The sequence below is a fragment of the Epinephelus lanceolatus genome, chromosome 4 (genome assembly GCF_041903045.1).
Source record: "Epinephelus lanceolatus isolate andai-2023 chromosome 4, ASM4190304v1, whole genome shotgun sequence".
In the NCBI taxonomy this organism is placed as follows: domain Eukaryota; kingdom Metazoa; phylum Chordata; class Actinopteri; order Perciformes; family Serranidae; genus Epinephelus; species Epinephelus lanceolatus.
Window position 1 is genome coordinate 45,730,475 of NC_135737.1, and position 72,089 is coordinate 45,802,563.

The 72,089-nt window shown below is 42.1% G+C and overlaps 3 protein-coding genes across 5 annotated transcripts in view; all 3 read right to left on the reverse strand.

The window, feature by feature from the left end:
• Positions 1–958: 958 nt before the first annotated feature.
• Positions 959–13,410, reverse strand: hspb12 (heat shock protein, alpha-crystallin-related, b12). The gene is made up of 3 exons (XM_033632194.2): positions 12,989–13,410; positions 4,770–4,930; positions 959–1,523 (listed from the first exon to the last, which is right to left on the reverse strand). The coding sequence occupies exons 1-3, from the start codon at positions 13,233–13,235 to the stop codon at positions 1,332–1,334; spliced, it is 600 nt and encodes a 199-aa protein (XP_033488085.2). The 5' UTR covers positions 13,236–13,410; the 3' UTR covers positions 959–1,331.
• A 9,930-nt stretch (positions 13,411–23,340) lies between these two features.
• Positions 23,341–56,018, reverse strand: fam131ab (family with sequence similarity 131 member Ab). 3 transcript variants are annotated; one of them, XM_078167366.1, is made up of 6 exons: positions 55,401–55,571; positions 51,317–51,456; positions 40,392–40,485; positions 40,055–40,237; positions 30,553–30,684; positions 23,341–24,758 (listed from the first exon to the last, which is right to left on the reverse strand). In XM_078167366.1, the coding sequence occupies exons 1-6, from the start codon at positions 55,429–55,431 to the stop codon at positions 24,112–24,114; spliced, it is 1,227 nt and encodes a 408-aa protein (XP_078023492.1). In that variant the 5' UTR covers positions 55,432–55,571; the 3' UTR covers positions 23,341–24,111. The 3 variants fall into 3 exon arrangements, with proteins under 3 accessions (XP_078023492.1, XP_078023493.1, XP_033487814.2); XM_078167367.1 differs by lacking the exon at positions 51,317–51,456 and having other exon boundaries at positions 55,523–56,018; XM_033631923.2 differs by lacking the exons at positions 51,317–51,456; positions 55,401–55,571 and adding an exon at positions 54,882–55,031.
• A 9,281-nt stretch (positions 56,019–65,299) lies between these two features.
• The window catches only part of alp3 (alkaline phosphatase 3), a 21,034-nt gene continuing 14,244 nt past the window's right edge, over positions 65,300–72,089 (reverse strand). The window contains exons 9-11 of the mRNA XM_033630811.2: positions 69,505–69,696; positions 67,459–67,575; positions 65,300–65,920 (exon numbers count right to left, since the gene is read on the reverse strand). Of these exons, the coding sequence (XP_033486702.1) occupies positions 65,604–65,920; positions 67,459–67,575; positions 69,505–69,696 (626 nt within the window). The 3' untranslated portion in view covers positions 65,300–65,603. The remainder of the gene's footprint in view (positions 65,921–67,458; positions 67,576–69,504; positions 69,697–72,089) is intronic.

Below are 72,089 nucleotides of genomic sequence, written 5' to 3' on the forward strand. Positions count from 1 at the left end.
TAATCAGCGGTGAAATTCGTTTCAAGACACTTTAGGTAAACGAATTTTAGGTCATTCTCATCTCCATCCATCCTTTTCCTTATCTCACTCATTAATCACCGTAGGCCTCGATGCTGCTCTGATGGTCCTGCAGCGCACTCACTCACCTCCGCTTATTTGGATCGAGCAACTGGGTGATTTATTCATGCGTAGTAATGATTATGCCTACTGACACCCCCATATAGTCAGAATGGTACGGTCTTGTTTCATAACCACATTTTGTGACGATTCGACAGCGAGACTGGCAGTCGAATCAGACTTCTCCGAATCGAATCACTGAATCATCGACTATTCAGGGTCACCCCTAGTTAAGTTATTGTGTTATTGCATAATAATACATTTAATTAAGGTTCTTCTTGAAGGCTGTCTTGCCTCTGTCTGAGTAATTTATAATGTTATTCTTTTATGCCAGGTGCCATTGTGTCAGAGTTCTGTATGTTGTGTGTACACCATCAATATGGTTTGAGGGTTACATTTAAGGAATCATGGACCCCCACAGGTAGGGAGAGGACTCAGACACAGGTAGAGGTGATGAGTAGTGACAGGCACGAGACTTCATTTTGCATCTGTTCAAAGCCTCACGTCAGTCCAATTATCACACTTGGCCCAGGACAAGTGTCTGGTTGTTGTCAGAGCCAATGCTGCTAATATCCGCCCATTTATTCCTGATGAGAAACACTCTGCAGACTGAAATCTGCTGACTCAAGATTTAAATTAAAGTAGAAGGTGTTTCAGGTCAAATAAATTCACCCTGAGTGTTGGACTGTGTGGGCTGATCACATCTCTGTTTGATTCAAATCCAGCCAGACAGCGATTTAACTTCTAACAGCTTCCTCTGTCTGGCTCCTGTGACCATTGATGGAGTGGGGAGAACGTCACATTAAACAAAACACCATTATGATGAACAAAAGTTTATTAAAGACTTTTTGTAACAACATCTATTGCGTGGCCGAAAAAGACTTCGTTTGCACCAGGAATTTACAAGATGAAAATAAAAAAGTAAGATAAATTCCATAGTTTAAATTAATGTTAAATATTAAATTAAATATAATGGCAATCTGGCCAAAAGCTGTTGAGATATGTTACCATGGAACAATACACTGAGCAAATGGACAAAAATAACTATTACTATTATATTATATAATACGTACAGATCATTCATTTGAATTCCAGTGTCAGCTTGATAGGTCAGTGAGTCTACCTCACCTACAACACTTTATTAAAATGATAACACTTCAACAGCTGAGAACTGTAAAAAACAAACAAACAAAAAAAAACTATGAGGCCACAAATCAAAGGTGAGCTTCACTGCAGTAGGTCGGGACACCCGGGGGCTCCAGCCCACCCAGCGCTGTGGTCCGGCGGACCCTCACCACAAGGGTACCATCAGGGTTAAGGGTCCCACTGACAGACAACGGGTCCATATCCTCTGGAAACAGGGACTTGTGGGTAAATGTGTCACTGACACTTCCATCATCCAGTACCTGAAGGACATAAACAGAAGGTTAAAGAAAGATGGAGCTGTGGATGGAGGCATTTATCTGTAGATGGAGGGGACAGCTGTTGGAGGGGGGTAAACAGAGGGAGGAAAAGATGATGAAAAGAAAGGTCGCCGAACACTGGAGGACGGGAGGAGAAAGTGAGAAGAGCAACAGGGTGAAGAGAGGCGCGAGGGCGAGAAAACAGGGTGAGAAGCAGTGATGGAGAGAAGGGTGGAGAGGTCAGCACTGCTCAGCTGGTGGAGAACGAGAGAAAAGGGAGGAAAGGAGGAGAGAAATGAACACTGACTAGCTCTCTCTGAAGATTTTTTTCCTCTGTTACAGGCCTGTAAGGGGAGTTGAACGGTCGTGGGTTTTTGCCAATTTGTGTGCTGACCCCTGTTAAAGTGATCTTCCTGCACCGCAGCAGAGGCTCTCACTCCTTCCTCCTCCACTCACCCACAATTTAAACATGATTAATGTCAAACTGTGAGGGTGGAGGGAAAGAGAGGAGGCAGACAAGCAAGCTGCAGCTTCTCTGGAGAACTGACAGAACATGTCTGAGTCTAACATGATGGAGGTGATACAGTTTGATCCTGTGTTTATTGTAGATCTGATGAGTCACTGTTTGTTTATGAGAAAACACTGATATTAATATATACATGCAATGATATGTAGAGTAGTGCTGCAGCCAATGCTATTTTCATTCATTCATTCATTCATTCATTCATTTTCTTACCTGCTTATCCTGCTAGGGGTTGCAGGGGGGCCAGAGCCTATCCCAGCTGACACTGGACAGGTCACCAGACTATCACAGGGCTGACACATAGAGACAGACAACCATTCACACTCACATTCACACCTACGGAAAATTCAGAGTCACGTCATGACTGTGGGAGGAAGCTGGAGCACCTGGAGGAAACCCACACTGACACAGAGAGAACATGCAAACTCTAAACAGAAGGGCTCCCACACCTCGAGGTTTAAACCCCCGACCCCGGGTTCGAGCCAGGAACCCTCTTGCTGTGAAGTGACATTGCTAACCACTGCACCACTGTGCCATGGTGATATTTTCACTACAGATTAATTTAGTGGAACCTTTATGGCTTTTGACCTTGTGAAATGTCTACCAGTAATGCCTCATTTTTGGTGGTGATACAATTTTTTATTTTTCTTTCTAATATATGAATTTATAATCATGTTTAATAGAGAAACGGAGTAAATCCACAGACTTAAGAAACTGCAAGTATTATTTATTATAAGCTTATATATAAGTGGGATTTTTACTTGATAAATGGATTTAGCAATGACCCATCAAAAACTCTGATAAATTATTTCAGTTAATTAACAAACCATTTAAATGACTAATCAGTATGTGGCAGCTGCTGTTGCATTTGTATTATTAGTGTGAGCAGCATAAATGTTATTATAATAATGTCTTTAAGCATATCTGGTTGATGATTCTTGCTGGTCTGAATATTATTGTGAGGTTTTGCACTGATTATCTGGATGTATTCTGCATGAAAATGGTCAATTCATTTAAAGATGTTAAGTTCTGTTAACGATACAGATCAATCTAAAATACATTTGCAGAGGTGTGTTGTACTTATGAGGGTGTGTATTAAAAGTATTTTTCAAAAGTATATCGTATTACCCAGCATGAAGTTTCGTATGATGTATTTCATTTCACTCAATAAACCTTGTGATTGTCTGTATCTATGGTTTAAAGAGGAACACCCATTTTCAAAATGGGTTATCAATAGGCCCGTTTCCAATGAAGAAGTTCCTGGTACTATTTGGGGGGCAGGAACTACTACAGGAACGTCCTCTCGCTTGGCCCTCTCAACCACCGTGTCTCCACTGAGAGCGGAGTACGAGGAAGGTTCCTGTAAAGTTACGGGCTGCCTCTGGATGTGACGTAATCGTTGCACGACCATTTTGATCAGGGCGACGTAGGGACGCCGTTAGCCGATAGCGGTGTCTGTAATAACTCAGTGACTCAATAAACGGTCCGTGAAAAAAATATTTTTTCCAGCGGATGTCTTAGTTACAACATGATTGAGCTAACTGGAGTAGTTTCATGTCGTATCCGACAACGGGAGGCTTTTAACAGATGACGTCCTGATGTTAGCTTTGCTGCTGCTGTTAGCTGTCCCTGTCAGCTGATGCTTTCTAGACATCGTGATTTCCCAAAACTGAATAAATACCACACATAGCAACACAAAACTGCTTTGCTAGCTCAATCATGTTGTAACTAAGATATCCGCTGGAAAGAATAAATTTTTCACGGGCCATTTAGTGAGTTTTTTTACATGGCGGCGAAAGCTATATGAACGAGCTAACCCTCGTCTGCTGAGTTTTAAAAATGCCGGCTATTTTGTTGCTTTCTGTTGACGTCACATCCCGCCTTGAGTATATCCAATCAGCACCAAGTAATCCCCAAGCCCCAGCCAGGAGTCTTTCAGGGCCGTTCTGAGTACCTACTCTGAAGCAGGGACTTGTTTAGCCCCCGTAAAAGTTCCAGAACTCTGTTCCTCGGGGGTGGTTCCTGCGGTGGAGACACGCACCAATGGCCCTGGCCCCGTAAAATTACCCCGAAGTTCCTGCGGTGGAAACGGGCCTAATGTGGTCAAAGAGAGTCCAAAAATATTAGTAAAAATGAACAACTCTCTCCCAAATCCAAAAACTGAAGCTCTAAATCTCAAATTTGTAACATCACAGGGTATAATGTTTGGAGCTGCTCTACAGACAGTGAATAGGGAAAGATGTTATAGATGACACTGAGAGCACCCAGGGGAATGTTCTGAGTATATGGGCACATTTTCTGTTTCAGAACTGAGAACACTAAAATAGAATGAGGTCATTTGGCTTGGTCTACAAATATTGATTGGACTTTCCTAGGAAATAACATATTTCAATTTTTAATTTAGGTGGTGTTCCCCTTTAAGTTTCTCTGGTGCATTTTCTCAAAAGTGTCAGAAGGGGCAATAGCGAGCAAAAAGTTTGTTCATCTGGATTACAGACACACACAGAAGCACATGATGACCTGTCTGAAACTGCGAGACAAGCATTTAAAACCTCTGGAGACCATTAAAGTGAAAAAAAATGAGGACCAGCCTAAATGTCCTCACTTTGAAGAATGGTCCTGACTCCAGAGGTTAAAAAAAGGGACTCGTCCTCACAATGATAGCTGTACAGACATAACCTCACACACACACACACACACACACACACACACACACACACACACACCTTCTGAGCGTGAATGACAACATGGTGGTTGTAGGCCATCACTACCACGTCATGCGGCTCAAACTGGCTGACATCAGCAGACATGAAGTAGCTGTCTCCCAGACATCGCACTCCTCCACCTGTGCTGCTCTGCCGTCCTGTCACAGCGCCGCCTACAGGAGCTGCAGAAACACAACACAAGAGTCTGGAGCTGTGAAACCATGTTAACATGTTCGGGTAAACATTTCATCTCATGCATGTAGAAATATATGTAAATAAGGGTACTTTGAATGAAATATTATACAATTCAATTTTTTTCAACATGCTATGGTTGACCTTTCAAGAGTTTTTCAACTTTCGATTCTATAATTTATTTTATTTTTTTTACTTACTTAGGCAAACTCTGACTTTTATTGGCATACTATCATATGATTTTTTTCCTCCCCACATGCAATATTTTTTTTTAACAGTTTTCGACTTACGATGACTTTCTTTGACATGCAATACTATGACTTTTTTGACGTACAGTACTATGACCTTATTGGCATGCCATACTATTACTTTCTTTGACATGCCTACTATGACATGCTATACAATGACTTTTTTGTCATAATATACTATGACTTTTTTGACATACATCTCTATAACTTTTTTGACATGTTATACTTTGACTTTTTTTAGATATGATAGACTTTCACTTTATGACATGCTAAACTGTGAATTTTTTCGCCATGCTTACAATGACTTTTTCAACATGCTATGCTATGACTTTTTTTTAACATGCTATACTGTGAGCTTTTTGACATGGTTACTATGACTTTTTTGACAAACTACATTTTGAGTTTTTCAACATGCTATATTATGACTTTTCTGACATGCTAAAGTATGGCTTTTTTCGACATACTATAGTATGACTTTTTTTTTTACATACGATGCTATGAATTTTTTTATCATGCTATACTAGGACTTCTTTAACATACAATACCATGACATTTCTCAACATATTATACTATGACTTTTTTGACATACTATACTGTGACTTTTTTAACATACTATACCATGACTTTTTTCAACATACTATACTATAACCATGACTTTTTTGACATACTATACTTTGACTATTTTTACATACTATAATATGACTTTTTTCCACATGCTATACTATGATTTTGTTGACATGTTGTACTGTGACCTTTGTGACATGCTATACCATAACTTTTTTGACAAACTACATTTTGAGTTTTTTGACATGCTATACTATGGCTTTTTTTTACATGCTATGCTATGCCTTTTTTGTCATGCTATATTATGACTTTTTTTGACATGCTACACTGACTTTTTTAACATACTATACCATGACTTTTTTCAACATACTACACTATGACTTTTTTGACATGCTATACTAGGACTTCTTTAACATACTATACCATGACGTTTTTCAACATATTATACAATATACACTTTTTTGACATGAAATACAATGACTTCTTTTCGACGTGCTATATTGTGTTTTTTCGACATGCTTTACAATGACTTTTTGACATGTTCTACAATGGCTTTTTTGACATACTATACTATGACTCTTTTTCGACATGCTATACTATAACTTTTTTGAAAAACTATATTTTACAGTTTTTTGACATGTTATACTATGACTTTTTCGATATGCTATATGGTCACCTTTTTGACATGCTATACTACGACTTTTTTGCCAAACTATATTTTGAGTTTTTTGACATGCTATACTATAACTTTTTTGAAAAACTATATTTTACAGTTTTTTGACATGTTATACTATGACTTTTTCAATATGCTATACAGTCACCTTTTTGACATGCTATACTACGACTTTTTTGCCAAACTATATTTTGAGTTTTTTGACATGCTATACTATGGCTTCTATGGCTATAGAATGACTTTTTTTGACATACTATGCTATGACTTCTTTTGTCATGCTGTACTAGGACTTCTTTAACATACTATACCATGACGTTTTTCAACATACTATACTATGACTTTTTTGACCATACACCATTTTTTTGACATATTATACTATGACTCTTTTTCAACATCCAATATTCTGTCTTTTTTGACGTGTTATAGTATGACTTCTTTCAACATGCTATACTATGACCTTTTTCAACATGCTATACTCTGACTTTCTTTTGACATTATGCCTTTTTTCGTCATGCTATATTATGGCTTTTTTGACATGCTACACTATGACTTTCTTAGCAAACTATACCATGACTTTTTTCAACATAGTATACTATGACTTTTTTCAACATACTATACTATGACTTTTTTGACATGCTAGTAAGTCCTTAAAAACTCTCCAGCTAATTCAGAATGCAGCAGCACATGTACTAACAGGAACTAAGAAACGAGATCATATTTCTCCTGTTTTAGCTTCGCTGCACTGGCTCCCTGTAAAATCCAGAATTGAATTTAAAACCCTACTGTTAACTTGTAAAGCTCTAAATGGTCAAGCTCTGTCATATCTTAGAGAGCTCATAGTGCCATATTATCCCACCTGAACACTGCGCTCTGAGAACGCAGGGTTACTCGTGGTCCCTAAAGTCTCCAAAAGTAGATCAGGAGCCAGAGCCTTCAGCTATCAGGCACCTCTCCTGTGGAATCATCTTCCTGTTACGGTCCGGGAGGCAGACACCGTCTCCACATTTAAGACTAGACTTAAGACTTTCCTCTTTGATAAAGCTTATAGTTAGGGCTGGCTCAGGCTTGCCCTGTACTTCTTGTCTTTGTGCTCCACTGTCTCTCAGATTAACTCATATCGCAGCGGTGCCTGGACAGCGTGACGTGTGTGGTTGTGCTGCTGCCGTGGTCCTGCCAGATGCCTCCTGCTGCTGCTGCCATCATTAGTCATTAGTCATACTTCTACTGTTATTATACACATATGATTATTGTCACACATGTATACTGCCAGATATTAATATATACTTTCAACATATTGTACCACAGTAGCCAGAATTATAACTATAACATTATTACTTTCATTAATGTTTCTGTAAGCTACTGTCATTACTGTCTGTCCTGCATCTCTCTCTCTCTCTCTCTCTCTCTGTCTCTCTGTCTCATTGTGTCATACGGATTACTGTTAATTTATTATGCTGATCTGTCCTGTACAACATCTATTGCACGTCTGTCCGTCCTGGAAGAGGGATGCCTCCTCAGTTGCTCTTCCTGAGGTTTCTACCATTTTTTTCCCCCATTAAAGGGTTTTTTTTTGGGGAGTTTTTCCTGATCAGCTGTGAGGGTCCTAAGGACAGAGGGATGTTGTATGCTGTAAAGCCCTGTGAGGCAAACTGTGATTTGTGATATTGGGCTTTATAAATAAAATTGATTGATTGATTGATTGATTGATATAGTATGTCAAAAAAGTCATACTATAGTATGTCAAACAAGTCATAGTATAGCATGTCAAAAAAAGTCATAGTATTGCATGTCAGAACAATTCATAGTATTATATACTGAAAAAGTCATAGTATAGCATGTCAAAAAAAATGTCATAGTATAGAATGTCAAAAAAGTCATAGTATTGCATGTCAGAACAATTCATAGTATTATATACTGAAAAAGTCATAGTATAGCATGTCAAAAAAATTCATAGTACAGTATGTCAAAAAAGTCATACTATAGTATGTCAAAATTTATAGTATAGCATATCGAAAAAAATTCATACTACAGTATGTCAAAAAAGTCATAGTATAGTTTGTCAGAAAAGTCATAGTATAATATGTTGAAAAAAGTCATCGTATAGCATGTCAAAAAAAAGTCATAGTACAGTATGTTGAAAAAAGTTATTGTATAGCATGTCAAAAAAGTCATAGTATAGCATGTCGAAAAAAGTCATAGTATTGCATGTCAGAACAATTCATAGTATTATATACTATAGTCATTGTAAAAAGTCAATGTCGAAAAATGTCATAGTATAGCATGTCAAAAAAAAGTCATAGTATAGCATGTCGAAAAATGTCATAGTATAGCATGTCAAAAAAAAGTCATAGCATAGCATGTCGAAAAAATTCATAGTACAGTATGTTGAAAAAACGTATTGTATAGCATGTCAAAAAAGTCATAATATAGCATGTCAAAAAACTCATAGTATTGCATGTCAGAACAATTCATAGTATTATATACTGAAAAAGTCATAGTATAGCATGTTGAATAAATTCATAGTATAGCATGTCAAAAAAAGTCATAGTATAGCATGTCGAAAAATGTCATAGTATAGTATGTTGAAAATACGTATTGTATAGCATGTCAAAAAAGTCATAATATAGCATGTCAAAAAAGTCATAGTATTGCATGTCAGAACAATTCATAGTGTTATATACTGAAAAAGTCATAGTATAGTATGTTGAAAAAATTCATAGTACAGTATGTCAAAAAAGTCATAGTATACTTTGTCAAAAAAGTCATAGTATAGTATGTCGAAAAAAGTCATAGCATAGCATGTCAAAAAAAGTCATAGTACAGTATGTTGAAAAAACGTATTGTATAGCATGTCAAAAAAGTCATAGTATAGCATGTCGAAAAAAGTCATAGTATTGCATGTCAGAACAATTCATAGTATTATATACTTAAAAAGTCATAGTATAGCATGTTGAAAAAATTCATAGTATAGCATGTTGAAAAAACGTATTGTATAGCATGTCAAAAAAAGTCATAATATAGCATGTCAAAAAAGTCATAGTATTGCATGTCAGAACAATTCATAGTGTTATATACTGAAAAAGTCATAGTATAGCATGTTGAAAAAATTCATAGTACAGTATGTTAAAAAAACGTATTGTATAGCATGTCAAAAAAATGTCATAGTATAGCATGTCAAAAAAGTCATAGTATAGTATAACGAAAAAAGTCATAGCATAGCATGTCAAAAAAAGTCATAGTACAGTATGTTGAAAAAACTTATTGTATAGCATGTCAAAAAAGTCATAGTATAGCATGTCGAAAAAAGTCATAGTATTGCATGTCAGAACAATTCATAGTATTATATACTTAAAAAGTCATAGTATAGCATGTTGAAAAAATTCATAGTACAGTATGTTAAAAAAACGTATTGTATAGCATGTCAAAAAAATGTCATAGTATAGCATGTCGAAAAAATTCATAGTACAGTATGTCAAAAAAGTCATAGTATAGTATGTCGAAAAAAGTCATAGCATAGCATGTCAAAAATGTCATAGTACAGTATGTTGAAAAAACTTATTGTATAGCATGTCAAAAAGTCATAGTATAGCATGTCGAAAAAAGGCATAGTATTGCATGTCAGAACAATTCATAGTGTTATATACTTAAAAAGTCATAGTATAGCATGTTGAAAAAATTCATAGTATAGCATGTTGAAAAAAGTCATAGTATAGCATGTCAAAAAAAGTCATAGTGTAGTATGTCGAAAAATGTCATAGTATAGCATGTCAAAAAAAGTCATAGTATGGCATGTCGAAAAAATTCATAGTACAGTATGTTGAAAAAACGTATTGTATAGCATGTCAAAAAAGTCATAGTATTGTATGTCAAAAAAAGTCATAGTATTGCATGTCAGAACAATTCATAGTGTTATATACTGAAAAAGTCATAATATAGCATGTTGAAAAAATTCATAGTATAGCATGTCAAAAAAGTCATAGTATAGTATGTCAAAAAAAGTCATAGTATACAATGTCAAAAAAGTCAGTATAGTATGTCAGAACAATTCATAGTACAGTATGTTGAAAAAGTCATGGTAGAGCAGTTTTTTTTGTTGTTTTTTTGACATGCCATACTTAGACTTTTTAATATATAATATGATATTTAATATTATATTTAATGTATCATGTGTCATACTATAGTATGACATTTATATGGCCTTTTTTATGGAACACTTTGTGATGGCTTTGTTAATGAATTTTTAATTAAGTTCTATGGCATACTGTACCATATCTGTTTAATAAAATACAAGTTAACTCCATTTAAACTCTGTTATTATGAAAACAAGAATAATGAAATAACATTTCATAATATTTTTCTTAGCTAACTTCACAAATGATTGTTCATTACAATTTCACTACCTCACACAATTATGTAATTCATGATGCCTCATTTATGACATATAATTATACTCTGGAGCGCCACATAGTCAAGCCAGGTATTAATGCTCAGTTGTTTGGGGTGTTTTTGTATTTTATGTTCAGACTCAAAAACAAAGGCCATTAAATACTATGAGAGACTCAAGCTTTTGTTCTCACTGTAAATGTGGTTTACTGCCAGTCTGGAAAAAGACAAACCTTCTCTTGATAAGAAACTCAGTCTTCTTTTTTATTTTATTTGACATTTGAGTACTGAAATATTCTGTATGGTTTAAATGAAATCAATTTTTAAGCCTGATTATTGATTATTCTTTCATCTCTCGCATCACACCAGTAATAAACCTTTTTTTTTTCACTTTGTGGTTGCTACTACTTTATGCGGCAGCAGAACTGTTTTAACGCTCCATATAGTCTCTCCTGTGTTTTATATTAGCGCTCCGCTTTTCCTTTTTTTTCACCTTCCTATTAGTTCTTTATGTGTCCCAGTAGACAATGTCTGGAGCCATACAGACTCTTTTCTCACAGAGAGCACACAAGCTCTTACGACTCTGGCTCATTACTCTCTCTGAGCCGCAGGTCTTTTTCTTTTCTGTGGCATTTTTCTTTCAATCAACCCACTGCTGTAATGTGAGATACTAATGCCTCCTTCCTGCTGGGGGAGAAAGTGAATGAAAAAGGCTCTACACTATGCCTCAAGAGATGCTACCAAGGTACCCATGAGCGTGGCACTAAAGCTCAACTGCCCCAGTGGAGATATTGAGCATGATGATGCTGGGAAGGATCATTAAACCTCTCTTATGTAACATTTTTACAAAGGAAAAACAAGAAATTCACCACAGCCAACATTATCCAGAGTGACATTACATTTATTTTTACTTTTAACATTATATTGGAATGTTTAAAATGAAAATATACTGTCTGAATACGATTAAATATGTAAGCCAAGCAACAAATCCTGGCTGTGTTATAAGAGTCTGAACTTACATTTTTCTTTATCATACTTACTGTATAATATTCGGACTAATAGCCTCTACCCTGCAACACAAGAACAATGCTGTTTCTTTATTTCCACATCTTCTACGTGGATCATCATGAAAAAGTCATAGTATAGTATGTAGAAAAAAGTCACAGAACAGCATGTCTGGAAAAAAAGTGACAGTATAGCATGTCAAACAAGGAATAGTGTGATATGTCAAAAAAAAGTTCATAGTATCATATGTCAAAAAGTCAAAGTATAGCATGTCAAAAGAGTCATAGTATAGAATGTCAAAAAGGTCATAGTATACCATGTCAAAGAAGTCATGGTATAACATGTCAAAAAAGTCATAGTATAGTATAGTATAGTATGTCAAAAAGTCATAATATAGTATGTCAAAAAAGTCATAGTGTAGTATGTCAAAAAGTCAGAGTATAGCATGTCAAAAGAGTCATAGTATAGAATGTCAAAAAAGTCATAGTATACAATGTCAAAGAAGTCATAGTATAGTATGTCAAAAAAACAATTCATAGTATAGTATGTCAAAAAAGCCATGATATAGTCTGTCAAAAAAGTCATAGTATAGCATGTCAAAAAAGTCATAGTATTGCATGTCAAAAAAGTCATAGTATAGTTTGTCAAAAAAGTCATAATACAGCATGTCAAAAAAGTCATAGTATAGCATGTCAAAAAAGTCATAGTATAGTATGTCAAAAAAGTCATAGTATAGCATGTCAAAAAGGTCATAGTATAGCATGTCAAAAAAGTCATAGTATAGCATGTCAAAAAGGTCATAGTATAGTACTTCAAAAAAGTCAAAGTATAGTATGTTAAAAAAGTCATAGTATATACATGTTAAAAAGGTCATAGTATAGCATGTCAAAAAAGTCATAGTATAGTATGTCAAAAAAGTCATGGTATAGTATGTCAAAAATGTCATAGTATAATATGTCAAAAGAGTCATAGTATAGTATGTCAAAAAAGTCATAATATAGCATGTCAAAAAAGTCATAGTATAACACGTTAAAAAGGTCATAGTATAGAATATCAAAGAAGTCATAGTATAACATGTTATAAAGGTCATAGTATAGCATGTCAAAAAAAGTCATAGTATAGTATGTCAAAGTAGGTAATGAAGACGGAGCTCAGCAGCAGTCAATTCCCCTTACCAGTGTGTCCATAGGAGGCTCTGCTGTAGCTGCTGAAGGGGGTCAAACAGCTGGTTCCCCCGGAGCTTTCTTCTCCAAACAGACTGGAGTGATCAGTAGAGTCAAGAAATGGCTCGAAAAGGGGATCCAGAGAATCGGATGATCCACCCAGTGAGCCCTCTGACCGATAGGAGCTGGAGGTGCTGTACCGTGATGATGAGCGGTAGGATGAGGAGGATCTGCGGCTGGAGGATGTTAGCGATGCCATGGCAGAGGATACGCACACAGATGGAAAACACACTCCCACTCTCAATATTGTATAGCATGTATGTATAGCACCCTCAGCCTCAGAAAACAAGACCTGTGCTCTAATTCGAAGCCTCCTCAGAATAAATACTGACAAAATACAGTCACAGAAGTGGTTTACCAAAAAGCTATTAACCTCTCTCTCTCTGTCCAGGGGTCTATGCTGTGGGTTTTTATAAAGTCCTGGTGCATTGTGGGTCAGTGGAGCACAGCGTGGGCTCTATAGTGTTCTTCCTTTAGCCATAAATGGCAGTTTGTCCAACCGCTGGTGCCAGGAATGTAACGGACAAACTGATAAGGAGTAGAGACCCCTTCTTATTCAGACACACAGCAGAGATAAGGCTGAATGCAGCCACTTGGAGAGGCCTCCGGCATGTGGTCAGAAATAGCAGAGTGGTGGAGTGGTCAGGTCGTCCGTTAGACTGACCAAGCGCACAATGTGAACACTTTATCAATAATGCAAGAGAAAATTGTCCATTTAAGTTTTGCAAACCTGCTAATGGAATAACAGATACACTCTAAAGTTCAAATCTGAAATGGAGAGTGCTTCCTGAGGGAACAAATTCAAGGCCAAAATCACAAAATGTGCAAAATGGTTTTCACTCTGACAAAAGCCAAGGTAAATACAGCGTGGTTGACCTTTACATTCCCTCTTTAAGAGCTTTAATTGAAGTGACATTTGCCTATTGACAACACAGTTGTCCTCCGAGCAGTGCTGCATGTCAACGTTGACATTCAAGGCAGTCACATTAATACTTTTATGCGATGTACGTGTGTGTTTTTTTATTTGAGGATGAGGAAAAATGACTCTCAGCACATAGCCTCAGTCGTAGCAGGGGCACTTCATGTGTGAGCTATAAAACTGAAACAATCCAGTTAATACAAGCCGCATACATCAACCTGACAGTCCCAATTTGTGCTCTCAGGTGAAACACTTGTATATGTCCTTGTGTAAAATATTATACATGAATAAATCTCCTTGAGCGTATTTGAAAAACAGCTTTTCAAAATGTAGTTTGTGTAAAAACCACTCATCATCAGTATATATGGTATGACCTGAAAAAGTGCAGTATAACAAAAACATAGACAAGTTTTTAAATTGCAGAGGCTCAGCTGTCTCCTTCAGCTCCACACAGTCAGCAGTAGAGGAGTTCATCTGTTCAGCCAGAGGTCCAGCGTCTCCACTGGGAATACTTTTAGTCTCCGGGTGGTTCGTCGCGGTCTCCAGAGCCCAGAACACAGTATCTCTCCTGACCTCCAACAGATGGCATATCATGAGGTGTGCGTCCTGGCTGAATTCAGAGAGGAAATGATGAAATGATGTTAATGAGGCAAAAGCAGACACGCTGCAGGACAGCTGAGGAGAGAAAAAGAACATCAAAGAAGCTCCATTTAGCACTTTTGGGCATCCATTAATCATTGTCAAATCAACCGTGATCCTCCAAAATCCTGCGTGAACGCCACGGTCAGGACAAGCTACTGCTGTGACTTATATCGATGTTTTTTTAATGCCATGTCAGGGTGTTGCAACGGGCAGACATTCTGGAAATGTAGCTGTCTGCACTGGAAAAGCTTTTTTTGATTTATGAGTAGATCCTGTCTGTCCAACACTTTGGGTCAGAAATATCTCAACTAATATTAAACAGGCTGGATATTTCACTTTGTTTTATGACCAAAAACATGCAAACTAGAGACAGTTTACTACCAGTTAGTGTATGTATGCATGCTACCAAGCTATGATGGTGACCATGGTGAACAGTATTCTTTACTCACAAGATGTTGGCGAATGGGAAGAACAGAACAACTTCCCATCACATGGGAATTTTACACCATTATCCCAGGATGGTTACACCCACTTCTAGCTTTGTAGTAACATAACTTCATTCATTTATTATCCTTAACCACTTATCCTGTTGGGGGTCGTGAGGGGGCTGGAGCCTGTCCCAGCTGACACTGGATGAAAGGCAGGGTTCACCCTGGACAAGTCGCCAGACTATCACAGGGCTGACACATAGGGTGTGTTCCAAATATACTTTTTCTTTTTACTTTTAGTATGTACTGCAGCTGCCCTTGAAAAGTACGTACTGTTGCATGCAGTATGCACACAATCAGGACATACTACTTCCTCCAAACATTATGCCCTGAACTTTGACCCTCTTGCTTTTACATCACTTACCTTGGAGATAAACAAAACGCTGTTCATCGAGCTCACCAGAGACAGAGATCAACCCACACAGACCTGATGTTGTGATTCTGCAATAAGTAATAACTGCATACATTGTGGATTCTAACATATCATATTCATAATTGTGAAATTACAGAGGCTGTGCATTCCCCTGTCACTGTTATCTAATATGTATGCCCTTTTGTTGTCTGTTATATTTATGATTATTTTATTTTATTAACCAATAAATAAACAAACAAATTCCTATTATCACTATTGGACTGGTCATCAGTCACTGCGACTTCTGACAGCTGTCAAACAGCTGTCAAGTTGTCATCTGTTTGCAGCTCAGTTGATGTGACGTGTCTTTCGCTGCGCAGAGAATTGTGGGTCAGAATAGCCAGAAAAGCATGCTGCAAAATTTGACTGCATGTAGTAGAGCATCCTGGTATTTTTGGCATACTGGGACATACTTTTTCTGGCACACTCACATTCACACCTACAGCCAATTTAGAGTCACCAATTAACCTGCATGTCTTTGGACTGTGGGAGGAAGCTGGAGCACCTGGAGGAAACCCACGCTGACACGGGGAGAACATGCAAACTCTGCAATGAAGGGCTCCCTCACCCCAGGGTTCAAACCAGTAACCCTCTTGCTGTGAGGTCACAATGCTAACCACTGCACCACTGAACCACAACATAACTTAAATTAGACAAAGATACAGAAAAGTGTGTATAACAGTCTAAATATTGCTGAATCCATTGTATTGGTGTTCATCATCAAACTGGAAGTACATTTTTTTTCTTGCTTGGTTTTTCCTAATTAAAGTCTCACTTACATGACGTGAATTTGACGTTAAACCTACCAAACATCAACATGTTAGCACTGTCATGAGCATTAGCATCTTTATGTTAGCATTTAGCTTAAAGTACAGCTTCATGAAACTGCTGGAGTTTTGTTTAAGCAGCACATTTGCTAATAATAATCACACTCATGTCTCAGTGGTAACGCAGGAATGATTTATTTCTATATATAGAACCTTAAAGAACCTCTTGGACTCACAGACTTCCTAACTTCCAGAAGTGAAACTTCAGATATTAGGATTGACTTAAGTCCTGACCCAGATACTGATGGTGATGTTCAGCTCACAGCCTGTGCGGCAGCCACTCAGGCCCGAGCCCACAAAACTGATTTTTCGCTCTGTGACAAAGATCTGATCTTTTCATGGCTGTCTGAACGCGGACGATCAGATGTGGTTACATTCTGTTTCTGCAGCCATGACCAGATGAGATTTGTACCACGAAGAAAAGATTAGGCTTTTTAGTGTGTGTGATGTGGTTTTGTTCACCTTGTTCACCAGGTTGAGTTATATGACACAAACCTGTTAAATTACATACATGGTTTTGTACCATGCCAGACTGTATGACATGTTTGGATCAGTAAAGGAAATCTTAGACTTTGTGCTAATCTCCTGACATTTCTGAATAATTGTTGTTGGTAACAACCAAAGGTTCTGTCTGTGTGGGAATGTAAATGATACATTACGTTATACTGCAGCGTCTGACTCAGTGTCTGAGCGTGGTCCTCTGTCTGCCAGGTAACCCAGGTGACGAGATGATGAGAGGAAAAGACGACCTGCGAGGTGGAAGGAAAATAAAAGACTGAAGAGAGAGTGAGAGGGTAAATGAGAAACAAATATCTCTCTTCTTTGCTGTCTTGCTCTTTTAGAAAATCAGTAATAATTCTGATGTGAGGATGACAGTGTAAAGCAGGGTACGGCACTTTCAAACACGCAGAGTTTGATCTTCTGATGGCGTAGATTCCTAAATGACTTACCGTCCTTAATTTTGTAGGCTCAGAGTCATCAAGGATGGTTTGGCACATGACAGGCACCGGCGTCATCAGTGTTCGGTCTCATTCTGCATCTGAGTGGCCTTTTAAAACAGTCTTAACTTCATTCCACAGCTACATCCTGGTAACACCTGATATCAAAGTGATGTCCAGCAGGTGGGATATGCTGACTGAATCTTTTCTGCCCCTTAAAACACGACGTTCCTCTCTGGCTTCTAAATGTGAACATGAGGCTTTGTTGGAACACTAGTGGAGTTTGTTCAGGCTGTTCTCACAAATTGCTTGTATGTTTTCCCACGAAAAGCACCCAAATTCGTATGTATGAGAGGCTGTGATCACATGACCAATCTGCTGACGGCAATAAACAAGGGTCCAGTCCTGAGTGCTTGTAAGGCGGCAGGTTCAGGTGGTGGATGGATCACAAAAAATGGACTTTCATCTGGGACTTTCCCCTGGAGTCCCTAGTTTGGATCTGTGTGAACTCTGAGTCATTTTAAGGTACGTCCTCACCATGTTTCCTGTCCTAAACCTAGCCACAGTAACTTTTTGCCCCAACCGGGTGCAACTGGTTGGTTTATTCCCCTCCAAGGAAAATTTACTTTGGGTTTCAACAGTCTAATAACTAACTAACTAACTAGACATGTTTAACGACCTGTGTTCACCTCTCATCTCTTGCAAACATTCAATGATGGGTTTTTTCAACCATGACTATGATCTCTGCTTAACCTTAAAGGTGTAGCTCAATATTTTGGGAAATATAATTCATCACTAAACTGCTAAAAGTTAGCTGAGAAGATCAACATCACTCTCATGCCTGTGCGAGAGCTGTTTATAAAGACTGGAAGAGAGAACCAGCGAGCCTGGCTCTGCACAAGGTTAAACAACTTTGCCTGCAGTTACTTCTAAAGCTTATTAATTAACATGATGTGCCTCTTTAAGCACTGATCTTGTCATCTAACTCAAGGCAAGACAGCAAATAAACCTTTTTCCCCAACATTGTATTTGCCTACATGTATACACTAAGGGGGCAGATCATACAGTGCTAATATGGAAGGTCACTTTCAGAATTTGTTGAATATACTACCTCGAATCAGTCATCATCACCTGGCACAGCATTGCATTGGACAATTAAATACACTCACTCTTTGGGGTATATTGTTTTAATATTTCACTGAAGACCTTCTTAACTTTACTTTGATATGAGGAGGTAACCTAGTCTTCTCTTATGCTCCTTATCACCCCGCCAAGGAGGTTATGTTTTCACCGGCATTGGTCTGTTTGTCCGTTTGTTTGTCTGCAAAATAACTCAAAAATTTCTGATCAGATTTTGATGAAATTTTCAGGAAAGGTTGATAATGGGACAAGGAACAGATGATAACATTTTGGTGGTGATCGGTTGAAGCGAAGTGGATAAAATAATAAAATGGCAGGAAATCCGAGCTGCTTGGCGGAGGTCTGCGCTCTCCAAGTGCTTTTCTAGTTTTCAGACAATTGTTTGGTTGATGTGTCATCAACCAAAGGTGCCATCATTTCTGCACACCATGGGTACGTTACATTTGTATGTCAATGGATTTGTCAAAATGTTTCTTTACACTTCAGTAATGCTGTGGTTAATGTGTGTTTAGGTTTAGGCACAAAAAATACTTGGTTGCGCTTAAATGACACTTTTCATGGCACAATTCCAGTTTGAAACGCAGCAATGTCTCAATGAAAAACACAACCGCTTTTTGTGGCACTATCCTCGGAGGATAAACAGTGAAGGTGGCTGAAAACATCAAAGTGTGGGGGCTAAAAAGCTGCTGGAACTACAGCGATAACTTGCTTAAGTACAACTGGTTTTGTTGTTTGTTGGGCGTCTCGTCCAAGTGTCTCGTCGTCCACCATCCCCTCCACTCACTACGTCACTTTGGAGACATTGATATGTATGAAATCATGGTTTGTGGTTTGCAGAAAAGTACAATGCCAACAATGTCTTCAAACGACTGGGCTGGTTTCATTTAGAACGTTTCTCCTTTCATTTTCACATTTGTAGGAACCTCATCAAGGAGCAGCTCTTTTACACTCCAACAATCCAGACCTATCTGCAGGGTCCAAGGATTTAAAAGCTGATGATCACACACACCAGGCTTTGTTGGAAATCCATCACACCCTGCTCTGATATTTCTCTCCCCTCCCTCTCCTTCGACCCACCAAATGGATTACTGTGCTCCCCGGGGGCCCATGATGTCATGGAAAAATGAAATACTTACTGCTGTAGGATCACTAAGACCTCTGTGCGGTTCCTCCGACTGCTGTCCTTTGCCCTGGTAATAACTTAATAATGATGATGGCTTCATGTCAGGGAGCTAATTGCAGCAGGTTTTATGGTGTGTGTACCACAGTGAATGTTCGCTAATAAATGGCGAATGTAATAGTTCATTATCTAATCATAATCATAAAACACTGCATTAATGGAGCTCTCCGCACTGTTCCTGTTCCTCCCATCTGTCTGTAACCTTTTGTTCACACAGTATGACATAAAACAAATGATGACACCAGATCTGTATTTTTTGCAAAGAACAATAACAATATTTTATTAACTCCAAATAATATCAGATGCAGCAAACAAAGATTAATTTTTCAAATGCAAGGTGGCGATATTCAAATAAATACATTCAGCCAAAAGAAGAAGAAAAGTATTAAAAAGGAAAAAAAGAGGAAAAAAGAAAGACAGGATTGAGGTTTCAGAGGGAGGAGAAGGTGGAGTGTGTGTTTCACTGATGCTGACGGTGATATGTAACCCACGGAGGATGGAACGGGACAGTACATTCATTTTGGGTCACCTATATTCCTCATACCCTGTTAGTTCATAATGTCTTTGTCTCTGCTGGGCGTGAGTTGTATGGCTTTGCTCTCTGAACTCTCACAAGCCTCTTTTCATTTTGTGTGTGTGTGTGTGTGTGTGTATGTGCCCAGTGTCACTGTGTGCACCCAAACCCCCCGAGGATTGTGGGACGTTTTAATTAAGACGGTGGAGGCTAATGTGGGTTAAACACAGACCATCTCACTCTGTGAAGATTACACTCTCTACACTCAGGTCCTGCAGCAGTGTTCACAGTCTCAGTCGTGTTCACAGGTTTTGTCCTGATATTCACCGCTGGGGGCCGGTGGTGTGGCAAGCGCGGTCCCCGGGCCCTTCAGCTTTGTTCTAAAATGGTAAGTAGGCTATAGGGTGACAGGGGCACCACCACCAACTGAATATTCATACGCCCTCCTGCCTTGACACTGTCCCACAGATGTTTTGATGTCTTTTTATAGCGCTGGGTTCTCCCATCACTATCACACACACGCACACACACACTCGCAGCGAGAGAATCTGGAGCACTTCTCTCTGATAAGTATCCAATGTCAGCGCTTGCCTGAAGCAACAGACTACACTGCCCAGAGACACACACACACACTCACAGAGAAAGAAACATGCTTCACTCTGAAGACATCTGTCTCACTCAAGGACAGCTGGGTGTTCTTCTGTTATTGGGCTACGAAATATTAATCACTTCCGCACTGAGAGCGAGGAACACTTCCACAAAGCGATATGAGTTTTCTGGGACAGCTAACCTCAAAAGATGCAGCGGTGAGGAGGTGTAGGAGGAGGAGGAGGTGGAGAGAAAAGGGAGGGTGCCGATGGAGGGAAGGGGAAAAAGACAAGAGGGTGAAATAAAAAGACAGACAGGAGAGAGATAAGCATCTCCTGTTCATCAGGTGGTTTTATAATCACGGACTAATTGCCTGTCGGCAAAGGTAGCACTCAGATGTCCTCTTAGTTACGTAATGAGCCCCCTGTGGGGATAGATGGAAGGTGGGAGGGAAAGAAAGAGGAAAGGACGGAGACAAAGGGGGCGGGAGGAGAGGAGGGTGAGGGGGCAGGAAATGACAGGACAGAGACAGAAGGATGGAGAGGGGAAACATTCATCAGGCTGTCTGTGCGTGTGTCAGCAGGAACGCTTGTGTTTCTATTCTTGTGAGGACAAAATGTTCTCGACAAGGATAGAAAGACGAAGAAATCCACCAAAGTGCCACTTCTACAAAGGGATTAGGGTTCAGATCAGATTCAGGACAGGTGAGGGTTAAGACTGGATGAATGAATGTGGTCGATGTGAGAGAGACAACAAGTCAGCTGGGTGAATGAAAAACACATCACACCAAGGTGCCCGTCGTCTCTCACACACTCACACTGTGCTGGGGAAGAGGATGGAGGACACTCGGGGGGACAGATGGAGCAAATGCACTGTGGTGGACAGAGGAAGCACATAAATGGGGAAAGGGGGGGGGGGGGCAATGGCACGCTCTCGTCACCGCGCAGGAAAAAAGCACAACCTCGCCACGCCAGCATCGCTCAGCTTTTAATGTCAACCAAAAGGACAATGACGCTCCCATTGTAACCTCCAGCGACAGCAGGAGAATACACACCGGAGGGGCAACAGGATATTTGGTGCCTCTGTCAATCAGATTTTAGCAGGGTTTGACTCCACACTCGCTCATTTAAAAAGAGAGGAGAGGAAGGAAGCCAAGCTATGGCCTAAATGACAGTGTGGAAGATGGGATGATGAAGATGATGACTATGAGACAATTTGGGAGGTCAAAGGTGACGAATGAAAGGCACAGCTTCAATGGTTCCCCCTGAGTTGTCGCTGTCTTTTCCAACTGCCCTGACCGGGACTCCTCATTTTCATTTTTTTTTAAAATTCAGAAGTCCGACTCAGTGATGTCATCGCGTCAAAATAATTTCCAGATGTAAGTACTGTATGCTTTTTTTTCTCCAGCACCAGTAAAAGTTTAACCTCCAACAAGAGCTCAGCTACACCAGACACTGCTTTAAAGGGAATCGCTGCATTGGAGGGGTTTTGGAATGGATATACAGTGCAAGCTTGAGGAGCTTGCTGACATCTTGCAATACAACCACATACACACACACATATAAACACACACTACCACATACACATTTACACAAAACGTCAAACACACACACACACTGAGGCTTCTCTAAACAGTCAAACAACATTAAAGAAGGACGTGGGGACTGAATCTGTGCTTTAATTATTTGTAGAAAATAACTACGCACGCCAGGCATGTTCTACACAAACGCACACACACGAGCACGCACACACGCGGAGGATGAATGACGAGTGGTGTTATGAGTGTGGGCGGGATGCATCGATGATCTGGTCCAATGGGATTTCCTGAGTTGTATGAATGACAGTCCCTCTGGGAGAACCTCAACAGGGCTCCTCACATCGCCATGGAGATGGGAGTTTCGGCATGTGTCACACAAACATGCCATTTTGCAAATATCATAAAAAAGAAGTGAACGTACAGAATAAAAGGCAAAGCTTTTCAGGAGTCAGTATGAGAGGAAAGAAAGAAGAGCATTTGGAAAGTTTTGGAAAAAGAAAACAAGAGAGCTCTTCATGAGGATCATGACGAATGGCAATAACAAACCGTATCACAGTATCCTCTTTTGAAATAAAAAAGAAAATAAAAACTTTTTTGTTCACATTTGTTTCGTTAAGTTTTTTTTTTCCCAGTAAACTATATCACACAGTGATAACGAAGAAAAGGAGAAATCTACAGCCACATTAGCTTCGTGCAAAAAAACACATACACTGGCACGCCGCATAGGCAAAGAGATCAAAGCAAGACAACGCATACAAAAATATAGAAAATCTCCGATGCAACTCGTCTTCACAGAAAAAAAACTTTTCTGTCTTCTCCAGCTGCGCCACTTCCTGCCGAACACCTATCGCCGAAGGGTCACTTCAGGAACATTCTGTCAGTGTTTGTCGTCACTGCTGCTGCTGCTGCTGTGTATTTTTTTTTAAGACAACCAAAGTTCTCGTGTCTTCCATGCAGGAATCCACAGAACCTCAAAAATATCCAGTAGTTATAGTTGATCATTATGGCAGATGTCCATCATAATGATGTTTGGAATAATGTGAACAACAACATGTTTGAGTGATAGAAAACTAGTACAATAAAAGCATATCATTTCTGTTATATCATTTGTGACAAATCTTTTTCTTTTTTTAAACTTTGTTATTTTAAAATACATACTATGTCCTGTCACTTTGAAGACATTCCAGCATTTGCTCATAATTGGTAGTGACAGGGTTAAATAGTTTGGCATACTCAGCAAGCCATGCCCGAAAGGATGCTATTTTGTCTCTTGCAAAGGAGGAGGGGGAGGGAGGGGAGGAGAGGGAGGGGAGGGCAGGTCCCAGGGTGCAGTGTCAGCCCTCCCTCCCTTGGAGACGTCGGGGAGGTGGGCGGGGGTTATACAGAACAGCTGAGATTACAAACCGTGCTCAAGACTGGGTCAGCCCATCGATTTCAGCACTTGCAAAACACATGCAAAGGTAAGTCAGAGTTTTGGACTCAGTCATTCTGTCTGCCTGTTGGTGGCGTCCATCGGTGGCGTCGCAGGTAGGGACGGAGACGAAAAACTGTGTGCGTCACACCCACGTGTTCGTCGCTGGACTGCTGTGGTGAGTCCGGCGCTCCTGTTTTCACACTGATAAAAAAGATTGTTTGGACGCCTTCAAAGAAAAGAGTTGGTACATCGAATGGAGACAAAGCAGTCACATGGTGGAACGTAGGAGCTGAAATGCTGCAAGTAAGGCAAAGACGATGAATTCATGTCGCAGTCAGAGGAACAAAAAAAAAAACAGCATGCGCGGCGGCGGTTCAAACTTTTCAGACACCATGGAGGAGAGGGGAAGTTGTTGCAAAAAAGAAATCCCTCCAAAGAGTGTGGAGGGATGAAACACTGAGGTGAGATGAGAGGAGTCACTGGTTGTTTGGCTCTGCTGCCCTCTCCTCCTCCTCCTCTTCATCCTCCTCATCCAGAGAAACGACCCCAGAGGAGGCCACATCTGAGACCCTCCTGCGTGGGTCGTAGTCAGGCGGGTACTCCCCTCCGTTGCCCTCCGCCTCCACCTGGCACACGGGGCTCTCATAGTCCTTGCAGGGGGTGTCGTCGTCCTCGCCAGGTGACAGGTACGTCTCAGAGTAAGACATGGAGTAGCAAGGAGAGTCCTGATCCCCGCAGGGCCTGATGCCCCGCCCTCCCCCGCCCAGGCTGTGGAAGCTGCAGTCCCCCACGCTGTGCCCGCTCTGCCCCGCCCTCTGCAGTCTGGCCAGCAGCAGCTCCTCCCCTCCCTGCAGCGCTGACAGGATCTTGGCGGCGAGCTCAGCGGCGTTGCTGTGGGAGTGGGTCCCGCGGTGGCCGCTCAGGTCACGCAGCAGCGGGTGGTGCTCGTCCAGGCTGCAGAGGCTGGAAGAGCCCGGGCTGCCTGCCGTGGGGGACGGCTCTCCGCTGCCACCTCCCTCTCCGCCTCCTCCTCCACCCTCGCAACAGGGCCCTCGCAGGCCCAGGTGTTGGCAAAGCTGGCTGTGGATCAGGTCCTTCAAGTATGGAGGATATGACGACACATCTAGAGGGAAAGACACAGACTGTGAGCATGAAGTCCTGAAGAGAGGACCAACAAGAAGAGAAGAAATACTGTAACTGTAACATCTCCTGTAGCATCGCTGATTGGAATTACAGCAGCTAATCCTACATTTAGACACTTAAGAGAAACTTCACTCTTTCTAGTACTGTTCACATTTTTACTTATTTAAAGGTTTTAAAGAACCACTAATGGCCAGGGATCGGTTGCACAAAACACCTTAAGTTTTCTCCTTAAGTATAACACTCCTGAACGACTTACACAGTTGCACAGAATCCCGTAAAAGTTTTTCGTTTATTAAGGAAAAACATTAACTAATTGACTGCATTGAAAGAGATTTTACAGTGGTAGAAGTTTCCATGGAGATTGTTGACTTGGACTCACGCTTGTGATGCCTGTTATCATCTCACAGAGAAAAACTGCAGAAGAAAAGAAGACAAGAAAACCATATTGGTCCGAGGAGGAATAGATTAAACTTCTGAAGGAATATAGTCATAGAAGGCACTACAAAGTACATTTGATCCCCAAATACCAGAGAACAGAAAACTACTGTAGGAAGAAGCAATGAAAAATGAATTCTGTTACATCTAAAGTGTAAAATCAAAAGTGTATCAGTTGGGTTCTCCTGGTCGCAGAACACTCTTCTCAGGGTGTGTTAGTGTTTTTCATTTATCACCATAAACTCAGTCATGTTGCAGTTAAGATAAAGTCAGAGGTACCTAAGTTTTTTACCTTGCTTTGGTTGCTAAGGTCTTTTGTGCAACAGTCGAGGGATTCCTTAAGTATTAGACCAAGACAAGGAGAAAACCATAAATACTTAAGTGAACACTTTAAAGAAACTTTAGGAGAAGCCTTCAGGGTGTTTTGTGCAATCGATTTTATTTTGAGGAAACTTTAACTAGGACTTTAAGGAAAATCTATCTTAACATAAGGTGATCTGTGCAACCAGCAGAGGTGGGTAGAGTAGCCAAATATTGTATTCAAGTAAGAGTACTGATACTTTAGAACAATATTACTCAAGTAAAAGTAAAAAGTAGTCATCCAAATAATTACTTGAGTAAGAGTAAAAGAGTATTTGGTGAAAAAACTACTCAAGTACTGAGTAACTGTTGAGTAACGTCTGATTTAGTTGTAAAATAAGAACATGAATGTAATCAATCAATCAAAAATAATAATCTGCAAATTCATGTATTTTAAACGATACCCCTTTAACTAAAACAAAAATAAATTAAATCTTTACAAACATAACATAAATCAAGGCACAAGAAACACAAATATATTCTTACACTGTACATATATATATATGTATGTAATTATGTACTCAGAGGTAGGTAGAGTAGCCAAATATTGTACTCAAGTAAGAGTATTGTTGCTTTAAAACAATATAACTCAAGTAAAAGTAAAAAGTATTTTGCATTAAAACTACTCTGAAAAGTACAATTTATCCAAAAAGTTACTCAAGTAAATGTAACTGAGTAAATGTAACTAGTTACTACCCACCTCTGGCAACCAGCCCCAGGGGCAAACAAGGTGGGGGCTTCTGGGGCTCAAACCCCAGATGTTATTAATTAGATTATTAATCACATGTTCCTCTGTTAACACATTTACATGGTATTGTTAGAGATCCTTGATTTACAGTTACGGCAGCCCAGATTATATCTTATCAGGGCATTGATTCAGATGTGGCAGATTTGTTGGCTAAACATTTACCCAGTGAACTCTGCTCCGGCATAGTATAACAAAAATAGGTGTAAAGATTAGTAATGCTGTTTACCCTACCTATGTTAGGTAACTTAAAAACGTAACATCAGACATATTTTTCCTCTCTGAAGGTGGCAGGAGTGAAAATGAATCATCCTCAACATTTGTTGTGTTCTGGTTTCAGGATGATGAAGACAGATGAAGGACAATCAGGTACAAGGATGTAGGCTCTACAGGATGATTTGTTTTTAACTTGGCAACTATTTTTCACAAATGATGTACATATTTTGAGGTAAAATAAATAACTTGAACAATAGTGCATATAGCTGCCCTTGGTTTGGGCTGAGCCCTGAATGCATGTAACACTATAGAGCTCTGTTTTGATGAGTGGTTTGTATCTCTTACTTTATTATCACGTGAATCTGCCAACTGGTGTCACACACTTATAATTCTCATGTGCAAACGGCGACAAATAGGTTCCCCCTGAAGGTTTTTTAGCCAAGTTTAAACCAGCTTAAACCTGCTAAATGCCGACTAATTTAGCTAAATGTGTTATATTTCTGATCTTTTGTCAGGTTTAACTTACGTGTTTCAAAGGCATCTGTGTATTATGAACATAACAGAGCACAATATGAATTAAAACTGTAATTTCTCCTCATGATAGGCAATATTTATGTGCATTACTTTTTTACATAAGAGTAGTCAGAAGCAGGTGTAGATCTTGATAGTACCTCCAAAAAGATAAAAGCCAAAATACATGTATATTTCCTTCTGCGAACAGTTTACACACAAATTTGTTCTGCTTGTGTTTCATGACTGAGACCTAATGTGTTTTACTGAACATACACTTAATGTAAAGTGACCTCATAGGTTACTTTTAATATCTTTTTCAACAGGAAGCCCAACTTATTTTTGTCAAACAGATAAAGTTGATTCTTTTTAAAGGAGAACTAATGTTTTTTTCAACCTGGGCCCTATTTTCCTATCTACTTTTGTCTAAATGAGTGATAGGATGTTCAATATGTGACATGTCTCCAGTACGAAGCTAGGGCTGACCTGCCTGCAGCCCGTGAGCGTGCACTATATTAAATAATAGGGCACTCAGACAGCGTCAAACAACGTCAAAATACGTCCACTAAAAGTGCATTTTTTTCACACAGATAGGCTCGGATTGTTAGTATAATTATCTGACAACATAACGGAAAGGAGAAATGAACGTGTGTGTTTACCTTTAGCTGGATTCAGACATGTTCCTCTGCCTGTTGCTGCTCCCTCTCTCTCCTCGTCCGCTCTTCAATGAGTTCTGCGTCCGTGTACGTCCGTGTACTCCGTGTTCAAATAAATACGGACGGTCATCAAATTCAAATGGCTCATCCAGATCCAGCTGGTCAAAATCGGGTAAAAATTCAGCCATGACTACTCCAAACAGTTGCATTTGTAAGCTCGCTCCAGCGGTAACTTCCTGCAACAACTCAAGTCTCGCGAGACCAACTGCTGTAAAACACCATAGACTGTATAGTAAAACACCAAAGAAGAAGAAGCATCTTGCGAGACGTGAGATTTCAGAGCCAGACTTTCACTCTCTGAGTGAGTGTTTTGACTTGCCACAACAAACAAACCGATTTTGACCAGCTGGATCTGGATGAGCCATTTGAATTTAATGACTGCCTGTATTTATTTGAACATGGAGCACACGGAGCACACGGACGCACACGGATGTACACGGACGCAGAGCTCATTGAAACTGAAGAGCAGACGAGGAGAGAGAGGGAGCAGCAACAGGCAGAGGAACATGTCTGAATCCAGCTAAAGGTAAACACACACGTTCATTTCTCCTTTCCGTTATGTTGTCAGATAATTATACTAACAATCCGAGCCTATCTGTGTGAAAAAAATGCACTTTTAGTGGACGTATTTTGACGTTGTTTGACGCTGCCTGAGTGCCCTATTATTTAATATAGTGCGAGCTCACGGGCTGCAGGTGTAAGGAAATCGCTCAACTTCAGCAAACACTGAAATGAAGAGACTCGGAGAACCACGGAGAAAAGTTACAGCCAACGGGATTACTTTATTTGCAAAATACAGCTCAATAGAACAAGCTGCAGGTCACAAACAGTATGACAGAACAGCCGAAACAGCTCCGCTTATCCAACTTCCAAAAGCCTTTATACTATTGAGTGTGTGGGCGTCTGTTCGTTTGTGTGCGTGTGTGTGTGTGTGTGTGTGTGTGTGTGTGGTGTGTGTGTGTGTGTGTGTGTGTGTGGACAGGTCTGGGCTTATGATCTAGTTGTCCCTATAGGTTTGATTTCTCGGGAACCCTAAGTGTTTTCCTTTCTGTTTGATTTCCGAGAATTGGAACTGCGCACGAACCTCAATTTATCAAAACAACTCCTTTATCTGAGTTTCCCTAGCATTCCGAACATCACTTAACTCAAAAACAACTTCTTATAAGGATTCTTTCCTATTGCGAAACCTAGCCTATCTGTTCCAACGGTCAGGTCACCCTGACCCCAAAATGTTCTGCTCCATTTGATTTCCCAGAGCTTGACTACGCAAAAACTACTCGACTTACCAAAACACCTCTAAAGAGTCCTTTTTATTGCCAGATCTGACATTTGATCAACTGCTTCCAAAACCTTGTGTAACTGACCTTATTTTCACCTTTAGTATAAAATGATACATTATCTGCCTCTACACAGGCAGGTCAGGCCTAGCTTCGTACTGGAGAAGTGTCACATATTGAACATCCTATCACTCATTTAGACAAAAGTAGATCGGAAAATAGGGCCCAGGTTGAAAAAAACATTAGTTCCCCTTTAAGCTTCCAGTGCTTAAAAAGAAATGTCTGAGAAATAATATCAGTGTTCTATTTTTTAAAGCAGCCAATACACTAATTAAGTTGCATGTTAAAATATTAGGCTGTTCTCACTAATTCTTCTTATGTTTTCCTACAAAAAACAATGCAACAAATTCATACAAAAAAAAGGCTGCATTCAAGTGACCAATACGATGATGGCAGTAAACAAGGAAGTAGTCCCAAGTGCTTGTAAGGAGGCAGGTTGGGGGGTGGATGGGTCACAGAAAACTGACTTGTCCCTGGAATCACAATTTCAGATCCGTCTGAACACTGAGTGAACTTTGAGTCATCTAAAAATAACTGTACATTAAGGTAATGTAATGTAACGTAATTCGTGGGGCGCAAATTTGTAGGATATCATACGAACAATTATGAAAATATGTTGATCTGCTGCAGAACATGGGTGGAAAAATGAGAAAAAAAGAACCAAGATATATGTAGGAAAATTCTGAAAAATATATGATACAACACTGTACCCAATGTAGGAATTTCTGCAAAACACATAATGTGGAAAAATATCAAGATCTATGTAACAAACAATCTGATTACAGTAGCGTTAAGAACCTGGCTGCAAAATCAAACTGTGATGAGATTGAGAACTGTATTATCATCAAGTGTGAAGCTCTATATAATCTGCTCTCAATAAGAGAAGTGTTGCAGCACTGGTTTCATGCAGAGTTGATTAAAATCTTCTCCAGGCCGGTACGTGTGAAACTCCACCCACTGAATGGCCTTTGCCAGAAGGTAAGAAGCCATAGATGGATATATGAAGATAGAGAAGCAACCCTGAGCTGAATGTTATTAGCTGCCTGCAGTACAGGTTATTGGTGGTTCAGTGTAATCAAGATGAAAGCTCCGGTATACACACACACCCACATGCATACACACAGCCATGGTCAAATACACTCTGTGTATTTATAACCCGCTCACACACCATCCTCACACAGACACTGTCTCTGCAGCAAAGGAAATGATATTAAAGTTGCAGGAGGGATATCAAATTGCGCCGAGGAACAAAAAAAAAATGTTGGGAGAGGATGAAAACTAGGGCACTGGGACAATGAAAGATACAGAGGGAGGGGAGGGGGGTGATGGATGAGGAAGAGGCTGTGTGACGGGGTATTAGGAACGAGGGAGACAATGTGAAGGAAATAAATGTAGCTTTACCGCTGTTATTGTGCTGTATAGATGTAACGTGTGTTTGTGTGTGTGTGTACATACCTGTGCTCTGTGTGGTGGGCTCGTTGGAAGGCAGAAAGTCCTCATCGTATGAGTCATCGTTGGACTCGTCGCCGTCCACAGAGGACCAGGCCCTCAGCTTAGCCTCCGCGATGGCGAACTGCTCGGCCACACCTGCGTACACACACGTACACACACACATGAGCTGCACGTGTACACAGACAAATAAATGATTGGCATGGTAACAAGGAGGCAGCGGTCCTTTTTGTCTCCAGGTCATGTAGCTGTTTATGACTGGCGGGTTTGTGTGGCGAACAAAGTGCACGCCATAGCATTAGACGAGACAGACAGCACTCCCGTTACAGTCGGTGTTCTTCAGTGGTCATTTAGCTGGTGCACTTAAGATGGCTGTCAGTGAGTGTTTGATAGTGTTGTTGTGCAGGTTGTGTTCCTGTCAGTGCAGAGCAGAGAGTACGTTGGAGGAAGCACAAAGAAGAGCCAATGAAAGCACAGAAAAAAATCTGTATGTGACTGGAAATGTCAGGAGACATATGTAAGTAAAGTTAACAGGGTTGGCATCATTGTTGTGTTGATGAGCAAGAGGGAATCACCTGTAGCATCACGACTCACATGGGAAATTTAGCATAATGTAAATGTTTCTTAGAAATAATTCCACTAATACCACAAATTAACTTCACACTCCCCACTCTGCTGCTACCAAACTGTCTTTTAACCCAACAGAGTGCTGCAGGAACAAGTCCTAAAACCTGTGAATAAGTTTCCTCATCTCGAAGTCAATAGGTTTTTTGATTTTGATTCATCTGATTCACCGGAGTACAATAAGTCTGTGTCTTTACAGACTCTCTTTGTGTGCTGGTGGAAGTCAGATGTTGTAAATGAATGCCATTCTGTCAAAGATAATAAAAGAGGTAAGTGATAATGCCCGACGAGGTGTCCATTATCACTTCTTAACAGCCTTGGTGGAGGCGTAAACCACCTCCACAAAGGCCGTTAAAAAGTGATCATGCACACCTCGAAGGGAATTATCCTGCTTATACCATGGTCACTTACCAAAGAAATAAATAGAAAGAGTAGTCGTTCAGTCTTTCCTCCACATTAATGTGTCTAAGACCAATAAGATGTTTATTGATTTTTGGAGGAGGCCCTCCGAGATGACAAGTTGAATTTTGATGTGAACATTGACGTCAGCTGTGAGAAGGCAAACCAGCAAACGCCTTTTCTTTTTAAGGAAGCTGAGGAGTTTCAATGTAAATCATGCAATCATAAAATTGTTCTCTTCTGCTTTTATCAAGTCCCCTCTTTCTTTTAACATTGTCTGGTCCAACCAAAAGTGGTCAAGTTGTGCTGTAAGAGCACTGGCGTTACTTTAAATAACCTCCAGCATCTCTGTGAAGAGAGGGTCACCTCTAAAGCCCAGTCTGTTGTCTCAGACTCTCAGCATCCCCTCCATGTTGAGTTTAAGATGCTTCCATCAGGGCGGAGGTTTTGTCTCCCTAAAAGCAGCACAAAGTTTTACAGATTTTCCTTTGTCCTGTCTGCTATCACTTATCTTAACAAGCATTGACCCTTGATGTCCATGATTTACCCGACAGTGTGTGATACTGGGCACTTGTGTGATGTATTTGTACTAATGACTACTGTCTGTATTCTAAATTGCCCCTCGGGCACATTCAATTTTCACCTTACCTTACCTTGGTTTTTTACAAGCCGTAACTTAGTTTTCTTGGTAACACCTGAGGGTTTACTTAATACCTGGAACAATCATTGCCGCCCCGTAAGGTTATTATGCAACGGAAATGTTATTCACTACTCCGATAAACAGGATGACCCTTAGACATGACTTAGCAATGGGAGATATTCTAGTCTGCCCAGCTCATGGAGCCCTTTGGCCCAACTATTAGCCAGTAAGCTAATGTTATGCTAGCAAGATTCAGAGTCAATACATTTTTGAATTCTGCATTTTTTTTTTTTTAAATTTAATTTATATACTTTATTAATCCCCAAGGGGAAATTCAATTTTTCACTCTGTCAGGTCCGAACACACACATGCACAAACTGGACCTAAATAAATAATAATAAATACAAGTGTATTGGCTGAATATGAGCAAAGTTTCCCTGCTTCCCTTCACTGGTTCCTGTACAGCAGGGTCGGTCTTTGTTTCACGGTTATAATCATTAAAAGCAAAAGCAGCATGTGTATACATTCAGTAGGCTATATCTTCAGTAGCTAGCTAGCTAACCCTACACTTTTCAGGGTTTGATTTTGGTTTTGGAACAGGGAAGAAACGTATATCTTTTTCCAACCTCTCCAGGTAACGAGTATCATTAATACTCGACGTGCCCCAGACACAACATTTAAACATTTAGCTCCTAATCCACAAAACCAGCCTGAAAATGAAGGAAATCTGAAACGACTGCATTAGAGTCAATGGAGCACAGCTGTGTTGGTGTCGGACCCTGGTCTGAGCCGTTTGCTACAGGCCTTTATTTGTCAGAATGTGCAGCCACACCAGGCCAGTAAAAATTGAAGTTTTATGCCATGTGTGTGTGTGGCTGGGGTGACTCAGCATGTGCCAGAACCAGTAAACTACAAAGTCCCAGTGACCAATCCCCTCCAATCATCATCAGGAGCTGGCCAATCAGGAGGAAGACTCTGTGTCTCTTTTATCTCTGTGCCCAGCTTGGTCCACTCAGTCCATCTGTTCTGTATTCCTCTCTGTCCGTCCACTCTCTCCTTCATGTCACGCCTGTCTTCTAATCCTCTCCCTCAGTGAAACGCTCTATCGACTCACCCGACTCTCCTCATTCCTGCCGCTCCTTTTTGTTTCACCTCCCAATCTCTCAGCCTCGTCCCTCACTTCTCATTTTGATTTCTATCTCTCTGAATCTCTGTCCTCAGTCCCACTCTCTTTGTGCCTCTGTCTCTCTTTCTGCTCAGCGCTCAGTATTCATGCGTGGTCTCCCACAGAGAGAGATCGATGCTCTCATTCATCTTCCACTATGGGCCCTGAACTCTCCTCACAAACACTCGCACATCCTCCAGCAACTGTAACCGTGTGTGTGTGCAGGCTGCTCTAGTTCTTTTTTGAAAGCCTCCTCTAATTCCTTTCACTTTAGGAAGAAAGACAGTTTTCACCTGCATTCAGACGTTTTTATGTCACTGACCCACATACCATACATAAATGCCAAGAATAGGGATAAAGACGAACTGTACGCCTACAGAAAGATACACACACACACAACTATATCTGTGTTCTGACAATAAAACCATAGCCAGCAACATGTAGGAGGTGACCTTGTTTAATTCAGACTATAGAAATACTTAACAATATTACTTTGTGTACAAAATACAAGCTAAACAGATTTAAATTTAGACTTTTATTACAAGATACAAATAACATTTGGACAGCCAAGTATCAAAGTCTCAATCACTGGAGCCGATTGTCATGTTAATATCAAAATGAAATGGTAACTTTGTAAAAGGTGTCATATAGAAATTATAATAATCTGTTTATATGTGTCCCAATTTTGCAAAAATGTGCTTACTATCAAATCTGAAAATGAAACAGAGTCTGTTTCTTCCTCTGATACACAGACACAGACAAACACACACCGTGGCACACCGTTGCTCCGTTTCTACCCTAAGGGCTCATTTATGCTCCCTTTACATACAAACATAGACGTGTGCGTTTCAAATGTTGTAAACGTCAAGGCCCTCATACTTCCAAGTATCCTTTATGATGCGACAGAGACAGCCAATAGATGGCACTAAAGGGCAGAGTCAGAAGTATCGCACAACAAGAAACGAAGCCACAGTGGAGGAAGCTTTCAGAAAACCAACACAAATATGGACAACGTGAACACAGAGTACGGACAGAAGGCTCCATCCATGTCCGTATAGGGGTGAGTTCAGAAATCCTCACTCAGAGGGCTGGAGCACACGCTCATACAAACTGAACCATTTGTAAATTTGGAGCGCGTTGGCATGCAGTCAGCAGCAATCACGAGTCGAATCCATGCGCACACACAAAGGCAGATTGTGTAGCCACACGGTGACGCGTAAACTCACTATGGAGAGCTAGGTGACAGTCTCTCCAAACAGCCACAGGGAACAGGTGAACAGAAACCAGCAACTTAGAGGGAGAGCTCTTGGGCAAGGACAGAAGGCATAGCGGTTGACCGGGGAGCAGATGAAACAGGAGGGTCAGAGGCAGGGGAGGTAGCAGTCCGGGAATAAATGCTGGAAAAGCCTTGCATAGGAATGTCAAAGAACAATCTGGCAACGAGACTGTCAAGCTGGAGTCTTTATAGTGGCAGGAGGTAATGATCCACAGGTGAGTGGTGCTAGCTTGATGAGGTGGGTGTGGTGGAGCAGCAGGAGCGAGAGTTGTGTGGACAGGTAGAGTGGCAGGTAGGTGTGGTGGAGAGGCGGGCAGAGTGAAAACTACTGAGTGAGCCAAGAAGATGGCAGTATGGCAGGTAAAAAGTGCCCACTGTGACAGGAGGCAGCTGTTTGTGAAACTAAAAGTCAATGTTGGCTTGTGTTAACTTGATGTATTTACATCCTTTACATGTCACCTACTTACGTCACTTTATGACGCACTTTTGTCCCATACATAAGAAACATAGTCATTTTAATTGAAAACACAACTTTTTCTAAACCTAACTAAATAATTTTGGTGCCTAAACCCAACCGTGCCCCACTACACAGTGGATCTGATTCATAAAAAGTGAGTAAATCTGTGTGTAGATTTGCACATAAAAGCTTACTCCACTAAAAACCTACTCCGGATTCAGGAACGCTGGGGGAAACTCAGATTTGATCGTTAACACGTGTGTATGATCATGAATGCCAATCCATCGTAAAGTGACAGTGCGCTCCCGGTAATCAGCAATTAGCATAAATCCCCGCCCATGAATAGCCAATGACCACCATATAAGGAGGTGTAGGTGCATCCAGTCGACCTGTCAGTCATGGCGCAAAGAAAGAAAGAGAGAGAAAGAAAAAAGAAATTTTTCGAAGCTGAGATCGAAATAATTTTGGGTGAAGTGGACTTAAGAAAAAACATTTTATTTTCTTCAGTTAGTAGTGGTGTGACAGGGACAGGCAAAGCAAAGGCCTGGAGGGAGGTAACAGATGCTGTTAATGTTGTCTCCGTGGTACAAAGAACCATGTCAGAGGTGAAGCGTAAATGGTTTGATATGAAACTGGAGGCAAAGAAACGCATAAGCACACACACAAAAAATACAGCGGTCACCAAACAAACAGAAGATTCATTTTTGGGTTTTGAATGAAGTGGGAACGGGAAACCAGAGATGTTTTGTGCATAATGGATAAACTCTAAATCAGTGATGGCTGTCGGAATGTAGAGCTATTTAACATTTATTTTAACAAATGATACGATAACATATAGCCTACAGCAGTTTGTATGCATCATCTTCAAATTATTTGAATCTTAATAGCCTAAAGCTCTGTTTCATACAACGTAAATTAAACATTTTTCAAATCAGATTTATTCATTCAAATGATTAAAAAAACAAACAAAAAAAAAAACGTGTTGTCTCAAATAATTCTTTCAGCTGGCGCGTTCTCCTTCGTGGCTCCACCACCTGCTGCTCCTGCTGCTCCTGCTGAACCCAAGCACCGTGGCCAAAGAGGCTGTGATCCGGCTGTCCTTACGGATATTTTTATTATCATCATTCAACATGCAGAAAGAACGTGTAATCTACTGAGTCGATTTACATAGATAATTCACAATTATGAACCTAATCTGGATCTTAAACCTGCTAATTGCCAACTAATTTAACTAAATGTGTTATATTTTTAATATTTTGTCATGTTTAGATTACGTGTTTCAAAGGCATTGTGTACATAACAAGAGAGCAGTACGAGTTAAAATTGTAATTTCCAATAGTGACAAGCAATATTTATGTGCTTTACTAAATTTACACAAGCACTACGAATGGTCAGGAGCAGGAGTAGATTTTGTTAGTAGCTACGAAAAGATTGGAACTACTAAAATATTGATGAATGCGGACATGCACGTAAATTTCCATCTGCAAACAGTTTACATACAAATATCTTCTGCTCACGTTTCATGAATGAGACCCAATGTGTGCCACCACACGTAATGTGGCATTAAGAGGTTGTGGTCATTGCATGTATTTCTGTGAGATCAGGTTGATTGGGCTGTCGCTTGTAGCAACTACAGTTTTTCCAACACCTACTGCCAGTTTCCAAATTTGGATTTTCCCACAGGCCTGTTTGCTGCTGTGACCGTGTTAACCTGGTGAGCAGGACTTGGTCAGTCCACATAAACCTCTGCTGTCCACAACGGTGCACCAGAAACTGGAAAAACGGCACTCTAATGCACACATAGATGCAGCTACAGACATGTACTATCATATTCTCACACTCACACACTCTCTCTTTCCTACACACACACACAGTGACATAAGCCTCTTTGTGTTGGTCAAGGTTGGCAGCCAGTTTCATGCACTGCGAACAGACACTGCAGGATTACCTTCAAAGAATGTGTGTGTGTGTGCTGGCAGAAGTCAGACCATCAATAGGACAACCCCACCTGCATTTTTCAATTCTCAGGATGCCTCCCACACAAACACACGCCGCTGTGTTCTCCTGTAACAAGCCTGCTGCATACAGACCACAACACACCACACACTCACTTCACACATTCGCACATGTTCACTTTATAGACGAACGTGCTCGCTGACATTCACGCAGTGTGTCCAGTCACCCTCAGTAACACCATCACAGGGCTACAAGGAAAGTAGTTGGCAAAAATAAATGGAGTCAGCACAACTGGCTCCCTGATGGAGTGGACGCGATGATGTAAGCTGAAGAGACAAGGAGAAATATAATGTGTAGTAATGTCTCTGGACTGCTAGTCAACTTCTACTGATTAAATAAAAGGTTGTTTATGTGCCATTTACACTGAAACAGGGCTTAATAAATTGATTTAATATATGCATTGGCCAGATTCAAGCTTTTCTGATCATATACTATTAAATAAAACATGAAATAATGATCTATCAAGAACTCAGCTTGTTTGAATCATCATTACAGTTACACATGAAACCACTATCCTCACCGAAGAATACTGAAATGGACCCTTTACTGTGATAATGGATCTCAAAGATGGGGCATCAGAAGAGAAGTGATGTAAATAGTAAGATATAAAAGTGGACAGAAAAAACAGAAAGGAGAACAGAGGAGGTTCGGTGGAAAATCACTCAGTCACGGTGGCACTAGCCAGGAGCAAAACCTTACTGTGCAAATTAACCTTGAGAGTCTGCATTGCAGGGAGCGAGCCAGAGAACGGAGGCAGAGCAGGCAGGGTGAAAAAGACGGAGGAAAAGAGGAGATAAAGAGACATTAAAAGAGGGGACAGTGTGAAAAGGGTGAAGTGGGGTAATGAATAAAGGGGGCGGGAGTGAATGAAAGAAAAGTAAAAGATGAGGTGAGTAAAAGATAAGAGGAGACGGATGAGAGGAGCAAATCATCTGTATGTATGGAGGAGAGGAGTGCAGGGCGATGACTGTGGCTGAGGAGTCGAACACCCCATCTGCACCTGGCATTAACCTGTGATCTGTATCTGGGAACTGTATCTGGATAATGACATCTGATCAGGGTCCTTTGCACTTACACCTGGTGTTTTAACGTGATGATCTGATCGCTGTAATCAGATCTCAGCATGCAATAAGAAGGAGGGCCAGAGAGGTGAAGCTGCTGTGTGGACTCTGCTTGTTTTTGAAGGGTTCGTCCAAAGCTTTGAGACAGATGTGGAGCGAGGTGACCTTTCAACTTGCTTTGATTTGACTGATCTAAGGAAATAACCTTGATGAACTGCTGATATACTGTTTAGCCTTTCCTTGAATTGTTTCTGATCACTGTCGGGAGAATCAGGTCCAGACATTAGTTGGGTTTCCATCCGACTATTTTTATTTGCATTTTCAACAATTGCGAAAAAAAAACTTGAATGGAAACGCCAGAAATTCGAAAAAAGGCTGAAATACTGCATAAAAGTTTTTAAGTGTGGAGGGGGTGGAAAAGTCAGTGTATCGATATTAGGAAAATGAGACTTTTGGCAATGGAAACAGATTTAGCGAATAAATGATAACGTAGGCTACCGGATCCTATTTCTACTTCACTGGGAAGTGAAGTTCTGCTGGACAACTACTTCCCAAAAGTCCTTTATGCGCCTACGTTCCCATACACGCGGACAACGACGCGGTGGTCCCCTTCTCCCAATCTCTAACAGTAGTACTGAGGTCAGTGAGTGTAGTCTTTCTCATTTCTTTTTCAGGACACTTATGTACGCTGACAACGCTGATATGAGTGTGATGAGAGCTCTCGCAATAGCCAAGAAGTTCCCAAGGAATCTCTCCATCTCGTCGAAGTCATGGATGTGCTGGTAGTTGTTTACAGCAGTTGTGGACATGAGACGCTCTCAATGACGTCATCTCATGGCGCCCTCTTCTTCTACGGGTGTTGTTTTGCATTTTTATTTTTATTTTTCACGAGAAGCACCACCTACTGCTTGACCTGTTGACTCCAAATACTCGCAAAACAATAATGAATGGAAACGTTCATAAATTCGTATTTTCTTTAGCGCATTTTCACAAAATTTGCTTAAAATTTGCGATACATTTGGATGGAAACCCAGTTATTGACCAGAGTTTCCTTTTCATGCATGTAGCACACAGCAGGAAGTCGCTCATGTCAGAAGCGTTCTCACCTACTGGAAAACACTCTGTTTTCTTTAAGCCCAATATACAGTGTGTGATTTTGGGCTGTCCCAGATGAAACGTGAAAGAAACGTGGCGATATCTTTGGTCGTGGCTCTACAGTAAAACGATGGTCTTATGTCACACCGTAAGAGGGTCAGGGACGGCTGTTATCATGGTCTTGGGATCAATTCCGACAGTGTCATAACTTTGGGATGACCATCTCACTGTGTGACTGCTGTTACCACCTACGTCTACAAACCAACCAACAGAAATGCCGCATGAAATGACGCACTGATCAGCAGTAAACCCAGACACACAGACAGATAGCAGCTCGCCATGGAGGTGAAACACGCCAAAAGAAATGTGTGGGAGTCCAGCAAAGAGGAAAACCTTGTGGAGTTGGAGAAGTAATAACCCGTGCAGCATCCTTGCGCTCTCAATATGGGAAGTTATTGCATCGTATGTCATCGTTGCAACGTCTTGATTATTACTGACTAATGATCATGTGACATAAATACTCATCTGCTCCTTTTTACACATGTTCACCTTTTTGTTTCGATGGTTTTTCATTTAATTGGGATCTCCTCTGTGATATTTCATTAGTTTCTCACACTTTTGTTGCGCTCTTGCCCGAGGTGTGTGTGCCACCTCTTCAGTGTATTTGTTTTCAACTGATCTGTGCATATTCAAAAACCCTGGATCAGCTTAAACTGTGAGTGTCCCAAAGCAGGCTGTAATATTTATGTAGAAAACAAGAAAACAGAAGTCTTACCGGCGGCAAAGCGTGCCTCCTGCTCTCCCTCAGTGAGGTCGGAGTAAGAGTTGAAGTCTGATTCCAGAGCTGCTGGAGTGTCGATGGGCTTACACCAGCCTTTCCACTCTATCAAGTGGGCCACTCTGCCCTGAGCCATGGCTGTAGGCTTTGTCACATGGTCCTTCACAACCTGGGAAATGCCTGCAAGGAAAAAATAATGGGTTAGGCAACTGTATAACTTTTATGATGACTACACATTTTTAGTACGTGCATTCAAACATTTACAGGGTGTACAAACACCTGTGCCTAGTTATCAGCTGCATTAATAAACTTCAGTGTTAAATGATGCACCTACCATGCAGGGAAGATCGCGCTAATGCAGCAATCTCTTGAATGGTGAGCGCTCTTCTTGATTTTGGTAACATTTCAATGGTGTCATCAACATTCACCTGAAACGACAAGAGAAAAAAAAAAGAGTGTGACTCAGGGGAAAACTGGTGCAGCAGCACAGCTCAGCATGAATGTGAGCCAGCGCCTGAATACATCGTGACTCACAGGATAACCCAGTGTTGTCTTTTCATGGAGAGGGGACTCTTGTGTTCACAGCACTTCAACAACTTCAGTGTACTTCAAGGCCTTGGAAAGTGAGGAGTTTTCTCTTACGCACCAATCAATGCTTTTAATGAGTCACAAGCTGTATGCCAACAACCAAACGTAAACGTGCATGCACGCTCGTGAGCATATTGATTTGTGCTGAACAATTATTATAAAGCAGCTGCTCATAAGTGGGACTGTGTTCATGTTGGAATCATGACAACCAAATCACTCTCATATCACTGATTAACATGTTTAATCTTGTCTGTTTAAACCATAGAAAAAGGTGGAAAAACAACAAGTTGTGGTTTGTGGGGGATATGTGCTGGACTATTTCTTAGTGATTGGCAAAAATTAACGAACTAATCTTTTTGAGCAACTGTTTTTAGTTCCCGGTATGATGTCAAGCCACTTACGAATCCACTAACTGTATCCACTATCTTTTCCCACAAACTGTTATCGTAGGGATCTGCTCACACTTTGTGCTACAGCGAGTGAATGAGACCTGATTAAACAGGGCAAGAGTCAAGACTTCAGCAATGAAATGTGATCGGGAATTCATATTCCATATTGTTACGACACCATGTGAACAAAAATAGCATTTTATGTCTTGTGTGTGATTTATCCTGGCTTCATGTGAGCAGAGGAAATCTCTGCTAGTTGCTAGGCTAATTTATACAATGTAAAATGCCACAGGCTTGTGCTAATACTGTTAGCATGCTGTATTTGTTTGGAAAACATGTTTAGTATAAGACAGTTGTTTTGTCAGTGAATCTTGTGAGCTGTAATGGAGCCGAATTTTGTCACGTTACCTTTGTTAAATGTCGCTGTTGTCCCTGGCTTCATATGAGCAGAGGAAATGTCTGCTAGCTGCTAGGCTAATTTACACAATGTAAAAAGCCATAGACCTGTGCTAATAACGTTAGCATGTTGTATTTGTGGGGAAAATGTGTCCAAATAAAGACAAGTGTTTGTCTGTGAATGCTGTGAGTTATAGTGAAGCTGATTTGTGTACTTGGGTTTGAAATTGTCTCTATTAAGCCATGTTTAATGTGTGTTTAATGTGTGTTTTGAATCAACTAAACTTTACAGCACTTCACAGAAACCCTGCTGTGGACTAGTGTTTTGAAGGTGTAACTGCAGAGTGACACAGACACACCAACACACAAAAATAACTCCTCACAATGGTGTAGGCCACGTGTGTAGGCTGCAGCGTAGGCTCTGCATAGAGCTGACGCACAAGTATAAATCTGCCCTAAGGCTGCAAAGGTAACTGAGACGTCGGCTACTTGCCCCTCAAAGAATGACAGAGATTTCTGTAACATTGTATTAAGCCTACATGGCCTACACACATACAAATGGGATGCTGAATCAAAGCATCAAAATTAATATTTTATGCATGAAAGAGAAGTTTTGTGGGGCGGGCAGCACTAGCTGTTGAACGTGCATGTACTATAATGACTGTCACAGAGAAACTGACACCATATTTTGCAAAACGTATCAACTCTCGATAGGTCTGACACATTTATATGTGTTAATATGAAGGAACGACACTGTCTGCTCATCACTATGCCTTAGCTGGGCGCAGTGACTTCCAGGGGTCTTGCCGTCACAGGAAGTTGCCAGGCAACCAGCGGAGACAACAACTATTATATAACAAATTATTATGACATTTGTGCAGCTCATTATTGCTGTCTTATGAAACACAGACAGGCAGATTATTTCACCTCACCAAGTACAAACAAAAGGTGAGAAAAGTACAAGCCAATGATACCAATAGTTGTCACCACAATGTAACTAAAGTGGTTTGGTAAATTAGCCAGATGGCTAATGAGCACACTAATAGTACATTAAGGGTAACTGAGCTGACTCTTCTCAAGCTACAAGTACGTTGCTGCACCTATGACTACAGACAAGAAGGCATAGAGAGAAAAGCAGACGTCTACAGCTGTGCCAGATGTGGCTGTTTGTAGACCTTAGATGCATCTGCAAATATTCAAGTAATTATATAGGAAAATGTGTTGAAAGGAAACTGATAAAGCTTTGTGTCCAGGTAATTTCCCCCACAGTGAGTGTACAGAACCAGACAGTAGACAAAGGATGGACCCCCTCCTCCCGTCTGTCCTCCATCAAATCTGTCTGCTCTGTAAAGTCAAACCACAAAGGGAGTATCGGATGTTGACAAGTTCCTTTGTCTGCTAACTCTTTTTATAGCCCTACCTGTACTCACGTGGGAAACGGCGCACGTCAACAGCAAAGGCCGCATGCTGAGCTGACGCTGCCGTGTTGTTACTCAATATGGGTCAACACACTTGGCTGGCTGAGCAATCTGATGACTGGTTTAGGCAGACAAGTATATCTTAACAGGTACAGGTTGTGCTCAGCCCCTTGGTGACCTCGCTGACGCTCCAGTTTCACCCGCTTTCATTTCGAGAAAGAACAAATGAACCACTAGCAAACAAAACAAGCATTTGGACAGTTGAGTCATTTTAAAATCTTCCTCTCTTCCCTCCTTTCATTAATGAGTCAGCATTCATAACAGACCTCATCTGATATGCAGCGAATTAGGAAACACCGGACGTCATCTCAGAAACATCACCCTGACCTTGTCCTGTCAGTTCATCTTAACAGCAACAAAATACCAGCTGAGTAACAAACAAACAGGAACAAAATCATCTGTCAGAAAGGCCCTGCCAGAGCGAGGGGGAATCCCGAGCTCATGATGGCATCAGCAGCTGCCGCGAGGCGTGATAATCCTCTTGTGCCGCAGAGCAGCTCACAGATCAGAGGGAGGATAATCTGGAGGAGATGTGACATGCACCCTCGAGGAGGGTTAGAAAGATATATTGTGTTGATCTTTAATTAAAAATCAGATGTCAGGCAGTTAATGCTGTCCACCCACAGCTGAATTTGTTTTATTTGTTTTCAAACAGTTGCCCAGAGAAATCATTTCAGTATGGTGTGGGAGGGCTTTATACATCTTTGGGGATATACAACTCAGAAACTCCTGTCTCACCCTTCGCTAATGCCCCTCAACTTGATTTCAATTCTATTTTTTTTTCCAGTAGAGTATACCATGATGATGTGAATGCTGTTTCAGAGACATTTCTACCCTGACAGGAAGAAAGTCTGCAAAGAAAACTTGTCATTTCTGGAGTTTGGAGGCACAAAATGCTCTAATTAAAGGAGCAGTGTGCAGGATTTAGTGGCATCTATTGGGGAAGATTGCAGAATGCAATAAGCTCAAACTTATCCAATGTGTCGAGTGTGAATTCCCAAGTAGAATTCCTTCAGTGTTCATTGTTTAGGAGGTGTGCACAAATTATCTGCAGAGGCCTCTTCATCTCAAGAACAAATGGACCCGGTGATTTAAACCAGTACACACAGTGAATAAAGCAGTTTCAAGGTACAAATGAGTGTGTCTCCAACACTGTTTGGCATGTCAGAGACCAGCTGCTAGCCCAGCACCTGTCAATGTGCGCTCACTCTTCTATAATTTAAGATCCAGGCATTCAGGAGGTTTTAAGCGGGAGCCAAATTATCCATAAAGGTCTCTTCATCACCAAAACAAAAAGACAGTGACTGAAACCAGTAAAAACGTTGAATAAATAAGTGTTACATTGAAAAAAATCTGTTTCTCCCACACTTCTCTTGGCTGAGGGGCTGTTGACCACAATGACTGACGAGAAAACTACAGACTGCAAATATAATGGACGTAGCTATAGTAACATCAGCTATAAGTTAGTAAACTGTCATTGTGAAGCCTTAAATTCTGCGTGTCTACCGTTGCCATCCTGTTGTTTTGGAGCCAGAAGAGACCATATTTGGGCGAGAGGCTGGCACTATGGAGGAGTGAAATATGGGTATGACTGAGAGGCTGAGGACGCTATCGACAGACAGGCTGTCGCTCAAAGTGACCTGTCCTTAATTAAAAAAAGTAAACCCCCTGCAGATGTCATGACGGAGCAAATTAGCTTTAAAAACCAAAACTGATTTTTGTACCCGACTGTAAACATGTTTATTTCTGCTGTATAGTTGGACAGTTTAACATGGGGGTCTGTTTTGGAGCCAGCCTCAAGTGGTCGTTCAAGGAACTGCAGTTTTTGGCACTTCTATGTTGGCCCAGAGGCTGCCACTTCTAGCCTCATCTATCTTACCATACCACAGTAACTTTACTTTTATTACGTAACTGTACGTTAAGGACGTAACGTCATTCATGGGGCACTAATTGATAGGATATCACACAAACCGTTCTGTGAGGATACGTTGTAAGATTACAGCCTACCTAAAGTTACTTTCCTAAATCTAAGAGGTAGCAGTCCCTTTAATATGAAAATCTGTCCACTTGATGGTCCAGTGTGTCAGATTTTGGATCACAACCAGCTAAAACTTCTCCTGGTTAGAATTCCTTCAGTGTTTATTGTTCAGGAGGTTTTTAGTGGGATTCAAATTATCAGCAGAGTGACCTTTTTCTACAAAACAAATGGATCGGGTGATTTAAACCAGTAAAAATACTCAATGAAGCAGTTTCACAATATATATCAGTGTTTGTCCTACCCTGTTCGACACGTCGCAGACACCTGCAAATGTGTGCTCACCTTTTGTTGTTCGGGAGGATTTTACCAGGAGCTCAGTTATCCAGAAGTCTCCTCCTCTCCAAAACAAATTGACTAGGGGATTAAAACCAGTAGTAACACTGAATAGAGCCATTTCACATTTTAAAAAAGCAGTGTTTTTCCGAGGCTGCTCATCATGGAGGGGTTGCTGACCAAAGTGGCTTACACAAAAATGTAAAAGGCCCTTTAAGCGTTACATTCAAGTACATTGTAGTATCTGACGTGCCACATGTTATGTGACGACCGGGGTCTTATATGATTAGTTAGGGACCCAGGTCAAGATTTTATTATGGCTTAGGTCAAGGATAGATAAGTAAGATGAAAGGTTGGATTCCATCTAGATTGTCTCTCTGTCACTTGTCACATTTTGTCTCAAAGTTCATCAAAACAACCGACCTATATATGCAGGGTAAATTGAGCCGTTATTCAGAGCAGTTCATATTGGCTTCTAACTCTCTCTCAGGCTTCCTAGGCGCTTGATTTGATGCTGTACTTCTTGTAATAAACCTTTCTATATACAAGCAAGACGGTGTCAGCGGAGTGTCCTCCATCATCTTCACATCATCGCTGTTCAATAAACAACAACATCAAGAAGAGCTTTTATCAACTGGGTCCAGCCACAGCTCGAGCGTCACTTCGCCACACAGCTCCACTTAACAGCACCGCCGGCTCCCAGCTCTGCTCCCCTCCCCCCTCTGCTTCCCCACTGCCCTACTGAACAGCAGAGCGAACACAGAGGGAGGACATGAGCTGCACTCCGAGCAGGCCGAGGGCTTCAGTAAGACTGCTGTGCTGCACCTTTCCCATCACACACTCCAACATCATGCCGCATATTAATCAGGACAGACTTGTGTCTACAGTGAAGATATTAGGCCCTGATGAGGAGAGCAGGAGAAACAAACATAATGTCAGGAAGTCATGAATGTTCATGGTCTGGTGTACACAGACAGCAGAGGGGCTGTCATGATGCTGCTCAGGTTCACTTTTAGCTTTTGGTTAACAGTTGAGTTACTAATGCGGCCCGGAGACGGCGCAGAGAAAAACACAGCAGATTCTTCGACACAGCACGTATGTTGGGAGCTGAGAGCAGGCAGGGCGCGGGCTGACGGAGGGTGTGTGACATAAAACTGACGTGACTGGTGTCTCCCTATCTGCAGCACCTGGGAGCCTGAACACACACACTTTAAGGATTTCAGAATTTTGTTCAAATAAAATATTAAAAATCTGATTTAATAACCCAACATGGCTTTTCAGGCTCAGTTATATCAGAAAGCCTGAGCGCTTTTTGTTATCGTGCAGCCGTCACACGACGTCACAGGTTTCCTAAGTGGCTCAGACGCATTTGTATTTATTGCACTGCACATGTTTCAAGCTAATTAAAATACAGCAGGAATCTATTCTGTGCCGTTGAATAGGCTGATTGACTCCTTTTCTTGTTAATCAAACGTCAGCTGCAAAACACAGCAGTGCAGACACATTTTGCTTTTTGCTTGTTTTGCTCTTTGTTCTTCTGTCGCACACACACACACACGCAGGAACATGGAAGTTATTACACAAAATTATATGAGAAAGCAAGACATTAATTGTTCCAGTGGAGCAGGCTGGTGCGATATCTGCACCCCTGGTGGAAAATAACCTGAACATTTGTCTCCTCCTCTGACATGCCACGTTTCTGTGCATTCCTCTGAGCCTCTCAACTTTTCCACAATGGGAACATTTCTATGGCAACTGGTCGCCATGGAACAATTCCTCCCGGTATGCCTGCGCGCCTGATTCACTGATGATGTCACACACTCAGAACACAAGCCAGTGGCCACAACAGACGGATGAATGAATCTCGCACGTGCCGTCCTGCTTTAAATTACTGCAGAAATGATGCCAGACTTAAGACGGACGTCAGAGACACGCCGTTTGCATCATCATGGATAAATTGAATCTGTTTGATAGTGACACATTTTTATTTAAGTTTTATAACCATCAAGTATGATATCTTATTTTGTGAGTTATCAAATTGCTGCTCACCCCTCAAAAAACAGAAGATTTCCTGCTACAAAATTTAACCAAATATACCTAATCAGTGTCTTTTCGGGGTCCCTGAAGTGTAAGGCATTAGATATGTGATAAGATCAGCAGTCCAGCCAGCCTGTCTCCCACAGTGCCCAGTATTCAATAACAGGCCTGAGCAGTAGAACAGTGAGTAGTAAGAGGCTGCGTTTCATAATGGATCACTTAGGCCCTGCTAATCATCGCCTGGCTGGCTCACTGTGACACATCACATTCACACCCAGATGGTGTGCACTGATGGATAAAAGAGGCAAGGTGGATTCATCATCCTCATTACCATCTTCATCTTCATCTCTGAGCCAACTGTAGGCATCCCTCTGACTTCGGCTGCACAACATTAACATTAAGGTCCGGGATTTCTACACACAGATACTGTAGGCTGCTAACAGTGGCATTAAATGGCTTTTGCTGCATCAGAACTCTTCTTTTTGGGGTTCTTAGATTATGATGGTTCCTTGTAGAGCCATCACTGTGACCGAGGTGCTTTCGAAACTCCTTATTTTCACACCTAATATCTTATCTTAAGAAGTTTTGGGAGCATCTTGTCAGTCATCTGCCTCTGCTCTATAAAACCCCACAGCTGGATCAGAACCTCTGGTGTAGGGCTGAAACAGTATGAGATTTTCACAGTACAGTAACCATCTTAGAAAATATGTCAGTTTCACAGTATTATGTACTGTATGTGTATAAAGCCCTATCTGTCCCCGTCCTACATCGCAGACCTTCTAACCCCCTATTGTATGCCCAGGTCCCTCAGGTCAGCTGACCTGGGGCTCCTGGCTGTCCCACGCTCCAGACTTTTTTTTTTTTTTTTGAAAGATATTTTTTTGGGCATTTCTGGGGGGGGGGGTAATGACATGCAGCAAAGGGCCACAGGCTGGAGTCAAACCCGGGCCGCTGCGGCAACGGCCTTGTACATGGGGCACCTGCTCTATCCACTAAGCCACCGACTCCAGGCTCAAAACCTATTTTGGTTCATTAGCGTTTGAGTCCCCCTGATGTGGCTCTCCCTGACGCGTGCCTGTGTGTTGTGTCCCTAAATGTGTGAGCTGTGTACCTGGTTGTTATGTTGCCTCTTACGTGTGTGTTTTTAGCATTTTATTATTTTGGTACAGCACAAGTGAGTTATTTTTAAATGTGCTTTATAAATAACTTTGAGCTGAGTTGAGATTATTTTTTATTATAGTTATTATTATCATTATTATCATTATCAGGCTAAATGATCCCTAAACGAGGGATTCAACTGGAAGCTTAAAAACATTTTATTACCATATTTGAAACATGAAACCATTTTATAATGGCAGTATGTGTAAAAGGTCTCCCTTTTGAAAATAACTTAAATAAAGTTGAGATTTGTCCAGTTGCTTTTCTTTTTTCAGTATCGTAAATAAGCAAATGTACACAGCATGATAACTTTAGGTTATGGATACAACCCCGGTTCTCTGATTAGCATGAGCGTCTCACCAGACCACTCTTTGCTTTGGGAGCGAGGAAGAGAATGACACCTGACACTGTGTCAGCCCAACATTTACAAGGAGGGTCTAACCCCCTCCTGACATACATGTCACTAGTTCGAGCCAGTTGGGGCTGGTGTAATGTTATTTGAGCTTCTGGTGAGGTCATGCAGGTGGCATTCCCTGTAGTGAGACACGAAACAAATGCTTTGAAAGAAAACTGTTAAATTATAAGTGTCCACCCCACCTGCACTCCTGACTAAACCACTCCCACCAAGATTATAAAACTCCACCCTTCAGACTGTCACTGTCTTTTCCTTCCAAACATGCCCCACAGGACAAAGAGATGACTTGTGTGTGGAATATGGAGTTTTCACCTTTATAATGTTTTACTTTGTTGATCCTGTGTGTGTTGTTTAATGTTAACAGATTGTTTTGTGCTTATTGTTCGAAGATTCCTGAGATTAAACGTTGTTAAGAAGAAAAAGCTAACGACATAGTGGATGCTTTAATGATGTGATTTAAATGATACCTAATTTACTTATATTATTTTTATATTGTTGTTATTGTTGTTTTCTTTTATTATTCCCTTTTATAAAAGAAATCATCTGACAACCGCCTTAGAACTGCTCAACCACCATGTCTGCAATAAAGTGTTGAAACAGCTCCCTGGATCCTGTGCTTCAATGTGCACCCCGACATCAGATGTTCTGTGAGCCAGCGTCAGCATAACTATACAGTTTTTCAATAACTGTCCATATTAATATGCCTTGAAACCAGTATACGGCTGCAACCCTACTCTGGTGCAACCAGTGGAAAGGAAATGTGTTTTCTTCAGGCTGTTAAAGTCAAATAAACATTCAAATAAGCCGCTACAAATCCAGCATCTCACAGCTGAAGATGATCCAGCTGTGCGTAAGTGGTCTAACAGTGCGATCAGTCCAGCTGTTCAGCAGTAACCTCTTAAGTAGAGACGATGTGTTACATGTTTTTCAAAAGGCCAGATATATAGGTACATATCAGGTACATGTTGGAGTTAAAATTTTTACTTTAACATCTCAGTACTAGTGTTACAAACTGCAGCGTAATACACATTTTATTTTTACTATTTTTAATTTTATTTCTTTGTATTTCCATACTTCTAATTCATACTTGTATTCTTAGGGTTGAAACACACATCAATAAAGTTATTGAACCAGGAAGGGTTTGAGAAAATCATTTTCTGCTTCATGCAGCCGATCACTGAGAGACTGTCACCTCTGATTGGACAAATCTGGTCAGCGCCTGACTGGGTCATAATACACGAGGCTGATTGTAGCTTGGCTCAAATCATGTGACGTGACTTACACTGAACATCTTGTGTAACATTACAGAGTACTTGGATCATCACGGTCAGCTGATTGGCTTTATGTGACGGCCTTATTATGACTAAAATTGTAAAACGAATTATTTACCATATCATATCATATTATTATCATACTGATAATAATGATGATAACAACTGTGCTTATTTTTAAAACAATAGATCACTATCAGTCCAGAATAGGTGATCATTAAGTTGTAAGTTTACACAACAGTTTCTGTATATTTTGAACAGTGTATAGCAGTGGATTATGCTGTGGTTATGTTTATATTTACTTTATGTGTTTAGCATAAGTTATATTTACAACAGGTATGGTGCCATAAAGCAGTGTAGTGTGCATGACAGTAGGAGACTGTGGGCAATGTAAAGACAGCAAAAACTCTGTGTTGCTTTAGATCATCCACACCCCTCCTGCAGTGGCTCTGCAAACCCCCAGAGGGGCCCGCCCTGCAGTTTGAGAACCACTTGTGTAGACCCACCTGGGGAGCTTCAGATCTGAACATTTTAAATTTAAACTGTAGATTGTTGGATTCCATGTACTGTCTTTTTATTAACCCTTACTGTATCCTGTAATGAAGGGTCACAACAGCAACACGTGTAGTTGTAAGATGTACAGACACAGTATATTTAGGAGGGACGCAGACAGGTTGGTTTATTTATTTATCTTGGTTTGGTGAAGATGCGGTTTGTATGTTTAATATCTAAGATTGTTGCTTATTCATCTTCTTCCAGCTCCTTTTTGAGCATGTCTGTTTTGTCTTTATTTTGCTCAAAATAAAGTCATTCATTCAAACTACACATGTTGCTGGTGTTTTTGGCTCTTTTGGACTATTTCATGGACCCTGGAGTAAAGGTGACGTTTAGTCAGAGATCTATATTCTTCATTAATTTACTGTCAGAAATGACTATAGTACTTTTCGGCTCAACTCCACGAAGTGATATCAGCTGGTAAACGCTTTTTCACGGCATCTAATGAAGGTAGAGATGTCCATTTAGTGAGCTATTTCACTTCCACTAAATTTAATGCGTCATCATCCACCATAAAGCCACTATGAAACACTTAGAAATATCTACTGGCCTATGTTCTAATAAGAAGTGGCCCATAGGTGAGTCTTCTCTGCACGAGGTGTAAATGAGCTGCTGTGTTACAAAACCAGAACAGACTGTAAAAAACAAAAGTTAAGGGCACCTCGCTGAAGTCCAGTGCGCCCAAAGGTGCAGTCAGAATCAGTCTGCGCGCCAAGCAGGTCCGCGTGTTCCCCAAAAGCGCGAGGTCAGACAGGGAGCTCGCCGCGCTCCAGTCCACGCGCAACGAACCGTCAATGGCCACTGTCAGGAGGAAGAGAGCCACGTGAAGATTACAGCAAATGAACAGTCGTAAAACTCATAGTCGCCCCGAGACAGATTCTGGCTCCAAAAATAAATCAATAAAAATGAATATCATGACAGCAAAGCTTCATATCTGTTTGTTTTTTATTACTGGAGCAAGAATGATCAACTATGAGTTTTAAAGAAGGCTAACGTGTTGTGTCACCATGCCAACCCATGCCTCCACGCGGGGACCTCAGGGCAGCCAGGGACGATGACCATTGGGGAGAATGTAATGTAGCCGTATCTCACTGCAGTTTACACCCAAAGAAAACCACATTAAACACCTCTAAATGAAATACAAAAAAATAGAAAATCCCCCAAATAAACCTGGGCCCACCAGCCAATTTCAGAAAGTCTTAAAAAGATGCATCAGGTGTATAAAAAGGGTTTCTAAAGGCAACTGTGAAGCAAAAGAAAAAGCATCTGATTGGAAAAATCAAGTGTTAGATTTGTTAAGAACTCAAAATATTTCAATTAAAAAGACTGAATTGTTTTTGCAGCATCATCGGGATGCAGGCTCGACATCATTTTGGGGTGCTACAGAACTTAAAGGCATCTTAATGCTTGTACCACACACTCTCAGAAAGTCTTTAAAATCATTGTAAGGTAGTTTTTAACACAGTTTTCACTATGCATGGTACAAGTCTAAGTGTCAGGCTCAGCATTCACAGAAGCCTTTTACTGCTGAGACTACTTGTAGTGAGATAACATGGGGGGTTTGGGCACGGAGGCCCACGTCCATGCACTTTAAAGCCATGCCATGTCATGCAGGTAAGGCTCTGGCAGCAGCCCAATCCTCTTTGATATTTCATGAAGTAGTTCTGCTTTGTCAGAGAGAGAGAAGCGGTGTAACACATTTAAAAAAGAAAAAAGCACAGAATAAGGGACGTGTCCTGTGATGGCGTTATGCAATTTTTTACCCCCCTGATGTTTTAATACACAATCTCTGACGTGCACAGGCCTGGCCACGTCATCCACCACACAGAGGCACGCTGCGAGACCAGCAGCAGCAGCAGCGCTTCATGGATGGAGCGCAAATGTCACTAAGCACTTCCTGGCTGCACATTTCACATCGCCGCACACAGATACAGGAGTGTGTGGGTGACTACATGAGTTTAACCTTTCTAAGAGCTGCTCTCGTCATGGCCTGACAGACTGGGGGACCATCGTGGATCAGAGGTGCTCATCAACGCGCTCCTGGGCCAGCACAGAAGATTTCAGCACCTGGACAGCTCCTATCCACCCGCCACATCACTGTGGCTCCCTCCTTACTCACACACGCGCGCGCGCGCTTGCAATCCTGCGTGTGCTCGCCTCTCTTCAAATCAGATTTGCAAAACGAGATTAAGAGGTGGGCCTCTAAATGTCAGAGCCTGGCTCCTCTTTCCTGCCCTCCCGCTGCAGCGAGGCGTTTCTAGTTACTGTCTGTGAAAAGAACGACTCGCTCGATTAGTCGCCAGCACCCATCTCAAATATTGAGTCCAATATCAAGACCAATCACTCACCCTCCTCCCCCACCACCACCCGGGGTCAAAGACCTGCCGTTTAGCGCGCCGAGCTCAAGTTGCCCACCAGCTGAATTCAATATGTGCCGTTTAATTGGGTGTGATGACATGATGAGATCAGGTGCCCCGGGTGTATTGTGTCGCTGGATCTAGGCCACCTCGGTCAATGAAAGTATTGTTGAGAGGAGTGAAAGATGCGCACGTGCTGTTTTTGTATGGCATGAGATGGATGTCCAGAATGTGACAGTCATCTGAGCAGGGCGCGTGTAGGCGGTGCGGCCGCGCTGTTTCCCTCTACACTGAGGGACTTTGTGGTGACACGTCAGCAACTAATTGTCAGGAAATGCTGACATTTGGCGCGGATCGCCTCAGCTTCCTCCTCCTGACCGTGGATGAGGGTTGTTGTTGGCCTTTACTGCGACACACAGTAGCCTAATAGGTTGTAAACGACATTGCGCACGCTTCAACAGAAGTGTTTTGCATTCACGTCTGCAGTGCACGAGCCCGGAAAGGCACTGTGGGCACGGTGTTGCAGCAATGACCCTGAGGATGCAACTTAAGTGACATACAGCTGTGTGATAAGCACATGTGATGAGACTGAGTTGCATTCTGGGCTCGATCAAACTGAGAGGTTGGCCCCTTTTTACTTGTGGATCAGACTCAAAGTTGTGGCGGCTCTCTCGCGAGGCCCCGCGGTCATCCTCCTCCATCTGTGGCTAATCTGTTCATTTTGTTCGACGCCTTTTTATCTTAATTAATCTCCTTCCCCTGACTGTGATCTCTCTAAATCAGCGCTGGAGCTCCAAAAGTGTGTCCTCTCCCCCTCAAAGCAAATGCGGTCTTCATTTTATTGTTATTTATTTATTTATTTCACTTAGGTCTCTCTCTCTCTCTCTCTCTCTCTCTCTCACACACACACACACACACACACACACTCCTTCCCTCTCTGTAGTTCCCGTTGTCGTGGAAACTGCAGATAGAGAGACCTCGGCTCTGTCTCTCCCCCTCTCTCATGTCTTCCGGGCTCTCTGAGAGACTTATGAGCGAATCAACACAATTAGGTCAAGACCAGCGGCGGTGTGATGTCACACACATGCAGGCTGGATGTGAGAGTCAAACAGGTGGCTGCTGTTGCCCTACTGTATATCACATTCTTTATGGACGCGCATAAACGCGCACACACGGAAGCTTTATGTGGGGTTTACGGGACCAGGGCATGTCCTTACGCACTCGCGACAAGGAGACGGCGACAAGGCGCCATAATCATCAAGTGACTGAGGCGACAGATTACACAACCAATTAGAGGCGGGGAGGGGATCTGTGCGCGCGGATGTGACGGATAAATCAGTTTGGAAGGTTGCATATAACATTATACATCACTGGGTGAAATAAGCGAGCACGTTTTGTTGTGTGAGATGGGAGGATGGATGGATCGATGGATGGATATGGGGCAGGTTTGATGTATGGAGGCTACAGAGGAGACCCAGTCAGATAAATAACAGCAGGGGGATGTCTGGGGGAGACACGCGTCAGAGGTCGGGGTAGCACATAGAGGACGGGGCCCTGGGCGACATGTAGCCGCCAGCGGAAGGGACGGGAGACACGTACAGCAAAAGGTGTAAACAACCACGAGAGCAAATAGATGCGGTGGCAACAGGGAGCTTGTTTCTTGGCAACAAGCAAATGATCCATTGCTGCATGTGTGCGCCTCGATGGAGTCCGTTTAAATCTGGACATCCTCGACTGCGAACTCATCTGTGTATTCACTTTTAGACCCAGAAGATGTGATGCCGGAATTCTTAGAAATGACGACTTATAAACCTGAAGATTTTCCTCGGTCGCGTGCGTAAAGACACGAGCAAATAAAATGTGTCCTACCTTGCAGCTAAACTGGGTCAGCGCGGTCAGAACCATCGTGTCCGGATGAGTCTTCTCGTCACAAATATAAAAGCCGTTTAACAGCGCATCTCTCAATGGTGTCAAGAGCACCTCTGTCTTCTCTGCCTCTGACTGGCGTGCTCACCAAAAAGCTTCTTGCAACTCCCGTAGCATCGCGATGTTTAGGCTGCAGATACCAGCCCCTAAAGCTCTTCCCACCACCCCGCTAATGTGCACCCCTGCACGTAAACACAGCGTTTAACCTCTAACACACTGGCACAGTTTAGATCACACTCATCTACAACCACCTTTTACATTAAAGGATCCTTATTCATATGCATATGACTCAGCAGTGCTATCATATGTCCCGCATCTCGGGCACAGCATGCTGTGCACTTCAAGCACCCAAATTCACCCATAGCCTCTGCACCCGCGGAAGGCTGCAGCAAAACAAATGCGTAAAAAATTCAGGCTCCCTCCGGCGTGCTTTATGAGAGCAGATTGAAAAACAACTCTTACCAACTGGCGCTTTGGAGCTGATACAGCCCATTTTCGCAGCTGCATGTAGAGCCTTTAAGGAGAGCAAGCTACCGAAATCTCTTTCCCCCAAAATTTCCCTGCGTTAGAGACGCCGAGCGTACCTCACTGATCGAAAGCCTCTGTCACTCTCCGCAGCTACGGAGGCTCCACTGGGTTCGCGCTGCTGAGCTCAGACGGCCGGAGTGACGCCGAGGGCAGGGGGAAGTCCAGCCACCACTTCTGCTCCGTGTTTTCTGTCTCTTCTTTCTTTTTGCTTCAAATCCATAAATATCTATAAAAATGTTTGTGCAGCTTTTTTTATCTTTTATTTTTTTTATAGCTTCAGTCTCTTGGATGAGTCTCAGCTCTACGTCACCGGTTGAAGGGTCGAGTCCTGCGGTTCAGCACCACAGCGGACGGACAGCGCTCTGTGAGGCGGCGGCAGCATCAGTCTCTGTCCCGGCCTGGCGGCTGCAGGGGCTGGGGATCCTCCTCTTGGTCACTGCCGGTTCAAGTCCACACCGCCCACCAGCTCGGACCTGTGCTCTGTGTGCGCTCTGTGTGCGCTCTGGCTGTCGCCCGGTCAGGCTGATGGTCATTGGAGGGTGACACTGGTACAAAAATCCCACGCTGAACTGCTTATATATAGCCCCAAACGAGTTTCCGCCCCCTTGTACTGTTTTCCCCTGCTAGGTAGAAGCGGAATGAGATATGATTGGCTGGTGTCACCTTACATGCCGGCCGACATGGGAGGAAGGGCGGAGTCAGTGGCGCACACATAAGAGCAGCAAGTTGTCATCCAAGGATTGTGTTTCCTCTCATCTAGATATCGGCTGACATAATGACAAATGAGCAACATAAGGCATGTTTCAACAGGTCTGAAAAGGAAAATAGCAGAGTTGGTGACAGCCTGCAGGTCATGGCGCTGAGAAATAATAATAACTGAGCAGTAAAACTCGGAAGGTGAGATATTAATTTATTATTTCCTGTCGAGATCAATCTAACAGGCAGCAGGAGAAAAGGTCGTGTTGGACCTGTAAATGCCCACAGGCTTTGTACATGGTGTTGTGCAGCGATGCAATAAGAGGACCGTCTAATTATGGCGGCAAAAGCACATGTGAGGAAAGTGACATTTTTCACGCGCAGCCTGACACGTTTCCGTACATCAGGACCCCGTTTCATACTCCCACACTGTGTAGTGGCCTCGCTGCAGGCTTGTTATGACCTCAAAGTCCACGCACCTAAATATAGGCAACGTTTCTAAAAGTAAGTGTTTGACATTCCGTGTTAATGCCTGTTGAGTCAACGGAAGCCATTACAACGCAGCGCATTGGAAGAGGACACGAATAAAAGAAGGATTGGTCTATTGTGAGGCCCGTTGTGGCCTATTTGTAAGCGACACACTCTTGTCTCCAGGCCGGTCGGCGCTGAAGCATCTTCATTCTCCTCCGTCTCTCTGAACGCCCACCAGGACTCTAAACACAGGCCCGCAGAGCTGCTGACCCACGCGGCCGCTCCCCCACTACGCCTATTATCCGTTACCGAGGACAGATCCGGGGTCCTCTGAGAGGCATTTGCAATTCATCCCCGAAACAGGGTGATGAAGCGGCCTCTATATGGGTGCTCAGTGGGTGCTGTGTTACAGTTTAAGACACAACGATCCACATTTACGCGCCGCAGTACTGATGGTGTCTTATTAAATCTGATCCTGAGCGCAGAGAGGTGCAATGTGGGGCCATATGTAAAGGCAGGGGAAGATTAACCGCACATCTGGGTGCTTGAAACATATCCTTCCAAGACTATAGTGTTCCCTCTGAGACACAGATGTCTTTTCTGTCACAATATTTCCCCACATTGACCCCAAAAATGTAACTCCGCATGGTGGATGTGTGGTGGTTAAAGGTGGCTGTTGGATGCATTTCAGTCCGTGTTCACTGCACTACAAGATCAAAAGAAACAAACCAAGAGGGATCCCCTTGTTAGATATGCACAGTAACATTTTTTAAAGACATTTAGTCGGCAGTGATGCCGAAAGATCCCAAAAGAGAATTTGGATTGATGCTCCAGCGCCCGTTGTGTGTGCGTAAATACGCGCGTTAAAGCCAGAGACTGACAGTAGTACAGTGAAAATATAAAGCCGTTGGTGCCACAGGTGTTTATCCACTGTAAATGCATGGCTCAGTGCCATCAGGAAGACATTTAGTGGTCAAAATGACTCCCTTTACTCACATTAAACACCCTGAAAATAGACGAGAGACACCAAATCACATAGCTTGAAAATAAACTGGGGGGAAATGTGCAGTATGTGTCACTTTGCTCATCACACATTCAGCACGTGGGAGGACACACATTCGTCACACTGTTATTTTCGCTCATGCAGGGTCTTCTCGTGTTTGTGATTTTACAGTTCAAAGCGCAGGAGACTGTAATCTTCTGTAATTCCTCCCTTTTCCTGCAATGCGCACTAAACTCCCCTTTCATAACACAGAGAAGTTGCGGCAGAGCCACAGTTTGTGTAACCTGGTCAGCCCCTCTCCAGCTCCATCTACAGCTCCATGCCACATGGTAGATTGTCTGGTGCTCTAGCGCCACCGAAAGGAAGGCTGCAGTGCAGGCAGCTGATGGAGCCACAGGAGTGCAGGGAGCCTGTTACGCAGTACAGTATGTGACTGCAAAGCTGAGACCATGAGGAGAACATGAAGAGATAACATTACCACAGCCTCAGGGTATAATGTAATGAAGTTACATAACTGAAACCTTTGTCTCCTGCTCTCTTTAATGGGAGTAAAAGGGTGCATAAAATAAAGACAAAATTATTAATATCATTAATATCGTCATTAATATGTGGTTTGCACATTAGTTGTAACAGTGAAGCCAGCATCAGATCATAGGCCCTACATGCATATTAAAATAAATGCTCTGAGAAGATATAGCCTATAGTTCAGATTGACAGATATAGATATAGATATATACACACTTACTGGCCACTTTATTAGGTACACCTGTTCAACTGCTCAGTAATGCAAACAGCTAATCAGTCAATCACATGGCAGCAGCTCAATGCATTTAGTCATGTAGACATGGTGAAGACCAGCTGCTGAAGTTCAAACGGAGAATCAGAATGATGAAGAAAGGTGATTTAAGTGACTTTGAACGTGGCATGGTTGTTGGTGCCAGACGGGCTGCTCTGAGTATTTACTGGGATTTTCAGCACAACCATCTCTAGGGTTTACAGAGGATGGTCCCAAAAAGAGAAAATATCCAGTGAGCCAAAATGCCTTGTTGATGCCAGAGGTCAGAGGAGAATGGCCAGACTGCTTCAAGATGATAGAAAGGCAACAGGAAGTCAAATAAGCACTGGTTCCAACCAAGGTGTGCAGAAGAGCATCTCTGAAGCAACAACACCTTGTCCAACCTTGAAGCAGATGGGCTACAGCAGCAGAAGACCACACCAGGTGCCACTCCTGTCAGCTAACAACAGGAAACTGAGGCTACAATTCACACGGGTTTTCTCACCAAAACTGGACAATAGAAGATTGGAAAAACCACATTCAGATGGAAGCATGGATCCATCCTGCCTTGTATCAACGCTTCAGGCTGCTGCTGGTGGTGTAATGGTGTGGGGGAGATTTTCTTAGTACCAACTGAGCATGGTTTAAACACCACAGCCTACCTGAGTATTGTTGCTGAGCGTGTCCATCCCTTTATGACCACAGTGTACCCATCTTCTGATGGCTGCTTCCGGCAGGATAACGCACCATGTCACAAAGCTCAAAAATACATATTGCTTATTATTTCTGCAATTATTTAGCTATTTACAATGAAAGTAAAGACCAAGGAGAACTTCAATTAACAATCCAACTAAAATCAAAGTTCATTTCTGACATCAGAAATAATAGTCTGACCAAAAATGCTTCACTTTTTTTTTCCTGAAGCTTTCAACAGTCTTCATCATCACACTCAGCAGATGGAGTTTCTTCTGATCCGACTCCACCCGCTGATGACAGATGCCACACACTGATGAAGACGGTGAGATAAGTGTGAAATGTGTGAAACAGCTTATGTTTAACCTTATTTCAGTTAGTAACAGTGGATACCAGTAAGGTAAAAGTATCAAAACTAAAATCTCCTGCAGCAGCGTCTGCCCATCTGTTTGATACAAAATTAATAAAACGTCTGGTGCAAGTCAGTGGACTGACACTGTCAACGTGTAAAATACACCAAGACTCTCGGCAGCAGGATCTGCAGAGGAAGAAAAAATCCTAAAATGTACAACACCAGCCTGCTGCTGCTGACAAACAGCCACGGGCCAGCAGACCCAAACTGCCTCGGTGGTTCATGACATCAAACCACCAAATCCTCTGAGCTGAGCAATCAACAGCTCAAGTGGAGCAGGTGCTGGTCAAGCAAACTTGTTTGTTAATGTAAAGGGGCTTCTGAGAAAACTTGCTGTTCACTGCTCCAGGGAGCCCAGAACACCCCAGAACATCAGGTCAAGGCCTGCAATGAGATCGAAAAACAAACAGGCCTTAATATCTATTCTAGAGTTTCAGGCTCGCTGTGCTGAGACTGCAGATGGAGACCCTGCAGACTTCTTTGCTTCTCAGAGGAAAATCTCATGAGCAAAAATGAGGAGGACGAACATTGGAGAAGAGCCTGGCTTAGCAGAGAAACAGAGGAGAAGAACAGAGTGACAGATGCTTTGACCCAGACAGCTGTCTCCTGCAGCAGGAGGAGACGTCCTGTTCCCTCAGGGCTTCAAACGAGAGCCAGCAGGCCCTGGTGGAGGAGCAGCATGTGTGGGACATGAGCAGGACAGCTGTGATGGACAGGGGTATTCATCTGATGCAGGAGATGATGGGAAACTCTGAAGAATAAGGGTCTAACCAAAACAAAAGGAAAACGACCAGGAGAATAAAGGAGCATTCTGACAAATCTCTATAGTGCTTTATGTTAAAGGAATACTTCCATGGGGACAGCATTCACGGCAGCGAAACTGTATCAAACATGTGTTTACAAACTCTCAAACAACTTGTGCAGTATCCGCTCTTATTCTCAGTACTTCCCAAACAGATGGCCATTCAGACAGGGAACAGAACAGACAGTGAAATGTATCTATGCTCTCTTCCAAAATAGACTCCATCGACAAAAACAGTAATTTTACCTTGCTTATCACGATAACATGTTACAGAAGTAACGGCGTTTAAAATTAGTCTGGAGGAGAAAAATCTGTGTTTTTTAAAGGATGCTTCTTTCTGCTGCTGCTGTGTGACGAACGAAAGATGGACAGAGAACGTCGAGAGCAGAAGTAGAGAGCTAACAGAAGAAAAGTAATGCTCTACAGTAACATGTCATGTTGTAGCAGTAACAAAGTAATATTATGTGTTACCAACAGGATTTCGGTTAATAATATTACATGTAGAATGTCATGTAACGCGTTACTACCCGAAACACACTAATTGTTGTTTTCATTTTTAATTTATCCACACCGCTCCACTTCTGCTAGTGCGCCACCAGTACAATTATCCCCTAAGGTTGTTCTGTGTTGTCATTTCATACGCTACATTAAAGGGCTTGAAGGGTGCGGTGACCAACACATCAGCAACTGTGTGTTATTTCCATCAATACACCTGCAACATCTACAACATATCCCGTTCTGCTTTTGCGTGCTAAGGCTGCCTGAAAGCAGCGAAGATAAGGAGCTGACCTCTGGTTTGTTTTTTCCTCATCCCAGTGATCGGCACATCTGGGTGATGTTACCATATGTTGGATGTGTTTCCATTTACATCTCCTACAGCTGCAAACCAACACTGTCACACAGTCCCGTTCTTGTGCTTAATTGTCCCTGGTGCTGCTGGAGCTGACCGACACACCGGGAACCAGCAGGTGTGTCCTTCAGCTCCGGTGTTAATTTGAGCTCGTCATAGTGACTGACTCTCACGCCATTCTGTTTGTTGTGCTGACTTCAATATTTGTCTATTGTGTTTTATATCACAGGCCCACAAATATTTATCCATATCTCATAATTATCAGACTTTGATCCTCTGCCTGACCCTCCCTGTGTCCAAGTCCAAGTTTGCAAAGGAACATCTGAACAAGCCTGATGCTTTTTGGAAACAAGTCCTGTGGACTGATGAAGGTAAAACAGAACTTTCTGGACACAATGAGCAAAGGTATGTTTGGAGAACAAACTGTTAAACACGGGGGTGGATGGATGATGCTTTGGGCTTGTGTTGCAGCCAGTGGCACGGGGAACATTTCACAGGTAGAGGGAAGAATGGATTCAGTTAAATTCCAGACATCACAGCATCTGTAAAAAAGCTGCAGATGAAGAGAGGATGGCTTCTACAACAGGACAATGATCCTAAACACACCTCCAGATCCACAATGGACGACCTCAAGAGGAGCCAGCTGAAGGTTTGGCCACGCCCCTCACAGTCCCCCGACCTAAATATCATTAAACATCTGTGGATAGAGCTCAAAGAGCAGAGCATGAAGACGGCCCAAGAATCTCACAGAGCTAGAAGCCTTTTGCAGGAAGAATGGCTGAAAATCCTCCAAACAAGAACTGAAAGACTCTGAGCTGGATACAAAGTGTTTAGATGATACCTGCCAAAGGGGGCGCTACTGAGCACTGACCATGCAGGGTGCCCAAACTTTTGCTTCAGGTCCTTTTTCTTTCTTGTTATTTTGAAATTGTAAAAGATTGAAATTAAAAAGTAATCCTGCTTAAAATAAAAAATAATTGTCATCTTTACTTTTTGCCTTTTAGAGATCAGTTCATCATCTACTTAGCTACTCACAGAAAACTAAATTTTGACCAGGGGTGCCAGAACTTTTGCAGCCTCTGTGCTGTATAACATTTGACTGAAAAGGCTCTTAGAAATCTATCTGTTCATGTATTGAAGATACTGCATGTCCAAATGAGATCAAATGATGAAAGAGACCCTGTGTCAAAGAGAGTCAGCGTTTCCGATCGCCGCCTCCTTCCTCCCCATAAATATAACTTCAGCATCCGACAAGAGGCAGCACTTCTGCTTGCATCTCCTCTCAAGCTGCTGAGCGTCACTCCGCCATGTGATCTATAAATGAGTACTGACTGAATGTGTGTAAAAGATGAGAGCGGGCCCATCATCTGAAACAAAAAATGATGGCCCCCGGCCAGTCTAAATGAGTACAAGGAGAGTCAAAATCAGGTTTAATAAACTCCAAACCCCAACAGATGTCCAAAATAATTACTACAATCTGTCACCCAAAGATAAAAATAGGTGATCTTTAAATATTTTGCATTATTAATGGACTGCTGTAGTAATGTCATCAAACCCAGTCACCTCAAAACTCAATTAGCACTGCGGATATTGGAGAGGATCAAAGGAATGAACCGTCATTTTTACACTCATCGTGTATCAAAGGTGAGAAAATTATAGTCTTTAGAGGCTGAAATCTTATTGGCTGGGACAATATCAGCATAGCAGTGTCTTCATATGTGCCTAATCAAGCTGCTGATGACTGACCAGGTGCACCTGTAAGAGTGACCTATATATACACACACACCAGCCACTTTATTAGGTACACCTCTTCAACTGCTCCTTAACACAAACCGCTAATCAGCCAATCACGTGGCATCATGTAGACATGGTGAAGACGAGCTGCTGAAGTTCAAACGGAGCATCGGAATGATGAAGAAAGGTGATTTAAGTGACTTTGAACGTGGCATGGTTGTTGGTGCCAGGCGGGCTGGTCTGAGTATTTACTGGGATTTTCAGCACAACCATCTCTAGGGTTTACAGAGGATGGTCCCAAAAAGAGCAAATATCCAGTGAGCCAAAATGCCTTGTTGATGCCAGAGGTCAGAGGAGAATGGCCAGACTGGTTCAAGATGATAGAAAGGCAACAGGAAGTCAAATAAGCACTGGTTCCAACCAAGGTGTACAGAAGAGCATCTCTGAAGCAACAACACCTTGTCCAACCTTGAAGCAGATGGGCTACAGCAGCAGAAGACCACACCAGGTGCCACTCCTGTCAGCTAACAACAGGAAACTGAGGCTACAATTCACACGGGTTTTCTCACCAAAACTGGACAATAGAAGATTAGAAAAACGTTGCCTGGTCTGATGAGTCTGGACGTCTGCTGCCACATTCAGATGGTGGGGTCAGAATTTGGTGTAAACAATATGAAAGCATGGATCCATCCTGCCGACATCCGTCGGTGTCTGACGCCAAAATCACTGACAAAGTGGTGGTATTTGACGATTTTGGAATGAGAAGAGACTGGTTATTTTAATAACAGTGTAGTGTGCTAGTATGTTTAACATGCTATGCTAGTGATTACGTCAGTAACAAATTTGCTTTGATGGGTTGTTTTTTTTTTTTAAACCTAACAACGTGCTTTTGTTGCCAAAAGCTAAGAAAATAAACCTAAAAATTAAGTTTTTTAGCTACATTGTGAGTTTATTTTGAAAAAGACTGTATGTAGTTAATGAGCAGAAAATATTTCCTGTGAAAACAGAGGTGTATTTTAAAAAGACGTGATGCGTGTAATGAGTGTAAATTACCACGCCATCCCTGAACTTCCAGAACTGACACAGGAGGAAACCTAGCACGTCATATTCTGATACGTAGGGCCACTGACCATCAGTATTTTTTATCTGTACACAAAAAGAATGAGTGAGAGTGATTCCAGAGGTAATTACATGCTTGTACAATTTTTTTGACGACATCTGTCACTGTGTGGTTGCCAAGCAACCATTAGAAACTCCTGGGTCTAGCTCCTTAATTACAGTGCTCTGCATGACGACTATTTCCCAAACAATTCCTGTAAATGTGCCAGGGGTGAGAGTGCCATGACAACGGTATTTTGTGACATGCATGTTTAAACATGTGAAACTCAGGGTGGCTGTGGCTCAGAGGTAGAGAGGGTCGTCCACTAATCGGAAGATTGGTGGTTAAATCCTCGGCTTCTCCAGGTCACGTGTCAAAGTGGGCAAGATACTGAACCCTAAATTGCTCCCGATGGCTGTTCCATCAGTGTGTGACTCCGTGTGTGAATGGGTGAATGTGACACCATGTAGTGTAAAAACGCTTTTAGTGGTCAGAAGACTAGAAAAGCGCTCTACAAGTGCAGTCTGTGTACTTCATGCAGAAAATGAAAACCAGTCAGTTTGCTGTTAAAGCGTACATTCCTTCCTGCTCAAGGAAAACCACATATCTCTAAATTTGACAATATTAAATTTCATTAATTATTCAAAATCTGTAACCACTTATCCCGTTCAGATTCGCAGGGGGGCTGGAGCCTATCCCAGCTGACAATGGGTGAGAGACAGGGCTGACACATAGAGACAGACAACCATTCACACTCACATTCACACCTACAGACAATTTTAGAGTCACCAATTAACCTGCATGTCTTTGGACTGTGGGAGGAAGCTGGAGTACCTGGAGGAAACCCACGCTGACACAGGGAGAACATTCATGTTCCACACAGAGGGGCCCCAGCCAGCCGACGGGTCGAACCCAAAACCCTCTTGCTGTGATGCCAACCACTGCACCACCATGCCTTATTTTAAATTGTTCATGTGTTCATTATTTAACGTCTTAACCTAAAGAAAAAAAATCAAAAGCCCATTAGAGTAAATTAAAAATTGTTACAAAGCTGAAAACAACGCTGCTTTTCTTCTTTAAAAATGTACAATTTTGAGATATGTGTTTTTCATGATTAGAAGATTCAAGGTTTTTATAAACTGCATATAGGAGCCATAAATGTCAATACATGCTTCATTGTTAGTATGTATAGATCAGTTTATATTGAACCACAGCCCATTACGGGTAAACTGTCTATACAGGGACTGATTAATTGGTGTGACACTGAGATTCAATACACAGCCAAACTGAAAACAAGATGAATTTACATTCAGTAGGTTTTTTAATGTAATGTTGGAGGTCATTTTCTTTCATCAACACATTCTGTATCTAAACCTAGACAGTTAGCTTTTTCTGCCTTTGTAAAACCAGGAAAACTCTATATTTTAGTATGTGGCCTCTAATGATTGAATTCTGTCTTAAAAAGATGCTCTGCTACAGGCAACATAACCCTGGTTCAAGGGTTCACCTCCATCCCTGCTCACCCCTCTATGCCCCTGACCTCTGCCCTCCCTGATGTGAAAAGTGGAGTGCGATCAATAGGGTTCACCAGGAACAGCCAACCTACATCAGTACTGTAAGTGCCAGCAGCACGCTGAGAAGGCTACCGAGCAGAGCGGCCGAGCCATGAGCTGCCATGGCTCCGTTCCTGTTGTCGGTGAAGGTGGTGTGAACCGCAGGTGCTTCAGTTTGCCCCTGGCAGTGCCTCAGGTCGGCGCCCACGCAGGCAGCATAGCCCATGGCGTGGGCGATGTAGTTCTGCTCATGGACGCCCTGGAAGAGGTGGGCCATGGGTCCGCGGGCGAGCACTGCCACATCCTCCCCGCTGTGGGTGGCCGATTCTGTGGGGACAGCAGCCAGCTGGACGTAGTCTTTAGTTTCTGGGGAGGCAGACAGAAATGTTGTGTTTATACAGCTCTGTCACCAGAGAAAATTGACAAAGTATATGAGCTGACTGTCATCTTGAGATGGGGGAATGGTGGATGGTGTGACACGCTGCAGACCACTGTTTAAAACCAAAAAACAATGAAACAATTGGTCTTGTTGTTTGTTGGTTTCAGTGTCTTCCAGCTGCGCAAATGAGGGTGTTATTTTTTTAGCAACCTGGCATTTGGATAGCGTCCCAGAAAGTGGTTGTGTTTCTCGATGGGATTGTGCCACCAAGACCGGGTATTTTAAGCCAGAACATGATCTTTTCCGAACCATAACCATAAATTGAGCCTAGTGTAAGTTCAGGCAGGACACGATGTCAAGCTCAGCTCACATCCCAGCTACATCAGCTGATCTCAAACAGCCCAATCAACTGATAGATCAGCTGATTGATGAAGGGAGTCAGCTGATAGATCACATGATTCCTTTCTATGCAACCAATTGGCAAATCTCATTCAGGGCGCCTTATTTAAACTGCTCTGGCCTACCTACTGTTGTTGCTTCTTCTGCAAGCTGCTTTGCAACCTGCCTCCACCCCAGCTCCTCCTTTTCATGCTGTGTCTGACTTATCAATGTCATTTCTGTTTGTCACTGATGCTGCTCTGTTCTGTTCCCGGGGGGTCTTTGCTGCTGCTCAATCTGCCTTAGGCTTTCCATGTAGGCGCATGGAAGGGCAGGGAGGTTTACTCTGTCTGCCTTAGGCTTTCCTCATTTGCACATGGAAGGGCAGAGAGGCCCCAGAACAGAGCAATACCACCAAATATAATACTGCAAATAGAAATAAAGTTCTCGTTGACTAAAGTGGTCCTGACTTAAGTAGTTTTTGTGACCTAACCACAGATTCAGTGTAAAGTTTCAACATATCTGCTACATAATAATGTACAAATGTACCTGTGATTTGCAGGAACTTACATACTGACATTTATTCTGGCGACTGGGCTGGTTTGCAACTTGTGCGCTGCCCCCAAGTGGCCAAAAAATTCTGCTAATGCAGCTATAAATGAAGTGTGACAGCATTTTCTTACTAATGCTGAAAAGATGGGGTGGAATAGTCGTCCATGTGAGGAAGGTGAAAAGAAGAATACTTTTATTACATAACTACTTTCAGTATTCCTTTCTCACAGGAACAGGTACTTTATTGATTTTTGTCATATTACCTTGACTGATCTGTCATTTTCCTTCTTTCTTTATAAAGAAAATCATGGAAATTGAATTAGAAAAAATGTCAGAGAAAGCGGAAGTACGACTGATCATATTATGAGGAAAGGCCATGCTGTATTACAGGACATGTAAAATGTAAAGGTCATTCTTGTTTTGAAATAGTTTTCATTCCCACTGTGTGTTTCCAGCTTTTTTGTCCTTGAATACTCCAAAGATAAAGAGAAGTACCTATGAGTTTTCTTGATAAATGCTGTAACTGGTCGAGGAATTAGATAAACTGAGGTCTGTGATATCCCTGTGAAGAAATAAAGAAAGGAAGGTGTCTTACTGGTGTTGACATCACGGATGTCCGGACGCTTGCCGTTGGTGATTTTGTGTCCAGGTCCGTTTCCATACATCAGTGTGGTGTAAGGCAACACGTCTGACGCCCACAGCGGAGATTTACCTGGAAAATCCAGAAAGACCATCAAATATTACCTTTGAGTCATCGTTGTCTGCTGCTTCGCTCTGCCTCTAAGTGCTAAACACACACACAACCAAGAGGATGGCTCTCTGGATCCCCAGGGTGCTGCAGGAGGTCTAGAGCTTGTTGAGTGTTTCTCTCCAGATGAGCCATTAGCCTGGCGAGTCTCCCCACTGATGAAGAGCTCAGAGTTTCACAAGCACATTAATCACTGCTGCACTGCTGGGAGGAGGAGGAGCAGGAAGAGGAGGAGGAGGAGGAGGGTAAAATAAGGACATGACTGGAAAAGAGTGTAGAAAGGTGGGAACAGTACAACACAACACGTGCTCAATCAATACAGGCTTTGAAGGCTGATACAGAAACAGCTGTGGGCTGAAACTTTGCATATGAGCATTTTCAAGCCAAAAACCAAATCTCCAAAATATCATTGTTCATGCCGGCACTTTATTCTGGAACTTTACAAGACACTAAATTTCTTAACTGAAAACCAGCAAGAAAAGAAAGATATCGTAGAGTAATGGAGTCCTAAACAGAGAATAAAGTCACACTCCCTCTGTGTGTGTTGAAATCCGAGCTTCAATTTTTTTTTTCAACACATTCTCACTGCAACCTCGTCACATGTCCACGTTTGGTCATGGACTCTCCACGTCCACATATGACGTCCAAGGTACCCTGGGTGTGTTGGTTGTTGACGTTCTGGGACGCCGTGTCAACTTCAGCCTGTTACATGCATTGTCTGTTTTCAAAATACACTTCTGTTTTCACAGGAAATGTACAGTTTGCATACAGTCTCTTTCAAAATAAAAGCACTACGTCAGTACAACACCAGGAGTTGACGCATTTTTCCTTCAACAACAAACACAAATGGTTGGGTTTAGGAAAAAAGAACAGGGTTTGGCTTTACAATCTTACAGGAGGCAAACACCGGCCTCCCAGGTGAAAGTCGGTGGTACTTTACTTAGTTTCAACGCCCTAACTTTCATTCTTGTCTGGTCACATTTCCCCTAATGCCACCAGTTGCCCTTAAACTATAACAGTGACCAGCTGTGTATCATGCCAAAGTGAAATGAAGGCTTTTTTCATCTGTGTCTGACACCAGAAGTCACTGACCAAGCACTGGTGTTCGACGACTTCAGAGTCCAGAGAGACCAGGTTGGGTTTTTTTGTGGTAAGCCGGTCTGGCCGTGCGTGCATGTTAATGCATGTGTGTATCCCACAGGCTAGCACATCACAGCCGCAGTCGGTCATTTAAAAAGCTAAACAGCAGTGACATTTTAACACAATACAGACAAAGCAGTAAATCAGTTCAATCAGTGATAACAGCCTCTGTTCCTCTGTGAATGATCTGGGTTCATCTCAGGTTTTAAACCTCCAGGTAAGCGAGAGAGTTGAAGGAAGGAGCAAGTAAGGCCGATAAAGAGACGCTCTGAAGGGAGATTACCAAGCGAGACAGGCTGATAGAGTGAGGAGGACTAAGACAGAATCACGTAAGTGATAGAGAGAGAGGTGTCAGTGTCGATGGTCAGAGACAGGCAGCAGGAAGAGAGGCGAGGGGAAGGCGAGGGACTGAAATAGAAAGGCTGCCAGCTATATGTGTTTACCCGGGCTGTAATTGCAGGGGAGAGAAAGCAGAGGAAATGTCAAGCTGCTGGTGGCAGAGGCACACTGACGCTGAGAGGAGGCAGGCATCACACACACACACACACATATATACATAAAGACACACACAATAAGCAAAATGCCACCTTGGGTGTGTATTGTCATGAGACACAAACACACCTGGAGGGGAGAATGGATGGAGGTAAGGATGGAGGGAAGAAAGGAGGAATAAGGGAGGAGTGAGTTCATTTCACACACCTGCAGTACCAATTTAGGAAAGCAACTGAATACAGGAAGTCAGCCCATAATTACCCAGAATGCTCTGCCCACGGAATGGGTATCCATTGAAGGAGATGGGGTGGGAATGGTCAGCCATCACTATGGTGAGAGTCTCATGCTCTTTGGTGAGCTCAAGTCCCTTAGCGATGGCGTAGTCGAAAGCAACCGCCTCATGCAGCGCCATGTACGCCCGGCCGGCGTGGTGAGCCTGGTCGATACGCCCACCTGACCACAGAGAGAGGGAGGGGTTAATGAGGAGGGGTGGAGTAATGGTTTCTGGTACTGACTGGAGCTCCAAGTGACAGTGTGAGTAAACCAGAAACCACTGATTTATTTTCTCATTTCTTCGTATTTAATCAGGCGGAATCAGTAAGACAAACATTTGTAAAGCAAATAATGTTCAGCCACTTGGACCAAGCACAGAGAATAGTAAACATGGTCGAGCTGCAGACCTGAGACTTGGACTTGAGCTTAAGATTTTACTGCAGAAAGAAAAACATTCAAGTCTAAAATTCGACCTGATGAAAACCATGGACAAAATAACTGTGTCTTAGACATGTAAAAAACAGTAATCATGAAACGTTTTAAAGCCTGGTGTTTTATTGGACAGCGCACGCACATTTAACTTACATTGTTCTGTCATTTTGCTGTTTGCTTTTGTAAGTTATTAATTGCTTTATCTTTGTGTTTGAGTTACCTGAAATCACTTCCTGGTTGGAGTTGGGGAAAAGATGGGGCTGAGGGCGGAGCCTGGTTTATGGAGAAGGCCATCCCAGGGACCAAACTAAGAGCTGTGACATCATGGGGGGGGGGGGTTTAATGTGTTTAATTTGGTCTGATCAGCCAGTTACATGTGTGTTGCCCCATGTGCTTGTGAATGATTCAGATTGCCACCTCAGAACTACACCTGTGTTTATAAAAAAAAAAAACCTGGTGCCATTGCCTACAAATGTCTCTCAAATGTCTTGACACTTGAATCAAACATTTCTCGAATGATCTGAGACTTGACTCGGACTTGTCTTAAAGAACTTGAGACTTGATTTGATTTGCATCCACTTACTTGACTCGAACTTGTCTCGACTGACTTGCAACTCGCCCCCGTGACTACAGACTTTACTACAACTATGCTATTACTGTGAATGAACTTCGCCACGCTCTAATATAGTCATATAATTTGTTTAATATGGTGTAAGTTACACTGTAAAGGCGTGCTCTTATTTTGAAACGGAAAAGCCAGGAAGTTAGATTGTAAAGGCGGGTGCTTTTATTTAGTAGCTGAAGAGAAACCGAACGAATGTACAGCATAAATGCATCTTCACAACAAGAGTAAGGTTTCAGCACCTGGCTGATGAGGGCACAAGGTTTGTCTACATTTTATTTCATACTGTGTCTAATATTGTGTTGCTTTATAATTTTATTTTTAATAGTTTTCTGAGTTTAAATGAGCATGTGTGCTGCAAAATGCTACATTGCTGTTCACCCAGTGTGTTATGCTGTTTGTGATGCTGAGGAAGAAATGTAAGATTTTGTTTTGTTTCATATTAGCACATGGTACGTTTGGAGTTACATTATTGAAAATAAAGCTCCATGAACCATCTGCCAGAGAGCCAGACCATTAATTAGCTAGGGGTGCTACAATGACTCTGAAGCCGACTCCAATTTGTCTCGACTTGTCTCCATAATGCTTTAAATTACGTAAGACTTGACATTAACTTTTTTCCGATGACTTGAGACTCCACTCTGACTTGAGAGGTTTGTTATCACAAATTGGAGACTGACTCCGACTTGTCTCAGACGATTTGAGACTTGTGATAAAAGTGTGATAAATCACTGAGGGGGATGGTGAGCTGTAATTTTTAATGAGCTGTCAAGACTGTACATAATCAAAGAAACCTCTGCCAAGTTTAAAATTAATGCGGATACAGTAGATGTGAGGGGAGGGGAGGGGGGGGGGGGGGGGGGGGGGGTAGGGGGGGGCGCGTTACAAAGTTGAGCCTTTGGGATCAATTAAAAATGCAATGCATCTCCCTTTAGATTATTAAAGTGAGCAGACAATTTATTTAATATAGAAGTGAGTGTGAAAAATATCTGCTGGAATAAAACATAAATTGGGGACCCACTTATTCCAGCAGATAATTATAGATAATTATAATTTTTAGCACATCCTTCCGCTCCTGTCCTCTCCAGCAGCCATACTGGAGAGTGAAGACGACTCTGGTTAATAAGTTGTGGTCTCAGTGAGCTGTCAGTGACTGGCTGCACCATATGCCTGCTTCTATTTATACATTTGCCTGTTATTTTAAAGTCATTGTGAAGACACTCAGTAGCACCACGGAGTCCCCAGGCGGCTGCCTCAGATTAAAGGAAAGATGGATGAGGAGGGCCAGCGAGGCGAGGCAGCCGTGTGGAACAGAAACACGTCAGACAACCACACTCAGCTCGCACACACTGCGGCAAACTCATCGAGCTGGATGCAGAATCAATGTGGAGCCACCAGATCCACTGCGGGTACATGCTGCTCTCCAACACCTCGAATCTGGAGGTTGTTTCTGCACTACAGCTCAAATAATCAGGACTGAAGATGCTATAATATAAATGTAAACACATATTGATTCTTA

Excerpts from the sequence above, each read along its gene's own strand:
- hspb12 (XM_033632194.2), bottom strand. The coding sequence starts at position 13,235 with ATGGCATCGCTAACATCCTCCAGCCGCAGATCCTCCTCATCCTACCGC. Across the intron at positions 4,931-12,988 it reads AGCCTCCTATGGACACACTG|CTCCTGTAGGCGGCGCTGTG; the intron begins GTAAGGGGAATT and ends GTGTTTCTGCAG. Across the intron at positions 1,524-4,769 it reads TTGTCATTCACGCTCAGAAG|GTACTGGATGATGGAAGTGT; the intron begins GTGTGTGTGTGT and ends TATGTCCTTCAG.
- fam131ab (XM_078167366.1), bottom strand. The coding sequence starts at position 55,431 with ATGGGCTGTATCAGCTCCAAAGCGCCAGTTG. Across the intron at positions 51,457-55,400 it reads CAGCTCCAAAGCGCCAGTTG|TGGCCATTGACGGTTCGTTG; the intron begins GTAAGAGTTGTT and ends TCCTCCTGACAG. Across the intron at positions 30,685-40,054 it reads GGAGGCACGCTTTGCCGCCG|GTGTGGCCGAGCAGTTCGCC; the intron begins GTAAGACTTCTG and ends GTGTGTACGCAG.